This window comes from Papaver somniferum, chromosome 7, assembly GCF_003573695.1.
Source record: "Papaver somniferum cultivar HN1 chromosome 7, ASM357369v1, whole genome shotgun sequence".
NCBI classification, from domain to species: Eukaryota; Viridiplantae; Streptophyta; class Magnoliopsida; order Ranunculales; family Papaveraceae; genus Papaver; species Papaver somniferum.
In genome coordinates this window covers 226,520,275-226,581,222 of record NC_039364.1, presented here as the reverse complement: position 1 = coordinate 226,581,222, position 60,948 = coordinate 226,520,275, and the positions used below count along the sequence as shown (strand labels likewise).

Below are 60,948 nucleotides of genomic sequence, written 5' to 3'. Positions count from 1 at the left end.
CTTAGAATCATATCTGGATGGCAGCAATCTGATATTTTCATCACAATGTCCTTTTTCAGGAATAGTCTTACCCAATGCAAAAGATGCATTAACAATTTCAGACACTTTGTGATTAAACTCATCAAATGTATCTTCATATGCCATACGAAGGTTTTCCCAATCAGAATTTAGGTTTTGCAGCCTAGCTTCCTTTTCAGAGATATTCCCTTCAAATACGGTTTCTAAGATATCCCAAACATCTTTTGACCGAGTGCACGTAGTCACATGGTGCTGAAGATCTGGGGTAATGACATGGATGATAGCATTTAACCCGTCAGAATTTTTCTTTGCAGCGAGAATCTCGGCAAGTTCGTATGCACCAATATCCTTTGAAACAGTTTCATCGCCTTTTGCAACAACCAGAGGATTATAGCCATTAACAACATAAACCCATGATTGAAAATCACGCGATTGAAGAAAGGCACACATAGCAATTTTCCACCATAAGTAATTTGAGCCATCGAAGACTGGTGGTACGTTTATGGAGATAGCACTTTTTTCCATATTCAGATCGCTACAAACACAGACTTATGAGCTTTTAACGTGTTTTCCTGCTCTGATACCAATTGAAAAAGCGGGGGTCTAACAACCACACTCAATATTTCATTTGGCAATCTGAATAGACAAACTCCAATATACTTTCAAGAGAACCAACTAGACAGTCAGACTCAATCTAGAGAAAAGTATATCAAAGAGTTTTGTATCTCTATCTCTCAATTCAATCCGCAATCAGCAAATAGGAATTTGCGAGCCCGATTGAATATAAGAGAAGTAACTTGAACGGTACCAAAGACCAATGTTCAAGGATCAATCAATTTCAATCAACAACCAAAGGTTGGATTTACCAATTGATCGATTCAACGCACAACCTGTGATATTTCAATTATATAACAAAATATAATGCGAAAAAGAAATAACACAGACACCAGAATTTTGTTAACGAGAAAAACTGCAAATACAGAAAAACCCCAGGACCTAGTCCAGATTTGAACACCACACTTTATTAAGCCGCTACAGACACTAGCCTACTACCAATGAACTTCGGACTGGACTGTAGTTGAACCCTAATCAATCTCACACTGATTCAAGGTACACTTGCGATCCTTACGTCTCTGATCCCAGCATTATACTACGCACTTAATTCCCTTAGCTGATCTCACCCACAACCAAGAGTTGCTACGACCCAAAGTCGAAGACTTTAATAAACAAATCTGTATCACACAGAAAAGTCTACAAGGATAGATAAATCTGTCTCCCACAGAGAAACCTAAAAGTTTTGTTCTGTCTTTTGATAAAAATCAAGGTGAACAAGAATCAATTGATAAACCAGACTTATATTCCCGAAGAACAGCCTAGTATTATCAATCACTTCATAATAATCTAAATCGTATGGTAGCGAAACTAGATATTGTGGAATCACAAACGATGAGACGAAGATGTTTGTGATTTCTTTTTATCTTGCCCTATCGGAGATATAATCTCAAGTCAATTATTCAATTGAACTCGTACGATAGAAAATGGCAAGATCAGATCGCTCAACTACAAGATAAGTAGTTTCGTCTGGCTTCACAATCCCAATGAAGTCTTTCAATATTGACAGGGTCTCGAGAAGAAACCTACGATTAAAGGAGAATCGACTCTAGCAAACCAACTAGTATCACACAGGAGGTGTGGGAATTAGTTTTGCACAGTTGTTAGACGTCTCGTTATATAGTTTTCAAATCAGGGTTTGCAATCTAAGTTACCTTGGTAAAAAAGCATTCAATAATCACCGTTAGATGAAAAACCTGATTTATCCAAGCTAATATATTTCAACCGTTAGATCGAAACTTAGCTTGTCACACACAAATGAAATGTATTCATTTAGGTTTGAGTAACCGTACTTAAACGTGTACATTGGTTGGTTCACAAATGGTTGACCAATGGTTAGCCATATGAGTGCTTTCATATTAACCATATTCATCTTTCTCATAACTAGTTCAAATGACTCATAAGAAATAGTTCAAGAGTTGTTCAATTGCTTAGGTAGGTCTTTATACATAGACACAATTGAAAAAATATCGGTTTGATTCATTTGAATCAATTCATGAACAATATACCCATGGTTTGCAAAGATTGCATTCCTTATAATTTATTATTTTAAGTCCACGAACTACCGATTTGAGAAATAACTAGCTTGGGTACGCGTACGGGTATGCGTACCTTAGCTACCGGATTTTGAGTTGGTTTTAATTTCCAAACTCAGCAGACTTTTTCGGGTGAAAAAGTTCCTCCAGTACGCGTACGGGTACGCCTACCTAAGGTGACTGGTTTTTGAGTTCGTAAACTTCAAACTCAGCAGAATTTCACAGACGTGAATTTCCGCCCGTACGCGTACCCAACCTGTCTCCTTCACCAATACAACATGCACACATATGTACACACTTGGTTTCCGACACATGGATTTATACTATAATGTGCGAACACACTGTATGCTTACATCTATAGGTGGTTACATATTCTCAACTCTACATTTCAATCGTTGAAACATTCTTCTATAATGTTATAACAGTCGTTAGACATAAAGAATCGACTATCGTCATCAAAGTTATTTTCAAGATTGAAACGTCATCATGACTTTCGTCACGGGTAAAGATGAAGATGGTTAAAGCAAAAGCTTACCAACACGTATTTCGAGAAAAAGATAGGTGAGTAAACTCGGATCGAAATAGCAAATGTGTATATATGAAAACTATCATACTTATACGACTTTTGTCTCAAGAGTAGGAGATAGAGTAGATATACTTTTGAGTGACAAGATGAGTTCAAGTCTCCACATACCTTTTGGCCGGATGAAGTTCCACTGGTTCCTTGAGTAGTTCTTCGTCTTTGCAAGATAATCACCATGGAGTTTGGAGCTCAACTATTCGTAACTATCCTAGACCGAGACTTAGTCATAAGTATACTAGAAATCAAGACATATAGTTTTGATCACTAATATTGAAAAACATGCTTGAGATAGCAACGCATGAGAGTTCGACCGAGCAATTCTCTAACATAAATGAGATTATGAATATCTTTTGGAACATGAAATATAGTAGTTGCACATGAATTATTCACTCCTTTAAAAAGAAAAAAGCAAAAACAGGTGGCTTGGGAATAAAATTAGATATGTCCAATGCCTTTGACAAAGTTAACTGAGATTTCCTCCTAGCAGATCTAAAAACTTTTGGTTTTATCCCTTCATTCAGTAACTTAATAAATCAATGTATGTCTACCTCCTCTATAGTTGTTCTTCTTAATAGTTCACCTGAAGACTATTTTAAGCCCACTAGGGGTCTTAGACAAGGATACCCCCTCTATCCCTACCTTGTTATAATCTTTATGGAAATTTTCTCTATATTACTCCTAACTCATGGATCCGAAAAACTTATTCATGGATCCAAATCACACCGAAAAATAGTCTTATCTCCAATTTGTTCTTTGCTGATGTCTGCCTTCTTTTCATTAAAGCTGACCTAAAAGAATGTAAAAACATCTTGCATACTATAAACATTTTCAGTAAAGCCTCAGGCCAACTTATAAATTTTAAAAAATCAGGAGTTTTTTAGTAAGAAGTTTCGATGTTCAACACCCGGATAGATGGAAAAAATATTAAGATCTTCCCAGACAGGACTCACACTATCAGACCATACAAGCCAAGATAGTTTTTACTAACTCAGGAGAGTTCACATTCAAATCCATGTATGCTAAGCTAAATGCAAATCAAGGGAGTTAATATCGCGTATCGGTCTTGTGTAGACCGGGTTTGATACACTTATACAAAAGATAATATCAGTTTTTATCGGTGATACATCATTAGAGTTAGAATTTTAAATATTCATAAAATCACAGTAAAAAAGATAATAAGAATCATGCATATATCTCAAATTTCCAAAATATAAGATGGTTTATTAGCCAGCGTTGTGATTGTTGTCCCGTTATGCAGGTAAATCTTTCTTATTATCCTTCACTTTTATATTTTACATTTTCCTGCCTTTCAATCGAAATATGATTTCCATCTTATATCCTACCATATAGTCGTTGATTTTATATCATAAATATATTAGGACTTTTTACCTTCTCCAATTGACATTGTACTTGTTTGTAAAGACTAGATGCATATTGAAGGAAAATTTATTCACTAAAACCGATATTATTGGTGTATAAGTATGTTAGAACTTTTTACCTTCTCCAATTGACGTTGTACTTGTTTGTAAAGACTAGATGGATATTGATGGAAAATTTATTCACTAAAACCGATATATCGGTCTGTACCGGTCTTTATGACCGATAATATCGTTCCATCTTTGTATCGCCAATATTTTTAATATCGTATAGGTATTTTCCGGTACCCGATAAAAACCTGTAATATCAGCCTGTACAACCGATATTGACTACCTTGATGCAAATCGAATAAATTCAAACAATCCGAATATGCCAGGATCTTTTTGGTATCCCAAAGAATCAAAATTCTTACTTGGAAATTCCTACAAAATGTTGTCTCAACCAATTCTAAGTTATACAAATTTCGCAGATATATCTCCCGAAAATGTATTGTCGGCCATGAAGATCACGAAACAATAAAATATATTTTCTTTCACTGTAGTTATGCCAATTCTGTCTAGGCTCTAGCTCCAAACTCTGTAAACTACAACTAGGATAATACTCTTTCCTTTTTAGATCTTTGTGATTCTTGGTTGAAAAATCCTAATCGCATAATCCCCCTAGAGACTATTCCTACAAAAATCTGGTTCCTCTAGAAGGAACGATGTACCAGAGTTTTTCTATAAACGATCCCTCAGGATTTACCTTAATTCTTAGAAATGAAATAGGTGAATTTGTTCAAGGAAGAGCTGGACCATCAAGAACAACATCCTCGGAAGAAGCATAGGCAGTAGGTCTTCTACAAGCAATAAAATGGGCGAAGGAGCTTAATCTTTCTAACTTAAGTATAGAAGGCGATTGCAAGAATCTTTTTGACTATCTCAATGGAATCCAGTGATCCATCTCCTGTACAAACCAAGCAACTTTGGAATAAGAAAAATTGGTAGTCAAAAATTGTCAAAATTTTCTAGGTTTTTCCCCAGTCTCTAGAATAGCAAATAGTCTAGCAGACATTTTGGCAATAGAAGCAAAACATTTTCATTGTAGGGATCTTATCCCCCTCTCTTGCATTTCCAATGCTTTAGAAGTAGATAAATATAATGCAAGGAACTCTCCCACTACTTACCCATTAGATGGCTCTACTCTTTTTGTAAATAGTGTTGCCAACCCCTCTTATTACCCTTCTTTAATATATTTCCAATTTGAAAAAAAAGAGCATCTTTTGGAACATGTAAAATGTTATGAAGCAGAAATTTCTTATTTGAGCAAGAAAGAGTAGAATTACCGTGATAAAGAATTTGCATAGCTTCATCATCAGTAGTAATGATTTGTTCAGTACCAGAAAAATCATCAGAAGTATCAAGATTATGAGCATCATCTATAAGGTGATTATTATCGCCAGAATCCATATACCAAGGGTTCTCACAAAAAATATTTGCAGAAGCCATCATTGCATGAATGTTTCTTGGAGGTGCCCTGCTTTGATATGAAACATTCAACCTATTCCGACACTCATCTGCAAAATGACCATACTCGTGACAGATTTGGCATATAGGTTTTTCTTCAAGATACAAATTAGGAAGTGGACTTGTTGAAGGATGATAAGGACTTGGTTAAATACCATAACCTATATAAAACTATTTTTCGTTAAAATAATAAAAAAAATTAGTCTCGTTTTGGGCTCTACTAAAACTATTATTAAAATATAAAATTCTTCAAGTTCAACTCGACTATCTCAGATATAGTAGTTTCTTAAAGATTATTCTATTGAGCTGCAAATGTTCTATTTGATGATCCTTGAATTAAAGATTTATTATGCTCAGTAACAACAAGTTTTTCACTTAAAAATAAGTTTTGTAACTCAATACTAGTCACACGAGGATTTCTTATCCTAATACAAGTATAAAATTATTTATACTGAGGACTTAAATTATAATGTGACAACCACTAATTCATTATCTGAGATTATAGATACAACAACAACTAATTGATCAGTAAAAAATTTAATTTTAATAAGAAGAGTTGGTACAGATTTATCACCTTGTTTGATCAACATCAATCTTGTACATAACTGAATCGAGTGAGTTGAAGAGACACCAGAAAAATAATCTTCAATAGCTTTTCATAGATCAAAAGAATAATTATAACCTACAAAGTAAGAAATTATTGTATCTGAGATAGTCGAGATGATCCACATTATGATTGTTGCGTCTTCATCCATCTAATCAGTGTAGAGAGGATTTTCAACGCCATTATTATGATTAGTACGAGATGTAAACTGAACTGGACATTGATGTGATCCATCCAAGAAATTCATCACTTTGAATCTATGAATAGCAGGAATCATAAGAGATTTCAAGATCAAGAAATTATCTTCTTTAAGTTTCAGCATAACAATGTTTGTTAATTGATGGGTTCGAACATTTGTGATCGAATTGGAGGTTGAATTTTCCATTGTTGACTGAAACTAAGATATGTCGATGTCACATCCACAAAGTTCAAAAGATAAGCGTTATACTTTGTAGTATAATTCCTTTATACTATGACCATACTATTATATGATCATATCTTCCACTAGAGTGTTATATACAATATATACAGTATATACAGCTTCGCATGTTAAGTTTTCAATATAGCATGACTTGAAAGATACGTTAGGAATGAAACAAGTTCAAGTCAATATTACTAACCTCAAATGGAAGGATGATGTCGTCGTTGTAGTTCGTTACTTCTTCTCATTCTTCAGGTCTTCAGAGTGATACTTGTATGTCTCAACATTCCTAGTCTTTCTAGTCTAACCTAAACGAAGTTGAGTCTAGTATTTAACTAAGCGACTCACCAATGCTTGGTGAGTTCAACCGAGTTATGCTCTAAAAAATGAGGTCCTTGATATGAAAATAAGATGAGATAAAGGTTAGAGAACAATGATTATCTCTAATAAATTGTGGGAATTATACAAATATCCTTTGTTTTGATGAGCTTCACAAATATCTTCAGCACACAATAAATATGTCCTTCTTCATCCCTTAGACCATCAAGGTTCATTAAGGTTTTTATGTATTCCAAAGTTTCCCTCTTATCTATCGTTTTTATCTATCCCTACTTACTTCCCCTTCTCCTTCTTTATTTCTAATTAGCAGCGAACCATCCATCTCCATTGCTCCACCACCACCACCACCATCATCTCCATCGTCACCACCTTTGCAAATTCTCCCACCTTCACCACCGACAATCGAGAAGTATCAATAACAGATGAAACCTTCTTCTTCTTCTTCTATAATTGATTTTTAAAATCATATCCAAAGAAATCGAGATCTGATTTTTTAGGTTTTGAAATAAAGTTTTGAGCAAAGTATGCGATTCGAACGAGAAAGAAGAAGGCATAATGGGTATTGTTGTAGTGTGAGTGTTTGAAGATTGAAGTAGAACTAGAGAAACAAATTGTAGCCAAGACTGATACACAGAGATACATGCGAGGTCAATTGAATTTCGAGATGGTTATGGTGTGTGAATCAACGGGATATGCTGGAGATGATGAACCTATTGTTGCTGAGAATTAATGGGTATGTTCGAATCTGAAGCTTCTGATGCTTCTAATGGATTGTGATTAAAATGATTAGATGAATGTGTAGGAATTACAGGGAATATGGAATTACGAAGAGAGAAGTAATGATGATAATGGTAGCGGCGGTGGTGGTTCTGGTGGCGACGGTGGTGCAGGATGTATGTACATAATTAATTTCTATTAATGGTCTGGTTTCTGATTATATGTCGGTATATAGTGAATTTTTCTAGTTTTTGGATGTTGTAGTTGGTGGATGTTGTGGTGGTAGTGGTAGTTGTTGATATAGTGATGGATGATGTTGTAGTGTGGATGATGGTGTTGGTGGTTGTGAAGGTGCCGGTGGTGGATTTTGTTGGGATGGTAGAATCAACAATTGGGATTGGCTTATTTTGCAACTATTTTGGTTTCAGGAGAAGATTTGGGGACTACTACATTGGGAATTATGTATGTATCAGGTACTGAAATTACCAATAACGCATGATATCAACCATTTATGGGATCAACTCCTATAGTTGACACCATTTTTTATGGGATCAACTACTATTGTTGATCCCATAAATGGATCAACTCCTGTTGTTGACCCTATTTTTGATCCGATCAACTACCGTTGTTGATCCAATCAACTACTATTATTGACAACATTTCCTTGGACTAGTATAATCATGCTTGTAGTTTAAATCATGTAAAGTTCTTCAAATGTTGAATTTGTGGTGCAATGGTAGCATGACTGACTCCAAGTCAGATGATGCGTGTTTGACTCACGCCAAGTTCACTTATTCGTATGTCAATTTTTTGTGTCAAACTTTGGTTGTTGATTCCATTTACATGGATCAACTTTCATTGTTGATCCAATTTAGGGGATCAACTACTATTGTTGATCCCCTAAATTGGATAAACTTTTACTATTGATCCTTTTTTTTTGGATCAACTACTGTTGTGGATCATAAATTGGATCAACTTCTACTGTTGATTCTATTTTTATTTGGATCAACTACTGTTGTTGATACAAAAATATCTGAACCAGTGGTGGTGGCGATGGTGGAGGTGGTGATGGCGGCGGTGGCAACGAGGGTGGATTGGTGGCAACGTCGGTGGTGGCGGCGGCGGGCAAGTGGAGGTGGCGGCGACGGATTAGTGGTGGTGGTGGTGGCGGCGGCGGACTAGTGGTGGTGGCGGACTGGTGGTGGTGACGGAGTGGTGGTGGAATATTAGTGGTGGTGGCGGTTGGTAGGTGGTGGTCGTTTAATGATGGTGGTGAAATTGTACTTGAATGTTGGTGGTGGTGGTGCTAGTGGTGGTGGAATGGCGGTGGTGGTGCGAGTGAAGTGGTAGTGTAATAAAAATATTATATGGGTGAGGGTATTAAGGTAATCCAATTTTAAATAGATAAAGTTATTAAAAAGTAGGGATATATTTGTTGTTGTATAAGGATATATTTGTAGTGTATTAAAACTAGAGACATATAATTAATATACCTTAATAATTTTGTATTATAAAGAAGAAATATATTATTTGAGAAAGAAATAGTAGAATTACAATGTTGAAGAATTTGCATACCTTCACCTTTAGCAGTAGTGATTAGTTCAACACCAGTAAAAGCAGCAGGAGTATCAAGATTATGAGCATCAGCTATAAGGTGATTATTAGCACTAGAATCCATATACCAAGGGTTTTCACCAAAAATATTTGCAGAAGCCGTCATTGTATGAATGTTTCTTGGAGGTGCTCTGCCTTGATATGAAACATTCAACCTATTCCGACACTCATCTACAGAGTGACCATACTCATGACAGATTTAGCATATAGGTTTGTTTTCAAGATACAAATTAGGAGGTGGCATTGTTGAAGGATGAGAAGGAGTTGGTAGAATATCAGAACCTCCACCAAAACTATTATTAAAATATGAATTTCTTCTAGATTGAAAATTATTAGATCTACCACCTCTGAAGTAACCTCGATTTCCACCTCTACCATGAAACCTAGGATTATTCCACTGAACTGCAAATGCTCTATTTGATGATTCTTGAATTAAAGATTTATTGCGTTCAGTAACAAGAAGTTCTTCACTTAACAATAAGTTTTGTAACTCAATGCTAGTCACAAGAGGATTTCTTACCCTAATAGAAGTAACAAATGATCTATACTTAGGATTTAAAGCAGATATTGTGACAACCACCAATTCATTATCCGAGACTATATATCCAGCAACAGCTAACTGATCAGCAAGAAATTTAATTTCATTAAGAAGAGTTGGTACAGATTTATCACCTTGTTTGATCGATATCAATCTTGTACGTAACTGAATCGAGTGAGTTGAAGAGATACGATAAAAACGATTTTCAATAGCCTTCCATAGATCAAAAGAAGAATCATAACTTACAAAGTAAGAAATTACTGTATCTGAGATAGTCGAGTTGATCCACATCATGATTGTTGCGTCTTCGATCCATCCAATCAGTGTAAAGAGGATTTTTAACGCTACTATTCTGATTAGTACGAGATGTAAACTGAACTGGGCATCGATATAATCCATCCAAGAACTTCATCAGTTTGAATCTACGAAAAACAAGAATCATAAGAGATTTCCAGATCAAGAAATTTTCTTCTTTCAGTTTCAGCGTAACAATGTTTGTTAATTGATGAATCAGAACATTTGTGGTCACATTGGAGGTCGGATGTTCCATTATTGACTGAAATTATCTAATCAAGATTTCAAGAAAACAACGGAAGAAAAGAAAGATTAGAAGAGATATATTCAGAGAAAAAGTTCTGACACCATAGTGAATTATTCAGGCGAAAGTAAAAGATTCTCACTGCCAAACAAGAGAGGTTACAGTCTTATATAAGAGACAACACATGACATGCTGGAAATAATAGGAGGTGAAGAAAGGACTATTCTGCAGAACAAATAACAGTTATTACAGGTAAAGATAAATGTACACACTGTTAAATGATAAGGGGCAACCTTATCTGACTACTACCTTTTACCGCAGCAAATTAATCAAGTCTGTGTGAACAGTTGGATCTCCTCGATGCTCGTCTCTTTGAATAAAATCTACATACAATTCCTTAAGAAATGAAAGAGATCTGAGATCATAAGTTAAAGACTCTTTCACATTTGGGCAATTGAAGATGAGTAACTGTTGAAGAGAAGTGCATGCTCGTAAATCTGGAAGAACCTCAAGAACTGGGCAATCAATGAAATACAATTTCTGAAGAGAAGTCAATCCTGGCAAGTCAGGAAGAACCTCAAGAACCGGGCAATTATTGAATTCCAAATGCTGAAGAGAGCTACTGTAGAGTTTATTTCCATGCATATCAACCACTTTCTCATTGTCATCATCATTTACACCAAAATCTTTAAACTGATTACACCCTACAATTAGAAGACGTTGAAGATTGCAATTTTTTTGGAGTATGCTTGTTGGAAAGAAAGTAAGCTCCTCAATATCACCCAAAAACAGTTTTGTCAGAGATGTCTGGCTTCTTCCAACTGAGCGCACCAACTTGTGATCGATCTTCTCTAATACCAGTTTCATCAGCGCAGGAAATGAAGGGATTTCTGTTAAATTCTTGCACCCACTAATCCTCAGACCCTGAAGACAAGGATATGAGTAAGGAAATTCTTCTAGAAGAAACATTTCAGTGAGATCGAGCTTAAATAAGGAAGGAAATCCGCCAATATCTAAACTCTTTAAAGACATTCCTGTAAGTTCAAGACGCTTGAGGCTTGGGAGCTGCCCAATAGATGTTGGAAGTTGTTTAATTCTTCTGCAATCTATAAGATCCATATATTCCAATTCTAGAAGACCATGTGGAATGCACATCCACGTGGGAAGATCACACCCTATGAAGTTATGAATCTGCAACCTTTTCAAACTAGTGGGAGGTTGGAGAGCTTCAAATACTTGAAAATTACACGATTTCCGATCCCACCACCGGATGCCCAACTCTTCTTCTATATTATCCCAATCAAGTACCAATCCGAGAAGATTTTGTTTTCCCTTCAAGTTGGCTCTCTATTGGAATATATGGCACGTATATTGGAGTGATCATGTGCAGTGAGCGTGTGCGCACCTGAAGAATAAATCAAACATCTAGAAGATATGTGTAATCTTTTAATTTCCTAGATAAGTATATTCTGATATTAATTAGGAATATATTTTTCATCTTCTCAACTCTATAAATAGAGTACATACGTAACTGTAAAACTATCTCAGAATGTTCTGACGATCATCAATATAATTCACCCTTATGGGTTTCTCCGTGGATGTAGGTCGAGATGACCGAACCACGTAATATCGTTGTCTCCATTATCATTTTGGTATGTAGTTCAATTTCTTTATGTTTTCTTTATTTTATCATTGATTAATAATTTTATTGTTTGTCAAATCAATGATATCCATGTTAGTTTTGATCTACATATCAAAATTTAACATGGTATCAGAGCAGAAATGCTCTCGATCCAATCGCTTCCGCTTTCTAATTTTTTCAATTTTGAAAATCTCTATTATTTCCGTTTTCGATTTGATATCTGCAAGACCGATCCAAGTTTTCATCGTCAAAATTTTGGTCTTTATATAAATCTTTTTAGTTCCAGATATAAAGAAAATCAGGTTTTAATCTTTAACAAATTTTCAATATTTGTTTTTCTTGTGTCTGATCTGGTTTCATCAATATGCTCTTGTTAGTCTCCAAGAGTAATATCTTTCTCTATTGATGACTTTTAGCTCGGTTTATTTGGGTTCCTATCATATGACTCATTCTAAACCTATTATGCTTGTGAATAATATTGTTCTGTTTATTCACGTCCAAGACTTGGTTCTTACGTCAGGCTCATATCACCATGTCCATGGTTTATGAAAATTTGTCCTTCCATCAAAAGATGTATCTCAAATCAACTTTTTTTATCGTTGTACTGGATCACAAGAGATTTTTTCATTTGATGTCCTTATATCATATCCAAAATAAAGGATTTATGCTTCAAAATCGGTTCGCATGAGCTAACCGGAGATCTTTCTGCCATATCCGGCATATTTCTGTTCACTGTATCACATCAGCGTGAACTCGTCAACAATGTTTACCATTTTCTCAATTTTCTGTTCCTTCCTTTTGTGGAGGACATTCAATGCAATTCAATTCCGAAAATATATCGAATTTTCATTTAGTAAATATGTTTTAAGAAAATATTTTCCTTTCCAAATGATAAACGTCTTTTTGGATTTCATTTCCAAAATTAGTTTCATTCCAGAAAACTATCTTTCACGTCTATATATGTTTCTCAATTTAGACGATTTCTATAAAAATCATGTTATATATATCTTGTTATTTGTTGACAAGGCTCATTCCATGCAGTAAACTGCATTTGTTATCTTTGTGCCATGTTCATTCGACACTTTCGCTTAATCAGTCAAATTGATCTCATTTGATTCAATTCGAAAATTCATTTTGAATTTCTGCCAATTAATCCTGTTAAGCATGAAACAAACTTCCTTGTTTCCCTCCATTTTTTTTCTTATCCGAGTTTTTGACTCTATGTTATCATTTATGATGTAAATCAAATACAACTTCTTGATCACTACATCTTTTGTGTTCATGAGGTTTAATCAGAATCTATTTTCTTAGACTTTTTGTCTCAGTCCATATGGTTCCCATCTTGCTCCAATATTTATGAGCTTTATGGATTTCACCATTTTATTCTCTGCATCTTTATTGTTTATCAAAGATGTTTCATTCTTGTCATTAAGAATATTCAACCAAATAGAATGATGTTTCCCATTTTAAATATCTTGCCATTTTCGGTAATCAAATATTTTCCATAAATCTGAAAACATTTTTCATAATATATGGCACGCAATCCAATATTGGAATAACATTTTCCATCAAAATATTTTCTTTCTAATCAAATATTTTCCATATTTCGGAATCCATAATATCGATCTGTTTTCCATCTTTATCAATGTTAATTAAAGATGAATTCTTCCATTTCTGATAACATTTCCCCCCTCGAAAACATCAACCAGTTAAAGTCTATATGGAAGACTGTTTGTTACACATCGTTCGTTTTACACAAGTGTACGTATCCTGCTGCTACGAAGTCTTCTATGAAGATCATTTTGATGCTTCATTTACTGTGTCTCGCGAGTTTATTCAAATGTCGTTGTAATTGAAGTTCAAGTGCCTGCAGTAAGAAATGAAGTTTATGTTACAAGATTATTCTCAAGAGATTGTCAAGTTGAACACTTCAAAAGTTTTTCGTGTCCAACTTGAGGGGGGTATTGGAATATGTGACACGTATATTGGAGTGATCATGTGCAGTGAGCGTGTGCGCACCTGAAGAATAAATCAAACATCTAGAAGATATGTGTAATCTTTTAATTTCCTAGATAAGTATATTCTGATATTAATTAGGAATATATTTTTCATCTTCTCAACTCTATAAATAGAGTACATATGTAACTGTAAAACTATCTCAGAATGTTCTGACGATCATCAATATAATTCACCCTTATGGGTTTCTCCGTGGATGTAGGTCGAGATGACCGAACCACGTAATATCGTTGTCTCCATTATCATTTTGGTATGTAGTTCAATTTATTTGTGTTTTCTTTATTTTATCATTGATTAATAATTTTATTGTTTGTCAAATCAATGATATCCATGTTAGTTTTGATCTACATATCAAAATTTAACACTCTCTCAGCATCTACTGGGTTTTTCACGTTCTGAAGATTCACAATACCTAACGCCTCAAGAAAGTTCAGGTTTCTTAACTCTTGAATACTAACGTTACATTCAGGTTCATTTGCTAGTTGTTTTGGCACTGAGTACTTCAATTCTTGAAGAAAAGCTAGTTTCCCTACACCCAACATTGTCGATCCTCTCCCGTAAAAGTGAATCTTTCTAAGTTTTGTCCAGTTTTTTATATGTTTGGGAGGCTCACACTCAAAAAGATGCACAAACACAATATTGTTGAGGCTGGCACAAGACTCAGGCAACACTTTGATCCCAGTACCTTCTAAGTCCAGGGACCTTAACTGAGTCAAAGCTCCAAAATCCTCTGGCAATGCTGTAAGTAATGGGCAGTTTTTGAAATGAAATATCTCCAAATTAGCAAGAGCCGCCACATATTCTGGTAAGGCTCTTAAATTTTTGCAGGCGTTGACGTCTAATGTTTGCAAGTTGGAAAGGGTGAGGATAGAAAGAGGAAACTCTTCAAAGGGGTTGCCTGACAAATTTAGAAATCTTAAAATTTTCAAACTGGAGATGGAATTAGGAATGACTTTTAGTTCGCAATTATTGAGATCCAATGTTTGCAAATTACAAAGCCTGGTGACAGAATCAGGCAGTTCTTCCATGTCCGTGGATGAGAGTTCAAGATATCTTAATTTTTGTAAAGAATGGATGTTTGTAAGAACATTTTGAACACTATAGATGTTGGTCAATACCAATGTCTCCAGATCGTAAAGTTTACTGACGGACTGATCATTCACTGCTTCCCTAAGATCAAGAGAGGTAAGACGGAGGTACCGTAAATGTGAGCTTAAAGAAGGCCATTTTGGAAAATTTGGTGAAAAACCCACATGCAAGATACGCAAGTGATCATTTCTTGAGAATATAGAAGGATCCAGGCTTGAACCTTGAGAGATAAAAATTGTTCGCAGCTTCTTCGCATTCCTTAAGCATTTCAGAGATGTTGATGACATATCTTCATCCAACTGTAATTGTAACCGCCGAACTTCAGAAATATCTTTGAACTTACTAACCTTAAGAGACACCAATTCATTTACGCCAAGAACATCTTTAGCAAGATCATGCATCTTGCACGTCTCAATGTCGCCTAAGTCGTTCTTCTTGAAATCTCGAAATAATCACGTCCAAAGTCTTCAACTGATCTTTTCGTCTTCATATTAGATTGCTTGAGAAATCCTTCTGCCATCCAAAGATGAACCAGAGTTTCTTTACTAATCTCCCAATTCTTGGGAAAGATTGAGCAGTAGGAGAAACATTGTTTCAAATGAGATGGCAAGTTATTGTAACTCAATCTCAATATTGAAAGGAGTTTTCGTTTTCTCTCTGGAGTATTCCACATATCATCATCTCTAATCGAAATCCAATCACTTTCTTGATTTTTCAAGTGCATTAGACTTCCAAGAAACTTTGGTGCAAGTGGTAAACCACAACATTTTTTTGCAATTTGTTTTCCGATATCTGACATTTTTGGAGCATCAAATGCTCCCCCCGGGAGCAAAGGCTTTTTGTTTAATAATAGACCAACATGCACCATCTTCTAATCGACTCAAATTATACGGAGGAATACAACACAGAAGCAACTTGGTAACTACGCGTAGTGATTAATATTTTACTCCCCGGAGCACCAACGTGCAACACAGACTTGAGGCTCTCCCATTCCTCTGCATCATCATTCCATAAATCATCTAGTACTAACAAATATTTCTTCCCGTTTAATTTTTCTCGAACCATATTCTCTAGTACACGAAAATTTGAAAGCTTGTGGAACTTAGCTTGAGTAATGGACTCCATACTGTTTACCAAGAGGATTTCGATATCAAAAATTTCCGAGACATGAACCCACATGGTTAGATCAAACACTTTCTTTACCAACTCGTCTTTGTAAACGAGCTGTGCAAGTGTCGTCTTCCCCAGCCCCCCCATACCTACTATGGATATCACGGTCACCTTTTCAGGATATACAGAAGATGCTGCTGCTGCTGCTGTGGTACTGATAGTTAGAAGCTTTATTATTTGGGATTCATCATTCTTCCTTCCTACAATTTCTGACTCGTGAACGTGGGATGTGACTTGTCGGTCCAGTTGATCAGCACTTTCACTATCAGGAACCCGTGCAGTAAATTCCAACTGAAATCTATCCATATCTCGGGTAATTTTTTCTAATCTTTTATTAATAGCTTTAATTTTTTGAGCCATTTTCAGGCGAAATGCAAACGGCGGTTTTGAGGAAGCGAGATTGAATACCTTATGCTTTGAGCTATTCTTTTTAGCACAGCGACGCATGTCCTCATAGGAGAACTCATCAATCACGTCATCAGCATCATATGCAATAGCCTTCTCAACCAAAGTCTTACAAGTTGTTCCTTTTCTTGCCTCTTCTCTGCGTCGGCAATCACAGCGAGAATCATTTCGGAGGTACTTTGAAGCTTCTTCAAGTCATCTTTGACATCCCAACAAGCTAAAGCAATGTCTTCAGAAACCACTCCCACCAGTTTTTTGAGGATTTCTGTTGCACCGCTCACAAGAATCTCTTCCATGGTTACAAGGTGTATTCGAAATAGAAGACGAAAGAAAGTTTAGTATAACTCTCAGACAGAGTAGTTGTTTATGTGCAAGATAGATGTTAGTATTGCTCTGAATTTATAGTCTGAAGATTTGAATGGAAAACAACTAGTACTGGTTGTTGGTACATTTGATTAAGATAGTTTTTTTTAGAATCGAATGATCGTGCTTTTCTTAATTTCAGTACTTTATAAGAGATTAGGACAAGAAAAAAGAAAAAAAGATGATTATGAAATCAAGAGCACAGATTCAAGAAACGGTACAACTTTGAACTCATGCTTAATAGTAAAGTAGATACTACTTCTTTTGATATTTTTCAAAGATTTTTATTTTCTACAAAGCACTAATGTACCTAAAGTGGCCGCAATACCTTTTTTGAAGAAGTAAATTCCATATCCACCAGCTTTGCCTCCTTTTCATATTTACAACAAATACGATACGATACAGTTTGCATGTAAACATGTGGTTGGTTGCAGTTCTCATCACATACTTGAAAAACTGGAGCTAAACCTGTTGGAATATTTTCAACGCCGCTAACCAAAGGGGGGTCCTGGGGGGCATCGCCCCCCAGGCTGTGGTCGACCTGACAGGTCAGGTCGTGGGGGTCCAGGGGAGACCGCCCCTGGTGGGGGTTTCAAGGGGGCAACGTCCCCGGAAGAATTTTTTGAACTGACGGTTTTATTTGGCCGATAAAAGCCTGTTCGAAAATTTCGAATCCAAAAGACACCATTGATGTCTGTTGATGAAGGAACCTGACGTTTCGTGAATAGAAACCTGTTGGCGAATAAAAACCTATTCCCAACAGGTGCAAAACCCTTTATAAATAGCTTCTCCCAGTTTCGTTTAACATATAAGAAAAATCAATCTGTTTTCTCTGTTTCAAAAAAAGCATCATCAGAAATCAGAAATCTCTTTGTGTGTTCTTGATTGAATCAAGGGGTACAAACCTTGAATTCAGTTTTCGTTGCAGGGCTTTCATTGTATCCTGAAGGCAATATTTCGCATACCTGTTGTAATCGCCAATTGTTATTGGGAGGGTAGAAATATTTGTCTAAAAAAAATTTATACAAGCCTTGAAAGTTTTGGAGTGCAACACTTTCTTCCCTGTGTCATTCATCCTTTGTGAAACCCATTTTTTTCCAACAAAACCGTGCAATAAAAACAAGTTAACTCATAACTGACTGAATAAACAAGTTAAGGTACCTACTCATCAAGTCAGTACAATTTCCACATAAATCAAAGCAAGTTCGAAAAACTTGAGTTGTTACCCTTTTACTGGCTGCTTTCTTGTAGCGAACCATAATTGAGCTAAGTGTTTGAATTCGTACAAAGCTGCATGCTGGTGGCTCCACACGCATACTTGTGAGAATAGGCCAAAACCTGCTCAATTTTTTTTGAAGCGGCCTGCTTTCACCGCGGAACAAATCTGTGGCTCCGTCCTTGCTGATTCGGCGCTCCTACAGCTTGCCTTCTATCCGAACTGTAGTTGTTAGTGTAGTTGGGCTTACCACAAAGCCCAATCTAAATTTCGCGTCCCAATTTTATTCTCATTGTCAATGGCACGGCGCAAAAAGGACGCACGTAGCCTATCCAACCACCGCTTATTTCTGCTTGCAGCAAATGCATTTACCAACCAAAACCAACACAATTCATCACAAAACCCAGCAGAGGGCTTCAAAATCTTATACCTGAAGGAGATAATCAGACCGGAATAGCTATCGACATCATTCTCGGGCATCTTGGTATGTCATTTCTCTCTTTCTCTTGAGTTTTTATTTGATGTGAAACCCTAATTTTCATTTCATTTCATTTCTCTTCTATTTAATTCGTATGATTTGAATTGGTTGCTAAGTATTTTGCGTATATGATTCTTGCTGTTGTTTGGTTTGATTGAAATCGTGGATTCGATAAGTTTTCTTCGTGGTAATCGCTTATTCGGGTTGCTTGTTTTGCTTGTTAATACTTCAGATTGTGATTATCATAAACTGACGGGAAAAAAATGGTTGACACCCTTACATCTAGCTTGCTAAAGAATAGAAGCTTACAGTGCTTAATTGCTTAGGAATCCTTTAGAATTTGAAGAGTAGTCTCGGTTGACACCCTTACATCTAGCTTCTATGGCCTCTTTACAGCGACAAGTAGAGTGCACGTGCGTTGCACGTCGGCAAACAGTAGTCTTTCCATACGCATATATGACACCCAGCAACGAAAGTAGAAATGCACGTTTTCACAACATATAGGTGCTAAATTCAGCTTTCACAAATGAGACCTGTAAATGAATCCATAATAGAAATGTAATACAGCTAGTAATTCGAATTAACTAATAGGTTTGTTATGCCTGTCGGCATTACAGACAGACTGATTTAAGTGCACCCACCCACCCGACTTCGAAATACTACTGGACTTTTGTGTTCAGACATTTTTTGAGGTTTCGATAAATAATTAGTTGCTTTGATTTCAATAGCACTCTCCAACCTTATTGCTTCTTTGACAAACTTAAGAATTTGTTCTAGAAAGCATTATGCTATAACACCATCGTGGTAATTGAGATACATATTTAAAACAAAATAATACATTATCAAATGTAATAACTACCTTTTTATTGCTTGCTAAAGAATAGAAGCTTACAGTGCTTAATTGCTTAGGAATCCTTTAGAATTTGAAGAGTAGTCTCGGTTGACACCCTTACATCTAGCTTCTATGGCCTCTTTACAGTGATTCTGCACACGTTTCGGTTTGTAGTTGTCAGGTTGAGGTTCAATAGCGCCAATGATTGTATCTTGCCTAGCTTATTTCAATTGTTCTTTCTTTTGTTAAGTAGGTGTTTGAAACCTTAGTGGAAAATAAAAATAATTGTAATGTCATCGGGTCATGATTCATCTCGGACCAAAAGTTAGGGTTGTGGAACTGTGAATAAAGATACATGTCTGCAGCTAGTGGGATTTGAAATTAGGGTTGAATTTTATTGATTGATTAGGGTCTTACCATTACTCAAGCTGATTCTGTGTATTTGTCTGTGATTAAATTTTAGAGGTTTTCGTTAATTGAACGCGCTACCAGAGCAATTAGCTAGTATATTATTAAAAAAACCATGGCGCCGATGAGAAGAGCTCTGCTTGCTACTCTCAAACAAACTCTTAATACAATGGTAGTGCCAAATAAGACGAGGCTAACGACCTCCACAAGGGCTTTGATGATGGACACCCATATTCAATCACAATCTTGTTTCAGGTACAAAATTTAAGACTTACGAGTTCTTGTTGTTGTTTTGATTTAGCTTTTTTCTCCTCTCGTTTTTTAGCCATTCTTTGGCTTACGAGCTCTAACCATTTTTCTGTGTAGGTCTCAGCTTGGTTCAATTCATAGATTCTCTATGAATCTTCAGTCGTTTGGTGGTGTTTTTGATCTTTCCAGTGAAGAAAGCAAAAGGCGCACTATTAATAGGTTTTTTTTTTTTTTTTTTTAATTTCTCTCTTGGGTTTGAAGTAGGCTTATGATCAATGTCTTACCTTTCGTTGAAATTTATTTGTTTTTCTAGATTGTTGTACCGAAGCAAGCAAAGGGGTTTCTTAGAATTGGACTTGGTATTGGGGAAGTGGGTTGAGGAAAATATCTCTACAATGGATGAGTCTGGTATTAAATCACTTGTCCATGTTCTCGACGTGGTAAATATACCTACTACTCAATATATCATTTCTAACAACAGCTAGGTTTTTTTTTTTTTTTTCTCTCAGAGTTTGGTGTTTGTAGGATGTCAGACCTTCTTTTTCAGTTTTGAATGTCTGATTTGGGCTCGACTGTTGAATCAAATATAATACTTTCATTTGAGCAAGCTTACAGCTTCCCGAACTTTTTTGATCATGCTTACATCCGTTTTAACTAAACTTAGGAAGTCTTTACGGCTTATACACATAATTTAATGTACTTCCCATATGTCTTTTAATCGCCCTTATCTGGAGTCACAGCACACTATGGAATCCTCGCCCAAGCTAGGTTCGTTCTACTGTCCGCACACTTGTGTGAAAAGTCAAATATAAATCCTCACTCAGATGATTTCACTTTTTTTTGCAGCAATATTTATTAGATTATAAGAATGAGTATTTGAAACCTTGTAATTTAGATGGGATAATAGGTATGGAAAATGAGCTTATGCTCAAGCCTCAAGGTCTTTTTTAAGACAGAATAGTTGTTGATTACTGATAGAGTGATTTCCACTATGAAATTGTTACAAGCTTTGTTAGTTTCTTATGAACAGTTCATAAATATAGTTATGTTAGGGGGTCAAATCACTGGATATATCTCACAGGCCTTACAAAAATACTTTAAACGTGTCTAACGAGTGCGTAAGGAGGAGGTTAGGTCTCATCATTCCACGAATCTACTTTGTAAGGAACTTCCATATAATGTTCAGTCTGGGCGATCGTTAGTTATCTGCTGTTACTTGCTGCAATTTGTTTGGTTTCTGCTTTCATAATGATGCACACATGCCCCTGTATTACATTAGTCAACTTTTTTCTTAATTCTTGTTTCCCTTTCCTTTTCGGCCGACAGCCTCTCTTGTTTTCTCAATTTCATTTCATATTTCTCTTTTATTCTACAGGAGAACCCAGACCTGTGGAAGTGGCTCACTAGCCAGGAACAACCACCCGAAGCTTTGAATAGTAACCCAGTGAGTAAATTCTTTATTTACAGTTTTTTTTCTTCTTAGCGCGCAGTTAAAGGTCTAGATTTTTACAAGTGTATTGTATTTGTAGGTATTTTCTGCTCTTCGTGAGAAGGTCATGGGCAACCTGGAAAATCATGCTTCCCCTGACACACGAGCAAAACCTGGGCAGCCATGGGTAAGAGGATGGGATGATTTGAAAAGAGGACGAGACAGCCCCATATCTGGGAATCAGTAAGTACTAACTCATGTGGAGTTTCGGATCACAATCTTTTGTATTTAGTCGAAAAATGGGTGATACTGCTTTGTTCTAATGTTTCAAGTTGATATTTGGTTAAGTTAGAGCCTAATAAAAAAGCTCATGTGTTCATTAAGGATAAGCGTCACATATATGTGTGTTTGTAAAGAGAAGGTTGCTGCCAAATGCGAGTTGCATTGTCACCTTCGCCGTTTTATGTAGTATGCCAAATAAAGCCACTCTCTCAGGTTATGTATTATGCCAAATAAAGCTATTCTTTTAGGTTAATCTCTACAGTCTTCACAGTTGTTCAGTCTTATTTTTATTTTGCATATAATAACCTGGATCGAGTTCTAGTCGTCCAAAATCAAACCTCTTGCAGTGACGAGGTCTTAGTTTTTCAGTCAGTTGTTTCTGGTGAGGGTGTCACCCATTACTCATCCTGTGGATTGTTCATGATGAAATGAGCATCACTGTGCAATAACTTGTTGTCGCCAAACCCATAAGCTGCATTCAATTGTACGTCTCCAAATTACATCCACGTGATTATTATCTCTACTTTCCTTCTTTTGATATGACTTGTCGATTCATCTTACTGCATCTATTTTATTTTTACTGCAACTGACAATCAAGCCAACCATTCTGGTTCATCTCTTCAAAGGACCACAAGTAGTCCACTTGGGAACACCTCTGTTTGTGAAAATCCATTGTACTGGTGACCCGTGACTCCATAGTATGGGGTTAGCTAAGCTACAAAACAATAGCTCATTATTACGTATCATCTAAACGAGGAATAAGGCCAAAGGGAAAGTTAAAATGTAGTAGCTGTAATTTTTGTCCAGCGATTTCAGATTTTTTGTCCAATACGTTTGAACACATCTCAACTATGAGTCAAACACTTATTTTATCCCTATATATATTTGTGTAAGAGACTAGTAATGATGTCAAAAGCAGTTCAGCAGGTAAACCTATCCAAGATATGGGTTCACTTAGTTTTCTTCATCTTGTTGTTCTTCTTCTACTCTCCCAAAATTTCTCTTCTGCACCTTATCGCCATCAACAATTTGCAACTGGAGATTCAGCTTCCATCCGTAATATTTGCAAAACCACAAATTACAACAAACTATGCATCTCTTCTCTCAAATCAAATTCCTCAAGTTTGACAGCTGATATCAGAGGCCTTGCTGTTATTATGATCGGTATCGGAATGAGTAATGCAACTCGAACATCTACCTATTTGTCTTCTCAGATGCTTAGTAACACAAATGATGTTGTGATGAAGAAACTTCTCAAGGAATGTGCTGATAAATACACGTATGCAAATGATGCTTTGCAATCATCTCTGCAGGATTTGTCTAATATGTCATTCGATTATGCTTTTGTTGATGTTACTGCGGCTAAAGATTATCCAAATAGCTGTCATAATGCGTACCGAAGGTTTCCAGGGTTAGCGTATCCGCCTGAGATGGCACGTAGGGAAGAGTATTTGGTGCAAATCTGTGATATAGCTCTTGGAATGATAGGGAAACTTCTTGAATAGTAAGTAAAATAAGGATGAAGCCCCAATTAATTGTGAATGTGTCTCATTTCTCCTTCTTGTATCATTTTCATTTTTTGGGGTACTGTTCATATTTTTATTTTTCCTCGTTGTAATACTGAACCTGCAAGCTCTTGTCCCACCTTGTTATTAATTCAATGCGGATTCCTGCTCATCGATTAGCTCCATTTATGCCATTATATTGTTGCAGGTAAAAAGTAACATTGTTAGCAAACAACCCTTTTGTTCTATACTGGTTTACTTTGAACACCTGTACTATAACCGCTACTGAAAAAGAAAAACAGTAACTGCGTTCAAGTAATTTTGTAAGCCTTCTGGAATGTTACCCGAAAAGGTGAATCAGGCTATCGTACCTTTGGCTCAGTTGGAGAGTAGTATCAATGGGAACACAACATAAAAGTAGGGCAGGCACCCTAGGACTTTAGACAATCTCATCTCATTAAGGCTTGAAAGTTCAAACTCATGAGTAGACCCAGAGTACATGTATAGAAAACCAGCAAGTTCCATAGGTTTGACTGTTGAAGTCATCCCTAGCACTCGCATACTATCCTCTGAACATAACTTTACAGAAGATTTTAGCTATTAGTCAACACGCTTTTAAAATGAAATTCTATTGGGTCTACCACAAGTCACAACAAAGTGGTTGTGATTAACTCAAGCTCACTCTTATAATTTAGTCAAGACCATCTTGTGTTGCCACTTGCCACCAAGGTTGTGAAATGGTGAAACGCGTAATCGTTTTTCAATTTTACAAATCGAATTGTATGTGAAAGCGTGAGTCGCGGTTGATTATTGAATCATATGTTGATTTTTATGCCTAGTTTTGGTCTTTGGTCCATAAATGAAGTTCGTTAGAGCAACTGCAATGGTGCGATCAAAACCAAAGATCAAAGATCAAAAAATACGATCAAATTTGAGTTTAGTATGCGGTGTCACACTATGATGATCGACTATATTTGATCGAGCGGATTTGAAATGTTCGCCCCACTTTTTCTGTTTTTTTCTTATTCATGGGGCGGTTGATGAAATGTCCACCCCATTATATTTTTTTTTTGTTTGTTTGTTCAGGCGGATTTGAAATGTTCGCCCAATTTTTAATTTTATTTCTTATTCATGGGGCGGTTGATGAATTGTTCGCCCCACTCCATACGAACATTATAACTCCGCCCCATTCCAAAAGGACATTATAACTCCGCTCGACCAAATTTGGTTTTGGTCTTGGTCCCAGACCAAATATAGTCCGAAATTTGGGTTTAGTCTGGAATTTGATCTTTAGTCTGTTCCACTGCGTCATGTTTTTTGACCAAAAATTTGGGTTTGGTCGCCCACTGTGGACGCTCTTACTCATCAAAAACAATCAAGTGGGAACACCGGTAGGAAGCCACTCATATGACTCAGAAAAACGATTTATATATGCAATTCGTATCATGAATCGAACGATTTTAAAAACTATGATTGCCACCTTGAAGAAGCTGAAGCAGCCTAGATAGTAATGTAACACCAATCTCACAGTAGTAGTATAGTGGTAAAATTATTGAGTGATGATATCAGTGATTTGAGCTCGAAATTCGTCAGGACCAATTTTTTATCAATCGTTAACATCAATTCTTTGCCGATAACTCGTAAGTATTGTTTGAAACACCTTCTATCACGATGTAAATGTTTTTTGGGCCTCAACTTTAACTATAACTATAGAACAAGGATCACTGAGGTATGCCGACTCTTTAACGAAGAAGGCCAAAATTAGGAGTGAGCAATGGGTGGAACCTGTGGATTTGCGTCCATCCATATCCATGTCCAGTCCATCAAATTGGCGGGTGCTAGATTTAAATCCATGTCCAGTACATCACTCGCTGATGGCGGGTGGGAGGACCCATATTGATCATTTTTTTATAGTAAAATAAGTAACATCATAATAAAAATTAATTTTCATCTTAAATGACTGAAATTGAAAGAGTATTAAATTACCCGGCTAATGAGTCTTAAATTACTCATTATAAGGCTGTTATATCTTCTATAAATACTAGAATCAGGTCTCAAAAAAAATTATATCTTAGATTACTGAAATTGAAAGAGTATTAAATTACCTGGCTAATGACTCTTAAATTACTCATTGTAAGACTGTTATATTTTTTATAAAAATTTGAATCAGGTCTAGCAAAAAAAAATTGAGGCTTATACGTTTTATTTTTACTACCACTAGGAAACAAAAACGGGTTATTATGAAGTAATTAAAATAAAAAATCCCATATCCACATATTTTCGTTAATGGCTAATTTTCCCATAATTAATTAATATTAATTAATTGTGTTAGTAAATTGATTAGTGAAATTATTAGTTTGGGATTTGTGATCATCAAAACATGATTTTCTTTTATTTTATCAAAATTCTTGATCGATCGAACACATTATTTTTCTGATTTTTATGAAAAGAACTTAATAATTTATACATTAGGTTTTTCGAGCATGTAGATCCATGTTTAATTAATATTTTCATGATCCATTTTTTCTGAAATCTAACCCGAATCGGTGGATTCAATGTTTACCTCAACCGATTCTAGGCGAAGTTCATCATTTCGATAAACATCAAAGAGAATCGGTGGTTATGTCAATGAACATCCACCGATTCTGGGTAAAAGTCCTCGTTTCAATGATGCAGACTCGTAGGCCGATTGATCGCAATCAGTTGATTCCCCCGTGTACCGATTGTAAAAAACTTAAATTCAATAGTTTTTATGAGATTTTTGTTTGCAAGAATCGGTTTACATAAATGCCTTTTATCCAGCGATTGTAAATCTGGGCATTGCTTCGATTGTTTGCTCATAACTTCTTCGTCCGATATCGGAATAACCTCATTATTTTTGCGTTCAACTCGTATTTTCATGCTCTATAATGTAGAGATAAGAATTTCCGGGTTTGTGCAAAAATTGAAACATGGTTAGTGAATCAATTAATATAGACACCAACGTATACCGATTTTTGTTGATGTGTGTGTACCCTATGCACCGATTTTGGGTGATGTTCTTTGTGTTAAATGAACACCAACAACAATCGGTATGCGTTAATGCTTATATCAACCAATTCCAGTTGAGATTCAATTTTTTTTGATGAGTGTTGAATCTAAGCTCTTTCCTAAGCTATAGAAAATTTATTCTTTAGTTAGAACTTAACTTGCATTGAAGTTTTTTCAATGGTTTAAAGTAGTAGACATATTTAGCGTCGAGTAAATTCTATAAGAGAATTACTCCCATAGATTACTTCAACAGACCAAAAATAAACAATTTGCACACTTCGTGGTAATTGCCTAAAATAAGATCTACAACTTAATTCTCAAGTTAGATCTATTATTGGAAAGAATTAGAAATTTCCTTGCAAAGCATTTGTCTGAGAAAAAACAATCCTAAGCATGTGAAAATTTTACCTTGGAAACAAAGTTGAGAGAATGAACCTAAAACCAAGTGATTGAGTCGGCCTATGTACTAGGTTCGTGAACTCAAGAATAAGGTAACATGAGAATTTCCACCTATACTTGGTTCGTGAACTTACTATGTGAGTTTGCGAACCCAAGTTAGAAAAAGTTTATAGGAAAACTCGTTATAGATTGCGCCAACAAACTCATAATGCGTGAACCCAAGTTGTAAGGTCTATAGGAGAACTCATTGATAACTTGGGTTCGTGAACTCAATGTGTCAAAAGTCCATAGGAGGACTCACCTTATGTTGGGTTCAAGAACTGTCTATATTAGGCTCGCGAATCATTATTGTTGAACTATCTTTGTAATTGATTCATTATTAAATCCATATGTATTTTCTACAAAAGATGGATAGATAGAAGAAAGCAGAGTCTGAAAAGAAAAACAATTTTCATCATTAAGGACTTTAACGAAATTCTTCTAATTGATGTTGTCGATCAATCTTCAATCTGTTAGATTAATTTGGAAGTTCTAAGACTTTACTACTTAATTTAATCTAGATCAAAGCATTCTTTAGTAGGCTACAAATCAAGAAATATTTTTTGCATCTAAATTTGAATACAGACTTGATATACCGACGTATGTGGGTTCAACCGAGCACTCACTCTAACAAACGATTTTGAAAAAAATATTTTTTGCAATTATCTGAGTCATCATGCTTCAAAAATATCGACCACGGAGACTGTAAAAGAGTTGTCGTGGTATAAATTTTCAGACTAGGACGACTGTTAAGGCAAAAACTTGACCCACTCTGGATGAAAACTTGAAAGAGTTTCCATGGTCTGAAGATTTTTACCATGACAACTATTGAGGAAAAAAATTGACCCCACTCTAGATAAAAATTTGAAAGAGTCGTCATCACCTGAAGATTGGTACCATGATGAATGTAGAAAATTTATCATGGTGTAAATCTTCATACCATGACAACTGTTGAGGAAAAAACTTAATTAATCCAATTCTGGAAGTATTTTTTTGCAGTCGTCATGGTCCGAATATAAAAACCATGATGACTAAAGAAGAGTCGTCATGGTATAAATCTTTTACCATGATGACCGTAAAAGCAAAAACTTAACCCCATTCTGGATAAAATTTTGGAAGAGTCATCAAGGTACAGTTTTGACCATGACCAATGTGTCAGATTTTAAATTTAAATAGAAACACAGGTACAAAGACTTAAGTAGAAATATAATGACTAACTTTATCTACGTCTAGTGTCAAAAATATCCAATAAATTGACTTATTCTCTCTACCAAACAACACACTATTTCATTTCATTATCTGCACAATCTATTTTATTTGATATCCCTAAAAGTATGGCACCATATGATTCAAATGAATATATTTGGCCATAATTAAAGCTTGGTATAATCAAACCTGTCGTGAAGATGTCCAATAAAAATCAGTTCCATCTGAAACCTTTTGGGGGAAGGTGTGGAACCAATATGGGAAAGATTATGGGAATACAAAACGAAGAACGTTGCAACAAATACACGATATGAACCAAATTATCCAAAAAGGAAAAATATATTATGTAGCCACATAAAAGTGGTTTTTTAACTTAGCACTTTAGGATTGTCCATTAAAGAATTCGTAAGTAACTTTCGCAGTTCTTTTACATATGATCTTCCAATTAAATACTAACAGTAAATTTGTGTTTGCTTTTTGTCTGAGAGACTAACAAAAAGGCATACTATGAAGATAAAGGAATAAAAATCATATTTGATAAATTTTATTAATTTACGAAAGAAAAAAATTTAAGACTATAACCTGGACCATAAATCTCCCAACGATTGTCCATAGATTTGTGTTTGTTTTTTGTCGGAGAGACTAGCAAAAATGCATACTATGAAGATAAAGGAATACAAATTATATTTGATAAATTTTATTAATTTACGAAAGAAAAAAACCAAGACTATAACCTGGACCATAAATCTCCCAACGATTGTCCAGAAGATTGCGATGAAAATTGAGACAAAGGGGCGTATTTGATTAGATTTTGTGGGTACATATTTTGTAAACCCTCGTGGTACTAAAATCGTCCACTAGAATTGCAATCAATGTACTATCATGAATAAACCCGCCTATAGCGGGTTAAAATACTTGTTTGACATGCTCAGTGTAACCGTGATTCCTACAAAAGTGAGTTAGATTTTAGAATTGCAATCAATGTACTATCATAAATAAACCAAATTACATAAACAAAGTAGATTATGTTTTTACTTCAAAGAAAAGGCCCAGTTTAAAACTTTGATTAAACATGGCTACATTAACAATATAACTTCTAGTTATGAAAACGAGTTCATAGTAACTCGTTTGCTACGAAGTGAGCAAACGACTCTCATTTCCCCAAACTTGTTCCTGTTGTGTCTAACTAGAAATTCTTTTTACTTAAAACACCATTTCTCAACAACAATCATCCGATATGCATCATGCATTGAGTAACCTAATTTATATATCTCATAATTGTTGTAAGACCATACTCCTATAACCTACCGTCAAAAGAAATTATGGGGTCGTTTTTTTTCAGGAAAATCCAACACCATGCAATAAGCTCTAATCAAATCGGTATTTTCATCAATTTATTTTTCCATTTTTTATTTGTTTCTTGATTTCTTTCCTTTTTTGGATTTTTCATTCTTCAGTTGTAGTATTACTAGCATACATAAGTGAAGTATTGGAAAAATAGAGAAGGGGTAACCTTTCGTATATGCGGAAAGGTAGTAGAACAGTTGTAGTATTATATAGGGAAATATACAATGGTTATATTTTTTTGGAAGATATATCCGTTGGGTTTCACTTTTGTCAAATCTATCCACAGTCAGCGTGGTCTAACATTAACGACGATGCCTTCAGAAGCAGAGTCGTCATAGTCTTATTTGTAAATCCTAACGACTCTGATAAATTTTTTTAAAGTACCGTAGTCGTGCACCTGCATTTCTTTTTTACAATTTGTAGTCGTTATACTTGACGACTTTCAAAGATCAGAAAGTCGTCATGTTTATCTAAAAAAACTGCGTTGACTTTTAGTTAAAAGTTTGGGACTAATTTTTGTTGGCATTGAAGTTTCATCATCGACCCTGCAAAAGTTTTTGGGCAGTTTAATTCAAAAGAAAGATAAGTTAATTCTTGCCATCATTTGACGAATTAAATCAATAAAATTATATACATAGAATCATTAAATAAGAATCATCATTTTGGTTATCAAATTCTCAAAACCTAATTTTTTTTTCAATTTTTTACTCCAAAAATTCTTCTTATTTTTCCCTTTATCTATAACTAACTATAATTCATAACTTATATAACTCAACTAACTAATCTGACTATATAAATTAAATTAATTAATTAATTGGTTCTAATTAAGTAGCGAGAGCTTAGCCATTAACAAACTTATATGGATAGAGGGATTTTAATTTTACTTTGGAATAACTCTGTTTTGTTTTATTGTCTAATTCCCAGTTAATTTTTCATAGTCTCAAATCTCACGAGTTTTTTCTGCGGCATAGAATTAACTATTCCATTCAGGAACGTCTAATAAAGAAGAATTTTTTAATTCTATGCCGACCTCCACCTTGGATTCCTAATCGGATCAGTTGTTATTCTACTGTTCATGTAGCACGGTTGCCGGGTACATAATAGATTAAAAACAAGGTCATAACGAGATAATATTGTTAACTCTTATCCATGTATTTTAATTAATGGTCAAAACACCATTTAAAAGGGTCATATGTGGTAGGGACTCAACCTAGTTGATAACATGAAAAAAAAATCAAAAAAATTTAAACGTACGGGACATAGTTTTTTTTTTGTTTTTTCTTTGAAGCATGAAACGGGACATAGTTGATTGTAATGAGTTCTTCAACTACCTAATTATGACATGCTTTTCATCTATGAGGTCGTAAATTGGCATAAGTCCGGTACCCTAGCCTAGTTAAGTAACGTGTCATGCCCGATCTACCTCGTTTTTAATCGTCCATTGAACGGACAAGGCTGAATAACAATAAAAAAATTGATGATTGCGAGAATGAAAAGGCCAGTCGGTTAAGTGAGCTGCTCCCTCCATCCACTTTAGAATAAGGTTTATTTAGGGGTTTTCTCCGAGCCTATATCACTTTGAAGTTTTCTTATTTTTCCACAAAAATATTAATAACATCATTGCATTTTATTTTGGAATTATAAGTTTTCATTTAAACAACGTTTGGAGACTAGTATCAAAAACATTTACGGAATAAGAAGTGGGAATGTTATATATGCCCTCAGTTTTGATGGGCCTTGTATAAGTACCCTTATGAACCTTTACAAATACCCCCAGTGGTATAATCGAAAATTTTAGTAACTACATAATTCCCAGAATTCCTTTTTTAACCTTTATATCTTATTTTCGTTGTTCTTTTACCCTAAACACAGAGAGAAATCTCCATCGCTCACACCACCCCGTCTCCAACTCCATCTCCATCTCCATTGCCTCCACCACAACCAGCACCTCCATCTCCGCTGCAATCTTCAATTCGAAACATGTTAGTCGACATATATTCATTTTAGAGTGAGTTTTCGGCAGAATAATTGAGAAAGGAATGAATTTTAACTAGCGACTAGACTAGCCGAAGAATCAATTTAGAGTCTGAGATCGAGAGAAATTCATTATTATCAGTAGTTCATCTTGAAGGTTAAGGAGAAATCTCATCTTACGAATCAATTTCTGGTAATTCAATTATTATTTTTAGATTCGATCTACAAATTTAGACCTAAATTCATAAAATCAAGATCATAACTGGAAATGAATGAGACGGATGTCTGTAAAATTAATGATATGGTTTGGAGATTGATTTGAATACCAAACGACATGAATATCAAATAATAAGGTAAACAATCGATTAAATATTTTAAATTTGTTTTCCTTTTTTTTTATGATTTTGATTCCATAAATCTAAGCAAAATCAATTTTGTGTGATTGTGTTTCAAGTGTTTACCGGTAATGGTTTAGTTAATTTTTTGTTTTATTGGTGTTGCAGTGAAGGCAGTAGTGGTGGTTGTTGTGCTTGTTCTGGTGGTGGTGGTGGATATTTGTTTTGCAGTGGAGGTGATGGTGTGGATTCGTAGTAGTCATAGAAGTGGTACCTGATAGTGGAGTAATTAAGGATTCCCACTTGATAATAGGCATAGACTGATATAAGTAAGGTAGAATAAAAACTTGGGTAATTCTTTCCACAATCTTGTTCTGTATATTTTTTATTGAAAGTTAAGCTTTTGTAGGTACTGACATAACTAGATAGGTATGCAAGTGATAATACTATCAGAAAAATCATGTTGATAATGATACAATCTCATTTCTAATGCTTTGCTAAACCCGTTGTGCTAATATGTTATAGATGAAAAATGCTTCCACGTCTTTTTTTGAGCAACGGTCGGTCTTCACACATCAGGAGATATTGGTTTTCATCTGCACAAGGTACAGTTTTATAGATTCCATTTTTGCCGGATTTGATCGCCCTTGCGGATCCATTTTGTAGCCTTTATGGAAAAACTTTTAAAATTGTGAACAAACTATCTATACTATATATGTTGGACATTTGGTGATGGAGGAGGTGCTGAAGGTTATGAGTGCGTGGAAAAGCATCTTGTTTCCAAACAGAAAAATGATCTTAATTGTAATTGTTCATTTTGGCAGTTGTATGAACCTAGAATTATTCTCTTACTGGGTGCTTTCCTAATTGTAATTGTTCATTTGATAAACACATTCTTGATTTGTATATATTGTGGTAGGATGTTTGTTAGCGGTCACGGGATGTGTCACTCATTTAATATGTGTGACCATACTAACTTCAACTACTCTTACACATTCACAAATGCCAGGAACTAGGAACGTTGACATAGTTGTAGAACTGGTATTTGTAATGAAAATTTCTTCTTTTGTGCACGCAAAAATCTTACAGAACTGGTATCTGTATCTGTAATGATAATTTCGTTTTTTTATGCATGCAACATACTCAATACTGCATTTCTTTTGTCTTGACAGGTGTATATAGCTGCATTGATGTTCCCCTCTAGTCACTGTGGTGTGAACTGATTCAGGAGTCGCTGGTTGGGGAATTACTGATTCCCTGACACCACTATGAAGTGCTCAAACACTATTCCCAAGAGCATCATGGAGCTGAGAAGGATGGCTATTGGCTAACCAGTTTATATTTAGATTCTCTTCCATATTCTTTCAGGTATTCTCTATCTTGATGCATTTTTGATCCTTGAGTCTATCTGGACAAGAACATACATACATATATCCATTTTTTCCTGGGATTAACAGTAGTTAACTTTGTCTAGTTTCCTCAATTTCGTTCATGGACTTTAGATTTTGGGGACAACTTGATAAAGTTGCTTTCACTTTTGGAGGCAACTTGAGCTAGTTGATTCCAGATTTGAATGCAACTTGAGCTAGTTTATTCCAGTTGGGAGGAAACTTGGTTATGTTTTTGGGTCCATTCATGCATCTAAAATTATCTTATACATATATCTTAAAGTAGTTGCGACGAATCTGTGGTGCAATGGTAAAACAAGGTTGCGTTGAGTTGCTGTTATAGCCAGCTGAACTAGCGGAGATTAGGTTGTGTTGAGTTGCTGAGATTAGGTTGCGTTGAATTGTTGCTATAGCCAGTTGAACTGGTGGATATTAGGTGAATGTGCAGAGTTTTTGAGCTTCCAATTTTGTTTGTTTGCAGCAATGATGGAGGTAGTGGATTAGCAGGTAGAGTTTGTGGTCATGAAGTTGTTGCATTAGCAGAGATGGAGGATGTGATACTGTCTGGTGGTGGTTCGAATTGTTGGTTGTGCACTGAAAAGAGATATGAAGTGGCAGGTGCTGGTATGTGATTTTGATATGTTACTTTGTATTGACGAATCTGTGGTGCAATGGTAGCACAACTGACTATATGTCAGAAGATGTGTGTTCAACTCACACTAGGTTCACTTTTTTGTGTACAATTTTTATTTTTTGGAGGCAACTTGTGATAGTTGCCTCCATATATGAAGACAACTTGCGCTAGTTGCTTTCACTTTTGAAGACAACTTTGTGCTAGTTGCCTTCACTTTTGAAGACAACTTGAGCTAGTTGCCTCAGATTCGGAGACAACTTGAATTTGTTGGCTCCATTTTATTTTGCAACTTGTTCTTGTACACTATTTATTGGAAACAACTTGAGCTATTTGCCTCCACTTTTGGAGACAACTTGAGCTATTTGCCTCCACTTTTGGAGACAGCTAGTTGCCTCCGGTATGGACACTATTTATTGGAGACAACTTGAACTAGTTGCCTCGGATATGGACACAACTTCTGCTAGATGACTCCACATGGTAGTGGTGGTCGTCGTCGGCGGTGGCTAACCCCCCAGTGGTGGTGGTTGACGGCGGTGGGTGGCAGTTATTTACGGCGGCAGTGTGATTGGTGGCGGTGGACATTGGTGGTGTTGGTTAGCGGCGGCGGTGGTTGGCGGTGGTGGACAGTTGTGGTGGTTGGCGGTGGTGGACAGTTGTGGTGGTTGGCGGTGGTGGTCGACAGCGGTGGTGGTTGGCGGCGGTGGACTTGGTGGTGGACAGTGGTGGGGGTAGTAGAGTTTTTTTTTTTTTTTTTTAATGGTTAGCCCTTTTTGTATATACACTATATAAAATAGGGTATTTATTTTAGTAATGTATTAAGCTTGGGGGTATTTGTAAAGTTCAAAAGGATATATTTGCAAGGGACCTCATAGTAGGGGTATATAGGTAATGTTCCCATTTTATAACGCTCACCATTGTTTGATATGTGTGAGAAACCATAACCTTCAAATAAATTGGAACAACGGGAAATTTATTTTTACATGATCTTTTTATTTGTACAACAAACTTTTGAGTTTCTATTTTTAAAAAAAATTTATAAGAAAACTCATAGGGTACCCATAAAATTATGATTACAGGTACAAGTCTGAATCATGCACGCTATTTGTCTGGGAAATGAAAATGAAAGCAACCCCTCGGTCAACCAAATTTAAGATGCTGTACTCGTTTTTCTTCCCAATCCAATTTAAGATACTAGGTCATACGGGCCGGTATGGACCGGTTTTCACCTCATCCGCATCCAATCCATTACACTACGAATTTCAAATTTGGCATCCGCATCCAATACAACATCCAATGGAAGCACGAATGAACGGATCCAATCGATTTGTGTTAGTTAAAATTTATAATGAAAAAGTAAAGCCAATATAGATGACTTCTTATATAACCTACAGGTCCTACACATTTTATATATGCATATAAATATAAAAGTGTCATGGACAACACTCTAAGCAAACACCTTAAAACTTCCAAAACTATCCATATATTTTCTAGAAACTATATAAATGCCCTTCATATAACGGGTATGGATGTCCAACGGATTTTCAAGGTTACATCCGGGTCCAATTCGTAATCCGTTGAATTTCAAAAATCCCATCCGCATCCAACTCATTAGCGAACGGTCCGGACATCTATCCGCACAAATACGGTTGGTCCCGGTTAAATCCGCGGATTACGGATAAAATGCTCACCCCTACTAGGCGAGGCGGGGAAGCCTCTGGTGGGTCATGGGCACCCATGAGCTCTTTCGGGCCCAAATGATACATGACCACTACTGGTGTACTACTGTGTGTGGATCTGGTTCAGGGCTGAATCTGACTTATGTCTGATATCTAGTCGTTTGTAACTTTGTATTTTCATTTTTTTTTGATAGCTGACTCGAGGTCTCACTTGGCTCATCCATCTGTTACAGAAATATTTGAGCCATAAATAACTTTGTATCATACCCGTTGAGCAAACCTAACAAGATTCGTAAGTTTTTTATAACACCATGTCTCTCTCTAACACAATATCTGTTCGTACGCAGATGTTAACATTTCCATATTCTACAGTGAATCTATTTATATATATGAACACTTTTTAACATCTCTTCTATCACTTTTTTTTTCTGTGAGCGTTAATAAACTCCATGGATCCGTTCCACCCTATATTGGAACTACTTTCCCTAGACTCGAAACATCTGGTATAAATGCAAATAGATTTTCTGGTGAGCTACCTTATACGATATCCAATCTTTCCAAATTGTCTAGACTAGAGGTCAGCAATAATCAGTTTACTGGACCTGTACCTGAACTGGGTACGTCATCCAAGCAAATTTTGAAGGGAATCACCTTGGTGGTGGCGAAGTAGATGACCTTAGCTTTTTTAATTCATTATCAAATTGCAGTCTCCTAGAAAATTTTTCTATAACTCAGAATAATTTAAGTGGTCAGCTGCCAGCTTCCATAGCCAACCTCTCGACAAATCTTATCATATTGTACATGGGGGGTAACAATATATACGGTGAAATTCCTCGTGGAATTGAGAACCTTGTCAGCCTAAACGGATTAGCCATGGAAGATAACCAGTTAATTGGAAATATTCCTCTTTCCATAGGAAAACTTCCCAATCTATTTCGGGTAACCAAATCTCCCATCAAACGTTTGTGATAATCCTTAGCTAGAAGGAATTGATTTTTGTGGAAATAGATTGCAAGGTCGAATTCCGTCAAATTTTGGCAACTGTCATAAACTGCAATACTTGGACCTTTCTGAAAATCAACTTAACGGTACCATACCAAGACAACTCATTGGTCTTTCTTCACTGTCAAATCTGCTGAACTTATCTTCGAATCACTTAACTGGTGATTTGCTTTCAGAGATCGGTAACCTAGTAAACATTGTCACCCTCGACTTATCAAATAATCAATTATCTGGGAATATTCCAAGTTCTATCACGAAATGCCTTGGTTTACAAATTCTTTATCTAGATGACAACTTATTCGAAGGGGTCATTCCTTCGTCCTTGAAAAGTTTAGCGGGAATTCAGTACTTCAACCTCTCACGCAATAACTTGTCTGGTCAAATTCCAGAGTATTTTCAGTCCTTTTCTTCCCTCGTGTACCTGGATTTGTCTTCAAATGACTTGGAAGGCGAAGTACCAAAATTAGGGGTCTTCAAGAATATCAGTGCATTCTCAGTCGACGGAAACGATAAGCTCTGTGGAGGAATTCCCATACTTCGTCTACCGAGTTGCCCGAGACCTGGTTCCAAAAAGCAAAGCAAGCAATTCCATCTCAAGAAGCTTCTTCTAATAATATTTGGAATCGTTATATTTGTAATTTTCCTGGGCTCCTTTGTCATATGGTTCTCGAAGAGAAAAACAACAATCAGATCCTCGTCTTTAAAAACTCCTGAGGATGATATATTACGAAAGGTCTCATACAAAGAGCTTCTTAAAGCAACTGATGGGTTCTCCTCGGAAAATTTAGTGGGAGTTGGAAGCTATGGATCTGTTTACAAAGGCTTATTAACAGTAAGCCAAGAGACAACCACAACTGTTGCAGTGAAAGTACTAGATCAGCTTCCAAAAGTTTCATGGCTGAATGTGAAGCGATGCGAAGCATTCGTCATCGAAATCTCGTGAAGATGTTAACTTCATGTTCTAGTATTGATTTTAAAGGAAATGAATTCAAAGCTCTAGTTTCTGAATACATGGCAAATCGAAGTCTTGAGAGTTGGTTGCACCCAGTAGATAATGGTGAACAGCTTCAAAGGTCAGCAAGGAGATCGTTGAGTTTTATGGAGAGGCTAAATGTAGCCACTGATGTGGCTTCTGCATTAGATTATCTCCATCATCATTGTCAGACACCAATAGTTCATTGTGATCTAAAGCCAAGCAATGTTTTACTTGATGATGACATGAACGGTCATGTTGGTGATCTTGGATTGGCGAAGTTTCTTGGTGAAGTCATCATCAATGTTGAAACGGAACACCATACTACCAGTACTTCAGTCGGGATACGGGGCTCGGTTGGCAAAGTTTCTTGGTGAAGTCATCATCAATGTTTCTTGGTAAAAAACTATCTCCAACTTCGGTAAGCTTTTACATATTATAGCATTCGAGCGCACTGTCATACATTACTTTTATCTTGGCATGCAGAGTATGGAATGGGTAACGATGTCTCGACTAGTGGAGACATATACAGTTACGGGATCATGGTACTAGAGATGATTACCAGAAGGAGGCCTACAGACATCATGTTCACAGATGGTTTGAACCTGCATACTTTTGCTAAGACGGCTCTTCTTACAGACCGAGTAATGGAAATTGTTGATCCTGCACTACTTGTTCCTGTCTGTCTTGAAGATGGTGATGGAAACATCAATGAAGTTCTAGTTGAGACTAAGGCCAAGTTATGCGATGCTGTGACAGGGATTGTCAACCTTGGGATTATGTCGTGAAGGAGTTGCAATCAATTAAGATTATACATCTCTCCAGAGTCGGATCTGAATAGGTGACGATTAAGATGAAACAAAGCTTGTAATTGAAAGACTACCTTGTAGTTGTTTTCCAGTTCGGATGCACAATAAATCCAAGTGTACTATGTGTTTTCCAGTTCGGAGTCATACCTGTTCTTTGTTTTTTCTTTCTGCTTGGGTTTGTTCTTTCCTGCTAGTCTTCTGGCTTTTTTATCCATGTCTGTTTGTTCGGTGGTTAGCTGCTGATCTTACCAATATATCCTTTTCGTTGTCGAGCAAAAAAAGTTCATAATCATCAATCATAATACTAGTGGATAACACAAATTCATCGGCGAAGAATCCATAAGCTCATCACGCACGAGATATGCAAACAAGCTTTAAGTGAAAAGCCTCAGGAATTGTCTAAGTTGAATCTGATAATTTCCAAGTAGCACATTTCTCGCATGGATGATGGATAATTAACTTCTTAAGTTGAATCTGATTTATTTTTCTCGTCTTTTTGTAATCCTTTCTCCTTTCTTCTGCAGCTAGGCTGCTTTGTGCCTGATGAGAGATACTATCTTCACACGGCTTGGTGCAACTGATCGTATCATGACTGGCGAGAGTGAGTTCTTCTAATCTATTATCCAAAAAAAAAGAAGTTCTAAATTGGTCGTAGCTCTACTTTATATCTGTTCAAGTCATCGACACATGTCATGGGAATGGTTGTGTCATCACTCGCCTTGCATTGTCTTATTTATTTTTGGCCACGGAAATCTTTATCTTGTAGGTACCTTTTTTATTGAGTGTATGGAGACAGCTTCTGTTCTTCGAAATGCCACTGATGATTCCCTAGTTATTCTCGATGAACTCGGTCGGGGAACAAGCACCTTCGACGGATATGCAATAGCATATGCTGTGAGTATCAAGTCTTCTTACCTTTTAAATATCGGTCCGCGAGTTATAACCCCAAAGGTATTACTATTCATATACAAAAACTCCAACAAAACAAATTGTTCACAAAAACCCATTTAATATAAACTGTCTATATTACCCTTCTAGTTTAAATCATCCCAACAAAAACAAAAATCAACCACACTTTAATTTTTATTATATTGTCACCCCCAACAAGAAACAAACAACCACCAATAAGCACCGCCGCCACCGATAACCACCGCCACCACTTCCGACCACCACCGCCACCACCACCGACCACCACCGCCACCGACCACCACCGCTCTGCCGCCACCGCCACCACCGACCACCACCGCCGCCACCACCGACCACCACCGTCGCCCGCTGCCGCCACCACCGACCACCGTCGCCACCACCGACCACCACCGCCACCACACCCACCACCGACCACACCGCCACCACCACCGACCACCACCGCCACCACGCTCCGCCACCAAACCACCGCTCCGCCGCCCGCAGCCGCCACCGATACTGCGCAATTGCACCACCACTGCCAGCCACCCTACCATCCAGCACCACCATTGTCGACCTCCACCGCCACCGCCACCACCTCCGACCACCACCACCACCACCACCACCACCACCGATACTACGTAATTGCACCACCAATACCAGCCACCCTACCATCCAGCACCACCACTGTCGACCACCGCCGACCAAAACCAGCACCCCAACCGCCCACCACCACCACCTCCCAAAAATACGATGAAACCGATTTTGGTTTCATCATAAATAAGATGAAACCGATTTTGGTTTCATCTTGGTTTCGTGAGAAATCACCTGCAAGAAATTTTTTAAGAGGTATTATACATCTTCATGGATAGAAATACATTGTTGAAATACGATGAAACCGATTTTGGTTTCATCATAAATAAGATGAAACCATAATTGGTTTTTGCGCTTCAACAGCAATACCACCGCCGTCGCCGCCCACCGCCACTGCCGCCGCCGCCCACCACCGTCGCCGCCCACCGCCACTGCCGCCGCCGCCCACCACCACCGCCGTCACCACCACCGCGCTACCATCGTTAATGTTAACCACCACCGCCACCGACGACCACCATCGTCGCCGAGCAACACCACCAACCAGCCGCCGCCACAAAAAATGAATTTCATTGATCAATATTCAAGAAAATAAGAAAAAAATGATGAAACCAAACAGAAAAATGATGAAACCAAATAAGATGAAACCTGTCACCACCGTCAACTTTTATGGAGCAATCAAAATCTGGAGTTTCAGATTCTCCCGCAACAATGGTACCGGTGAGAACCTTCCTTCTCTTCTTCATGACATCATCACTGTCAAAATTCTCATTTTCCAATGAGCCTTGGAAATATTGAACTCGTTTACGGATCCTCTAAGGTGAGGATGCAGCAGGAAAATATCTCCACCTTGGGGTTTTCCTATTCAGTAATTTTGTCCAAAAGACATGAGACGGATCTTCATAACCTGACTGTATTTCCAGCTCACCAGGTAAAGAAATATATCTAGAATATGTCCTTCTAGTTCACCAACAAAAATTGGTTTCGTCAACATAAAATCTGAAGAAAAAAAACACATATTAGATGAAACCAAAACTGGTTTCAATAAAAAAAATATTATTATATCACCAACAAATTGGTTTCGTCGACAAAAATTAGCAAAAATTAGATGAAACCAAAATTGGTTTCATCATAAATAAGATGAAACCATAATTGGTTTCGTGCAAAATGTCTATTCAACTACAAGAAAAATTACTGGAGGTATATACATGTCCATTGATAAAAAGACGTCATTGAAATGTCATGATTGACATGGCATGCCATGTCCATTGAAAAACTAATCAAAAGATGATAAAGACATGCAAATAAAAATGAACACCTATGCGGTTATGGGAATTATACGACAGTGGCGCTACCCAAATACTAATATATGCTTAAGAAAGCAGTACGACAGATGGCGACAACCCGAGTACTACTGTTCGAATCAGGAAAATATGTTAGGGTAACTAATGTTGCTTTATCTTTCATGAGTCTGACTATAGCATGCATCACCTTCATTAAAAAAATATATGAAATGTCAGGATTCATTGTGCCAGGGTTCGGTCAATAAACTTGCATAGCAAAGAAAAAATAAGACCCCGGTCTGTGAGGCTCCATCAGGGAGTATTTATGACTGGTTTGGTGAGGATGAATAGTTTACCAAGTTGTCGGTCAGAACATAGCATCATGTGAGACTATTAACCATTTCAGTTAAATCTACAATTGGGTTTTAGTGCCCAAAGTTGCAATCCTACTTTCAGTTCAGTTGCAGGGTAGGGACAAAACAAGACATGTAAGGATGCCAGGGTAGGGCATCAGAGTACATGCTCACATGACCACTGCACATACTTCGCCAGCACAAGACATTTATTGTCCCACAGGTAGAATTAAACACTGGTAACATCATCTTTGTCAAGTAAATCCCAGTTTAACCACGCAGAAAACGATGAAAACCACCGCTATACAAACCACGAAGTCCAAAATCCCAAGATAAACTTAATTGCATCCAAATTGAAATCTTAAAGCATGACACTAAGGCATTTTACACCCACAAACATGATCCAGTTTCTCCTACCTTTGTTCATTCATGGTATTTTTTTGTTTGATAGGCATAATTTCTTCTTCGTAAGCATTATGGACCACAACTCTACAAAATTAATTAATCGTAAAAGCCTAATCATGCCGTAAAACATTCAATTAACCGTGGTTTCAACTGCGCTTCTAAAAAAAATTGTTGCAGGGATTTTCAACACAATTCAGAATCCTTGAATTTCTCCAATGGTAGATGGATCCAGACGCGGATGATGGATTATGATCTCCTTTTGGAATTAATGTGAGGTTTGTGTGATTCATAAGAGGGTGCAAATTGAGGTTGTCAAAAAGTTCACTGACCATTGCAGTGAGTTGCAGTTTTGTGGTTTCCCAAAAAACTTTGAAAAACTTACTTGTATATCCATCTGGTCCCGGAGACTTTTCTGAACCAGTTGACCACAATGCCTCTTTGATTTCGTCGTCTGATACAACACGTGTCAAGGAATTACACCGGTTTTCTGTTAAGCATGGAGTGATCGATGAAAATAAATGTTCATCCAATCTGGTACTGGTTGTTGTGTATTGGTTTGTGAAATGTTGAAGTAATATGTCAACAATCTGTCTTTGGTCGAAAACCCAATTATTATTTTGATCTCGCAATTGTTGGATGTTATTGCAGCTTCGGTGTATCGTATTGATTTGGAGGTTTGTTGTCACCTCGTCATCTGATTCCCTTGTCCATGCCCCATTAACAATGTTATGTATATTGGGGTGGGATAACCATAGGTGTTCGAATTTGTAGCTCCTCTCATTTTTCCAATTCAAGTGTTTTGTTCTGAGTAATATGGGTGCAAATGCTGAATTGTGGTGTCCTGGTTGATCTCTCTGCAATTCCATGCTAGAGTTGAGATATTTCTAGCCATGTTGGTTTCCTTGGTAGTGAGAAGTATAGGACTATCAATAAAGGATAATTTATTTTTACATGATCTTTTCATTTGTCCAACAATCTTTTGATATATTCTATTTATAAAAGAATTGTATCCTTTTTCTTAAAAATTTATAAGAAAAATCATAGGGTATCCATAAAATCATGAATCCGAATACAATGATATAACTAGCGGCGCACATATCCTATCCGTACCCGCATTTCTACTGTACCATTATTGTTTTACCGTATCATATGGCCAGAGATTTTTTACCCGCCGTTAAATGGGTAGGGTGACGGGTGAAGCTCGAAATTAATCCATCCTACCCTGCCCGCTAATATAATAAGATGATTTGTTTTCTTTTCCTGCTTAATTTGTTCGAAATTGCTTTTTCCTCTACCTATTTAGTCAATTCGAACACAAAAAATCAGAGAAAACGCCAACCCCTTTCTTCTTTCTTCCCAGATTCCCTGCACCTTTCTTCACAGTTCTAAGTTCAAACCGTAGACCTTACTCTTACTAATCCCATGTTCATCTTTCAGGGTCTCGTTTAAAACCCTTTACTCGGTTGGTTCGTTGACACTCTAATAGTCTAATTCCGGCCCTCCTTCACCAAAATATGATGGAGAATATATTGTTCCAATCTTAGGTAAGCTCATGATCACATAAATATCATTTGTTTTTTGATAATCTGAATGGGTGTTTCTTTGAGTAATATGATTGCCATTGTGCGAAACCAATTGAGTAATATGATTGCCATTGTGAGAAATTAACATGCATGTTAACTGATTGATGCAATTTCTCCTAGGAATTTAGTTTGTTCCTCATGGAGGACGAGTTTCAATGGGATTCTGTTTGGGATGGGAGCAAAAGGCAATTGAATGGGATTTAAAATCTCTGGTCATATGTAAAGTGATTGATAGATTGTCTCTTCATGATTTCTAGCTAAAACACATGTCTTTAATTGTATAGATTTTCAATATTTCAAACAATTTCAGTGAGATTTTGATTGTGCGACTCTGAACCCATGTCTTTAAAGGCAATTGCTACTCTTCAGTTGTCTAGTATTTTTATATTCACATTTTGGACTTTTGGTATGAATTTTAGGTTTTGTAAGTGAGCGCAAGACGAATGGCTCTCTGCTTATTGCAACCTGGAGGGCTAACCCAACAAAGAACGAGGGTAAGTGAAGCTTTTCCTTATCCTGCATTCGAATCTTTGTACTATGACAGTGAAAAGCTGTTTGACAAATAAGGTGATTATTTCTAATGAGATTAATGATGTTCACGACTCTCTTTTGTTGTATGCTTAGTGAAATTACTAGAACACTTGCAAAGAAGGCCCAGTTTTGTATTTGTTGTCTCTTGAGTCTTGATTAATAAATCATGTATTTGGCTGAGTGTTTGACAATTTAAACAATTGGACAAGTTTGTCTTTTTCTGATGGGTTCACAATAGCCACTGGTTTGCAGGTATATTTTGTTTCTTTTCTGTCCTTAATTTTGTATGTCTGAGTGTAGTTATTTCATTATCTGTGTAGGGCATTTTTAGGTAATTTTGATGACATTCTATAATACCATAACATCATTCATAGGGTTAGTCTTTGAAACACATAAATGATGATTGTGTTCAGTTTTAATACTGCAATTATGAGCATCATGCAAAGCTTTTTAGCTTTCAAACACTGGACTTGCCCGAAGAAGTGCTTCCCAAGTCATGGAATGCATGTTCGAGTTTGGCGAGTTGCCGATCTATTTCGTAATGTACGATTGTCGGAAGTGGATTCTATCTCTCTTGAGAGAAGATTCCGCAGGAATAAAACCTTCCGATAACATTCCCATATTTGATCATGACATGGTGTTTGTGATGCCACTAAGTTCTTCATTTCCGCAGGAATTAAACCTTCTGATAACATTCCGTTTCTGCATTCTTTTTTTGATCGTCTTTGTCTTCATCGTTCCATCTCTCTCTTTGTGCGGTTTCTTTTTTCTTATTTTTTGAGGATGTTTAGAAATAAAATGAACGGTGTGGCAGGTTTTTTAACATTAAACATGTTGCGGTTTCTTCATTTATAGAATACGTTTGTAAAGGTGTGTGTGACGGTTGTAACTTGTAAGGGTGTGATTGTCTCTATGGAGTCTGCTTGGCTTGAGTCCAAACCGGCAGTACTGTTTCATTTTCCAAAATGAATTTAAACAGAGAACTTATGTTATGACACCCAAATTGCGTTCCCAAAATTTATATCATCTATAGACTATAGTTGGTTACTTGTTATGTTTTCCAGCAAGTTAGATAGTGCTTGGCTGTGTTATAGTGGTCATGTTCAGGGAATTGCTAGGAATCGTGTTTCTATGACGGTCAAAAACACACTGTATACAAGAAGAAAATCGAGATGACTGCTCCAGTTATCACCCAAATCTCCCCAAGCGACTGGCCATTCTGTGCATCATCATTCGTTGTTAGCTTTTATGTCCCTAAAGAGAACCAAGCTAATGTACCTCCAGCAAAAGGCTTACACATTCAAAAATGGAACACGCAATACGCAGCAGTAAGGAAATTTGCTGGGTTCATATCTGGTGACGATGAACTTGGAGAAGCAGCCGCTGTGTTGCATGCTAGTCTTGCTCGTTCTTGCCGCTTCCAAATGGTCATCTGCTGTCGACAAAAGCAGACTATCTTCACTGCGCAATTTTTCTTTGTTCCTATTTCTATGTTATATACAGAGTATATTAGTCTTAAAGCACATCTCTTGTTACTGCTTTCAGCTGATGTTTGAGCAAGACTTGATACCAGAAAAAAATGAAGGGAGAAAACCGATTATACCAGCCACTCTTACCCGCGGGTAGGGTGGCAGGTAAATTTTTTCTTACCCTCCATGCAGCGGGTAGGGTGGCGAAATAGGCCATATTCTACTCACCCTGCTGTGCAGCCCTAATCATGATTACAGATATATGTCTGAATCATGCAAGCTATTTGTCTGGGAAATGAAAAGCACCGCCTGGGTCTACCAAATTTAAGATACTGTACTAGTTTTTTTTTTTCCAAATTTAAGATACTAGGCCAGGCGGGGGAAGCCTCTGGTGGGCCATGGGCACATTGTGTGAGTGTGTATGGATCTGGTTCAGGGCTGAATCTGACTTATGTCTGATATCTCTAATCGTTTGTAACTTTGTATTTACATTTTTTTGATAGTTGTTGAGATCTGTACATCTGTTTCGGAATCATAAATAACTCTGTATCTTACTTGTTGAGCCATACCTAACGCTAGATTCATAAGTTTTTCTACAACATTATCTGTCTTCAAGACAATATCTGTTCGTATGCAGATGTGAAATTTCCATATTCTACAGTGATTCTGTTTATAGATATGAGCACTTGATGAACCTGAGATATATCGTCCAACTTGTGTGACATAAGCTTTTCATAAAAAATTAGTTGCAGCAATGAAATCTAGTAAGAGGAGCTTCATATTTATCATTTGTGTCACCCTTCTTCTATTCTCCAATTATTTTTTACCTACATCACAATATCTCATTGCTGAAACTGATCGATTATCTTTACTTGCTTTTAGAGACAATATAAATGATCCATTGGGAGCACTAACTTCGTGGAATGAATCGTCTCACTGCAGCAATTGGACAGGAATTGAGTGCGGTCGTCGGCATCCAAGCAGGGTCGTAGGCTTGGATCTACGATCCATGAGTCTGAAAGGTTCAATATCTCCATATATAGGAAATCTTTCTTTCTTAAAATATTTCGTCTTGTTCGATAATCACTTCTCAGGCGGAATTCCGGAAGAAATTGGTCATTTATCTCGACTTGAAGTTCTTTTCCTGGCAAATAATTCACTTACGGGAAAAATTCCTAGGAACCTATCCTCTTGTAAAAGTCTCAAGCTTTTAGCATTAATACAGAATAATTTGGTAGGAGGAATTCCTGCGGAACTTGGTTCCCTATCTATGCTTCAACAATTACACCTCATGAAGAACTACTTTTCAGGAACCATCCCAGTGTCACTTTCAAACCTTTCGTTTCTCACTCGATTTGATCTAAGTTGGAACAATTTACAAGGTAACATTCCATCCGAGCTTGGCCAGTTATCAAGATTATCTAAGTTTAGTATTTCAGTAAATAACATTTCAGGAACCATTCCACACCAAATTTTTAACATCTCTTCCATCACTGTTTTTTCTGTGAGCGTTAATAAACTCCATGGATCCATTCCGCCATATATTGGAACTAGTTTCCCTAGACTCGAAACATTTTATATAGGTAAGAATAGATTTTCTGGTGTGCTTCCTTATACGATATCCAATCTTTCCAAATTGTCTATACTAGATGTCAGTCAGAATCAGTTCACTGGACCTGTACCTAAACTGGGTTCGTTGCACGGTCTCATCATAGTAACTTTTGATGGAAATCATCTTGGAGGTGGTGAAGTAGATGACCTTGGCTTTTTTAATTCATTATCAAATTGTAGTCACCTAGAACTATTTTCTATAGTTTACAATAATTTATCCGGCCAGCTGCCAGCTTCCATAGCCAACCTCTCGACAAAGCTTACAAAGTTGTACATGGGGCAAAACAATATATTTGGTGAAATTCCTCCTGGAATTGAGAACCTTGTGAGTCTAAACGGATTAGGCATGGAAAGTAACCAGTTAACCGGAAGTGTTCCTGTTTCCATAGGAAAACTTCCCAAATTAATACTTGTAAATATTGAGGATAACCAATTCTCTGGAAAAATACCATCAAACATTTGTAATAGCACTCAGCTAGAAGTAGTTGGTTTTAGTTTCAATAGATTGCATGGTGACATTCCGTCAAATTTTGGCAACTGTAGTAAACTGCGATTATTGTACCTTTATGAAAATCAACTTACCGGTACGATACCAAAACAACTCTTTGGTCTTTCTTCCCTGTCAGATTCGCTGGACCTATCTTCCAATCACTTAACTGGTGATTTGCCTTCAGAGATCGGTAACTTGGTAAAGATTGTCCGCCTCGACTTATCAAATAATCAATTATCTGGGAATATTCCAAGTTCTTTCAAGAATTGCCTCGGTTTACAAGAGCTTCATCTAGATGGAAACTTATTCGAAGGGGTCATTCCTCCATCGTTAAGAAGTTTAAAGGGAATTGAATACCTGGGCCTCTCAAGGAATAACTTGACTGGTCAAATTCCCAAGTATTTTGAAACATTTGTTTCCCTCGTGTATCTGAATTTGTCTTCAAATCACTTGGAAGGCGAAGTACCAAAGCTAGGTGTTTTCAAGAACATCAGTGCATTCTCGGTCGATGGAAATGATAAGCTTTGTGGAGGAATTCCCATACTGCGTCTACCAAGTTGCCCGAGCCATGCATCCAAAAAGAAAAGCAAGCAATTCCATCTCAAGAGACTTCTACTAATAATTTTTGGAGTTGTTGTATGTGTTATTCTCCTGGGTTCCTTTCTCATATGGTTTTGGAGGAGAAAAGCAACAATCAGTTCTTCGTCTTTAAAAACTCTTGTGGAAGATAAATTTCGAAAGGTCTCATACAGTGAGCTTCTTAAAGCAACCAATGGATTCTCCTCGGAAAATTTAGTGGGAGTTGGAAGTTACGGATCTGTTTACAAAGGCTTACTAACACTGAGCCAGGAGACGACAACATTTGTTGCAGTGAAAGTACTAGATCTCCAGAGACGGGGTGCTTCAAAAAGCTTCATGGCTGAATGTGAAGCAATGCGAAGCATTCGGCATCGAAATCTCGTGAAGATGTTGACTTCTTGTTCTAGTATTGATTTTAAAGGAAATGATTTCAAAGCTCTAATTTCTGAATTCATGCCAAATGGAAGTCTAGAGAGTTGGTTGCACCCGGTAGGAGATGGCGAACAGCTTCAAAGGTCAGCGAGGAGATCATTGAGCTTTATAGAGAGGCTAAATGTAGCCGCTGATGTTGCTTCAGCATTAGATTATCTTCATCATCATTGTCAGACACCAATAGTTCATTGTGATCTAAAGCCAAGCAATGTTTTACTTGATGATGACATGAACGGTCATGTTGGCGATTTCGGATTGGCAAAGTTTCTTGGCGATGTCATCATCAATGTTGAAACGGAACACCATACTACCAGTACTTCAGTCGGTATAAGGGGCTCGATTGGTTATGCTGCTCCAGGTAAAAAAAAATATCGCCCATTTAGGCAAGCTTGTGCATAGTATAGCGTTCCAGCATTTTGTCAAATGTGTAATACTTTATTTTCTTATTGGCATATATGCAGAGTATGGAATGGGTAGCGATGTCTCGACCAGTGGAGACATATACAGTTATGGGATCATGGTACTAGAGATGATTACTGGAAGGAGGCCTACAGATATCATGTTCACAGATGGTTTAAACCTGCATGCTTTTGCTAAGACGGCTCTTCTTACAGACCGAGTAATGGAAATTATCGATCCTGCACTACTTGTTCCTGTCCGTCCTGAAGATGGTGATGGAAACACCAGCGAAATTCAAGCTAATACTGAGAATAATGCCAAGTTACGCGATGCTGCGACAGGGATTGTCAACCTTGGCATTTTGTGTTCAACTGAAACACCCAGAGAACGGATGGATATGGCACACGTCGTGAAAGAGTTGCAATCAATTAAGAAGATACATCTATCCGGAGTCGGATCCGAATAGGAGGTGATCAAGAACACGACATAAAACTTGTATTTGAAGATTACCTTGTTGTTATTTTCATTTTGAGTAAGCCTGGATACCCAAACAAAGACTTCCAGTTCGGGTGTGGCATGACAAATCCAAGTGTAATATTCATGCAATGGGTTGAATAATCACAATGTTACCTGGGTCATTAATAGTGTATAACACAAATTCATCAGCGGAAGTATGATAGCAAAGAATAGTACATAAGGCACATCGGGCACGAGATTTGTAATCGACCTCGAAAAGCCTCGCGAATTGTGTAATATGTCATTTGATTATGCTTTTGTTGATGCGGCCAAAGATTATCCAAATGGTTGTCGTAATGCATACACGGATTCCTGAGTTACCGTATCCGCCTGAGATGGCACATAGACAAGAGTATTCGGTGCAAATCTATGATATAGCTCTTGGAATAACAGGCGTTTAAGAGCTAATAAGCATGAAACATGTGTTTCATTTCTCCTTCTTGTATCATTTTCATTTTTGGGGTGCTGTTCATATTTTTGTTTTTCCTCGTAATATTGAATGAACCTGCAAGCTCTTGTCCCACCTTGCTATTAGTTCAATGCATAGCTCCATTTATGCGATTATATTGTTGCAGGTTATAAGAGGTGTTGTCCACAAACAACCCTTTTCTTCTAGACTGGTTTACTTCGAGTCCATGGTGCAAAAGAAAAGCACTAACTGAGCGATTAGGTGGAAGGATGTTCGCAATTTCCAAACACCTCCGAGAAGAAGTAAACAAAAAAAATACTCCATCAATTATTTTTTAATAGGTCAGTTTCTTTTTTTGAGAAAATTAAGGAAATTAAGATAACTAATTATTGAAAATGATCATTTAGACACTTGTCAATAAAAGAAGTGAAGTGAAATGGTCACCATGACACTTGTCAGCCAAAAAAAATAAGTGAAATGGTCCACATAACACTTGTCATCAAAAAAAGAAGTTAAAAGAAAAGTGGTCCCAGAAAATTAAAGTAACATTTGACTTTCACAATTAGGAAACTGACCTATTTTTTTGAAATATTTATTTATAAAAACTGGCCCATTAAAAAGTAACGGAGGGAGTAATCAAAAAAGGTTTTAGGCTGTACAAAGTTCTTCTGCGTTATATCTTCATTCAAAGGCTTCATCTCTGTTGCGTTAAATGCAACACTAACACGTAATGGGAAGCATTGTTATTCAAGCCAAAATTTGTTGACACACCATGATTTTGAACTCCTTCAAAACTGGACCCTTACGAATGGGAAGCATTGTATTCAAGTCATAACACAAGAACACACAATGCCCAAATCTCCAAACTACTTCAACCAAAAACCCAAGAGGTCTCTAGGATCATGGCCCATATGTCTGTGGCCGGTGGCCCATCCATCTGTAATTAGGTTTCTCATATATAAAGAACGATTTTTTAGGGACCATGGTTTTTTTGGGGGACCATGGTCTTATTAGGCCAACCTTCCTATACTTATAAGGGGTGTCCCAAAGTTAGGTAAATACCCATTTACCCTTTACTTTAATTTAAATTAAAACTAACTTAATAATTATATAAATCTAATCATATACATCTAATCTAAATGAATTTATTAACCAAAATCATAATCAAAAGAGCAATCGAAAATTTTTAGTTTTGAAAAAAAGTTTATTCTCTTCTTCTTCTCTCTTTCCTTGACGTTCCTCGTTCGATTGAAAAACCCATCAATCTTTTTAATTCGTTTTTGGATAGGAAAATTGAGTAGAAATCATCAAAATATGGTTTAAATGGATGTTAAAGTGGCATGTTCGGTTAGGAATATTTTTAAAAAAACTAGTTTTGTAACCGAACATTCTGAAACCAAGAACACGAAGAACACTTCGGTTATCACGAATTTAATTTTCATAACCGAACTCCGAGTTCGATTGGTTCGCAAAAAATTCTAAAACTAGTTGGTAATCGAACTCTACCCATAATACAAAAAAAATGTAACTGAACTGTGTTATTTTTCCTACTATGTTGAGTTATGATATAACCGAACTTTACCTACCTTGTTCGGTTGGTTCGCAAAAATTTCTAAAACTATCTAGTAACCGAACTCTACTTATATTCCAAAAAGAAAATTTTTTTCCAATGTAACCGAACTGTGTTATTTTGCCTACTATGTTGAGTTTCAATTTAACCGAACTTGTTCCACTATGTTCGGTTTGTTCGCGAAAAATCTTGACAAACCGAACTCTTCACTAATTGCATACATGTGGAGTTCGGTTAGATATGTTGTTGGGGTAAAGTTTGCGAACCAACCGAACATTACTCTGTAAGTCCTATAAACAAAGTTCGGTAACCTGCGTGTATGGAAAAGATAACCGAACAACTAAAAACCTCCATTAAAGAACGAGTTCGGTAACCTGCGTATATGGAAAAGGTAACCGAACTACACTTTCAGATGAGTTCGGTAACCTGTTCTTCACATAAGGTAACCGAACAAGCCCAAATCTACCCTGAAAATTTATAGTTTTCTGAAAATTTGGAGCAATTCAACCAACATTATCTAAGTTTGAAACATACCTGGGTACCCAAATACTCTTTCTTCGGTTGTGGTTGGTAAAATCCTTTGTTTTTCATGTTTTCCTTCTTCATCTTCTCCAACTTTACTCTCTCAATAATTCTTCTTCTTTTAAAAAAAAAAAACCATCTGATTTTTTAATCTCATTAATTATCTTTAACTTGCTCATTTTACTAATCACTACGCTAACTATTATTAACACTAACTAATAATTACCAAAAAATTAATCAGGAGGATAATTTAGGTATTAATATAAATATCTAGATAAGGGGTGACCTAGATTTACTTCTAATGTCTTTACCCAAAATAAAACTATGGTCCCCAAAAAAACCATGATCCCAAAAAAAATCGTTCTATATAAAGCCATAGCCTAATGCGAAAAACAGTTCTCTCCATTCTCCTTCTGCCTCCTCCTCGTTTCCATATTCTAGTAAAATATTATGAGCTCAAACACATCAAGATTGTAGCGTGGCTTTATTCTTCACTGTGTATATATTTACCGATCAGTTTTATCAGGTACTTTCCTTAAGCTTAAATATGTTTGTTCAATCGTATGTTAGGGTTAAACATAGTCATAAGTAGTCTAAGATTTCACGGTCATCCGAAAAGCATCCCAAATCTCTTTAATGATGAAGATAAATAAGAAAATCCTAGTTTTGGACGCAGGTGTCGTAACCTATCTATTTATCATTTTAATTGTTGAAGGGTGAAGTATTTCAGTTTTACTTAGGTTGGGTGATAATGCGTGATAATCATTTACACAATATTGATGCGACCAGGATCATTTTATTTTCTAATTTATAACCCTTATAATTATTCTGATCTTCAATCAACCTCTGGAGGTTCAAAAGAGCATCCGCCACTTAATTTATATCTTCTACTCTAATGTAATTCTAATTTGGTGATATAGGCGGAAGCCATATCTCTTTCTACATACTGACATATAGATGAATGCAAGGTAGAGCCTAGTTAGTAAGTTCGCGAATGATTCATTCGCGAATTTTACCGTTTTATTCGCGTACGTTTGCAACTCCGAACCCAAAACGCGTATTATGTGGCATTCCCGAATTATTCGCGAATCGTTCACGAACTTTACGTATCCCGAATGATACGTCCGCTTAATTCGCCAGAAATTTTTTAGCTTTTATGTTTTCAAAGGCCCTATTTTTTTGGGCTTTACTGCCTCCCAAGCATACACGGCCCAATATTAGACGTTGTTGTAATTTTTATGAAACAAAAATAATAAAAGAGATTTGAAGGTGAAGGTGAGAGAGATCTAAACCACTATACCACGTCCTTTTTGATGAATAATGTTGTATATATTATTAATATCATCATATTAAGTTTATTTTTTCTTTAAATAACTCACATGTATGCATAAAAATTAGTCTATGACCTTATAAATACTAATTATTTATTATATATAGATACCGAATTTTCAGATCCGAACTCACATTTATAAATCGAATTATACACGTACGTATGCCGTTCCGAATTACTGACGAATCACGTTCCGTTGACCGAATTTTGGACCGAATTTGGGTTTTACAAAACCGTATAATATTCGTACGTTTGCCGTTCTGTACGTTTGCCGAATCCCGAATTGCTAACTAGGAGCTAGAGTAAGTTGGGAATTATTTATTTTTTGCGTTTCGATCAATTTTTTATTTTTCATTTTTTGCATTTCATCTGCCAAAACCAAAAGTTGGGTGTTCATACTTCATATTATGGCCTTTATGTTCGATCCACGACTAAAAAATGCAGTTTTCCTCTGACCATCCATCTGTAACTCCAAACTAAACCTATCAAACTTGACACCGAAGTTCCTTTAAACTTGATTAAACCAAGTCCCATGTTTACTTAATTGGTCCGTGTGGATATTGAATGGTAAAATGGTAATGAAGATGCAAACGCAGATGCATGAACAGATTAGCGATGACAAGAAGCTATCAAACTCCCTAATTATAACCTAATAAAAATAAATTCAATGAAATGCATGTTACACGGAAGGAATATATAAGAGAGGACGCCTCCTATTTTATTGGATGAGATTTATTTTGGAAGTTTATTTTCATAAAATTCCATCTGGACCGCCAGCCAATATTGGGAGTAATGGGAGCAGAGAATCTGGCAGTCACAAATCATTATTTATACACGAAACAAGACTATTTTTTTTTAAATCAAAAAAAAGTTTTGGTAGTACCTCACGATAAATTTGTACGCATCCATATGTATTCATTCTGGAATTACCATATAGTATGATTATTTGGACTTACCAATAATACGATGACAACGACGATTTTTCTTTTTTTTTATAACTGTTGATTATGAATAATTAAGATATAATGGATTAGAGTGAGCTTTATCGTGATTAAACAAAAGTTATAACTGAATACAATGTTGATACTAATTTGATACTAATAATGGTGATTCGAGTGAACGAATGATATTGGTGAAGAAATTGTTTACAAAAAATAGAAAAATCTACATATGATTCGATATTTTGAAAAGGAATATCCCCATTAAAACTATTCAAAATAATAAAATTTCGTAGAATTTTTTAAGATTTTGTTGTTCAAGGAAGGTATGAGTAAACTATAAAAAGTTCCTTATTTAATTTTCTTTTGTGCATGGCCACGATGATGAAAGAATCCCTTGATTATCTGGTATTTTCATTTTGAAAATTAATATTCTTATTCATCGGGTTTTGGTATATATTGAACATGTGAGAATTTGGATGAATAAGGAAATTAATTTTCAAAATGAAATGAGCTTAAACAAAAATATAGTAGCAGTTAATTAAGGGATTTTTCATCATCGTGGTCATGTCAGTACATAAAATAAGGAACGTGGTTTACCATTTATCCATATCTTCCTTGAACAATAAAATTTTAAGAAATTTCCACGAAATTTTATTTTTGAAAAGTTTTATTAGGAATATTTCTTTTCAAAATTTTAATGAATCATTTGTAGATTTTTCTATTTTTCTAAATAATTTCTTCACCAGTATCACTCAAATCACCACTACTAGTATCAACATTGTATTAGGTTATACCTTTTTTTTAATCACGATCAATCTCACTCTAATCCATTATCCCTTAATCAATCTCACTCTAATCCATTATCCTTTAATTACTCATAATCAACAGCTTAGATCACTTCATCATCATCATCATTGTATTGATAAATCCAAATAATCATCTTGGTGCCCGTCCATCTATAATTAGGTTTCTTATATATAAAGTGTACCGATCAGTTGCATCAGGTATTTTCCTTAAGCCTAAATCGTATGTTAGGGTTAACATAAACATAAATATTTCAAGATTTCACTGTCATCGGAAAAGCATCCCAAATCTCTTTCATAATCATAATGACGATAAATAAGAAAATCATAATTTCAGATGCAGATGTCATAACCTGCATATTTGTTAACGAGCTAACCATGGTAATTCCCCCAATAAAATGCAAATTTGTATGGATGAACCAAATCTAGGGAATACATACAAAGTCACTTGTAAATTCTTATCCAGGCGTATATGGTTTCTCTTAAATATAGTCGATGCTTTTTTTAACCATAACCCATTTGATTTTAATCAGTAGAATTTGACTATAATTTTAAACTTGAATATTATTATTATTGTTATTCATAGCCCATAAACTACGCTATTGAGTCACGGAGTAGGTCAGAGTTGGACCATTTTCTATTATTAGTTGTAACAACAATTCGGTACTTATTTCAATTTTCTTGTTTCTGTCTCTAGCTATCGATTTCACCTGAGAATTTAAAATTTCGAGAGTTCATATAGTGAAATAGGTAATCTGATCTATGTGTATACCGTACTATCTGGTTTTGTGTTTTGATAACTAGCCATTGATAGATAATAATACGTTGTACATGCATTTTTCCGGCTAGTATGTTTTATCTTGGATCTATACAATAAACGAAAAATTTTGTTTCATGTCCTTATAAACGAAAAATCTTGTTTCATGTCGTTGGTTAGAGTTTGGAAATTATTTTGGTTCGGTGACGATACATAAGGCAGAATTTGAACATATATCAATGCTTAGAAGTTTGACTCACTTTTAACGAAGAAAAATTCGGAAAGAGTCTGCAACTGACGGATATAACCTTATCGACGAAAAATTTTAACTAAAACTTCAAAACTAGGGTTTTGATTCTTAAAATTTAACTTGTGGCCAACTAGCGTCGTGAGATTTTGCTGATTGAATTTTTTTAGCCCATCTCATGATCGTGAAGTATTGATTAAACCTCGAGGAATGATTAGGTTTACGAATTGTTTTTTAAATATTTAGAATAAAATTTTAGGGTTTATTTGGGTTCGAGGAAGAATAAGAGGGGAAATTATGTTGGGCTTTGGTTAAAACGGGTGTGATGCCTTTTAAAATCCGTCTGTTGGAATAGGTGAATCAATTCCGATTGATATGACTGAATGGATTATATTTCTACTAAACTCACCGGACTAGCCGTAAATGGCCTGCAAACTCGACAAATATATTGTGGGTTATGATTTAGGCTGTGCTTAATAAATTGATTTATTTTTTTATGGATTATGAATAAGATGGGTTATGCTTAAAAAATCATGGGCTATATTTAAGGGAAGCCCGTTATATAATATTAGCTTCAAAACTTTGTGTGGTGCGTGAAACTCCACTGTACATGATTAAACACTCTGAAAATGAAAATTGTAGTCATTATCGGATAAGGGAAAGATTGTTTACTGACTAGGAATCGTTGAATAATGCATATATTCATGATAAGATTAATTCGAAACTGCAGAATCTAGAAAAATTATACGATACTGAAGAGGAAATTGCAAAACAGTTATCTAGAGACAATATTGTGAATTTAGGAGAAAGAAATACAAGGTATTTTCATGTTTTTAAAAAGAAGGAAAAGAAATAAGATAGACTGCATTTTGAATTCAGCGGGGGAGGAAGTTTTTGATAAAACTAAAATTGCTGAAACTTTAAGAAGTTACTTTGAAAATATCTTTCTTGCTTCTCCTATTTCTGACAACGAAGAGATATTTTCTTGTCTTTCTGTTGGTGTTAATGATTTTGGTAATACAACTCTCATGGAAAAGCCATCTAAGGAAGAGATGTGGGAAGTGGTTATAGGTATGAAACCAAATAAATCTCCGGGCCCTGATGGATTTCCAGTTTGTTTTTTCAAACATAACTGGTCTCTCATTGGTTGGTAGGACTTTAAACAAGCCTACAATAAACTGAAAGTGCACAGTGCCTTATTGTGTATAGTGCAAATACAGGTCGATCCACAGGGACAAGGTGGGTGTAGAGTTGATTTTATGGTCTTACTACAACTGACTTCTAACAAGGAGTAATCAAAAAGGGGGTTGTTTTTGCGTCGATATGACAAAGATTGATGATTATACTAAAGCAACAAATGTAAAACAAATACAAAGATAACTATGGTGTCGAATCTACCGCCTAAATGCATAGAATTTCTTGATTCGATATACTAGTTCTCATTTAATCAAGGAGCTATAGAAGTTCTAGCCTCAAACTACCTTGAAGAAGTGATAAATCACTTGCACAAATGGATGAATTAACCTCAAGCTAAAAATCTGTCAAACCCAAGCATTGGTTGTCTTGTTACGGCACAACCAATCAAAGACTGAACTATAAGTGCCAATTCCTAGCATTACCTATCTGTTTAAGGCATAGGTAATCACAAATTGAACTAAATCAGTTTACAAAGCGTGAATACACATCAAAGAATTGATCAAACTACCAAGGATGCATGACATACAAGGTGAGAGTAAATTGATATGAATTCAGAGATTAAATCATGCTTTTCAATGTAAATTCATGGAGAAAAGTAGAACCAAATCAAGCAATTCTTATTATTTAGGGGTTTCATCTCAACCCTAGTTAGAAAATAAAACTAAAACATGGAGAAACTGAAATTAAACCTAAATTATTACTAAGGCTTGGTGCACCAGATACTCCGGGCATGTCTTTTTCATCACAAACCCATCTCTACTTATACATAAAATTCCCGTCAAATATTAACAGTAGACAACCATAAAATTAGGTATAAGAATTCTGTCACTTACTAGTTGTCTAATCAAAATTGAACACTTCCTCTTGACTACTCCTTGTCTCCGGTATGACACTGCCTTTTACTGATCTAGACTTCACAGATTGATATGAAATTCCATGCTCAATTATATCCATCTTCTTCTTACTTTTTGAATAATAAAACACTGTTGTTGACAAGATCAAATAAGAAAAAGATAAGGTTGGAGGTGTAATAGGTGATTCTGGTGGGGAAGGTGGAGTACATGGACAGGGTGAGCTTGGTGGTGGTTAGAGTACACAGAGGTTGGGAAGAAGAAGATAAGAATGGAGTTAGGTTTCTGGTCGATAGTGTAAGTGGGAAGAAAAGAGGAGGTGATTCGGTGTGGAGCCGGTGCATGAAACGTTGATGTGTAGGGTTATGAAAATGGGTCAAGCCTTGGGTTTGTTTGACAATTCTTCTATCAAGCCCACTTTCTCTTTTAAGCAAACATCTCCAACCAAGCCCACTGTGTAAACGGATTGCAAGGGGAATTGCAAGCGGATTGCACCTGTCTTTCGCATAACATTTCTTCTACACTTCTCACATCCTTTCTACAAAGCCCTTGCTTTCTGCCTCTATCCACCAATTCTCTGTTCCTTCATCTTCTCAATACATCCAAGCTTTAATTACTACCTAGAAACACAAAACAAACTAGTAAAACTGTTTATTCTTGAAAACACTGAAAATACAGAACTTGGGATGAATGGGATAATTTAAGCACAAAATATGAGATAAATGTCAATAAAATGATAAAAAATTATGCACTATTTGGCACTCATCAAATACCCCCAAACCTGAATTTTACTTGTCCTCAAGTACAACAAAAACTAAGGAAATCCTACATATACCACTGTCGCTGGTTTATCGATTGTATTTAGCGAATGCAATAAGACTTTTAAACCACTAAGTGTCCCTAGTGGACGAGTTGAAGTCTCGTGAGTGTTTGCTTAGAACATACCCACAAAGTTCTAGGTCAAAAGAGAGCTCACCTTTTATGAAATATGTCACCTCCAATTCTGAGATTAGTTTACAACAAAATGGATATGTCAATCTATCTTTCAAGGGTACAAGTGACACACACTGATTCCAGCACAAAAAATATTTTGAAATCCAAGAGTTCGAATAGTTAACATGTGATAAGAGTGTAAAGTGTAATTCTATCATGAGCATGCATAGAAACTGATTTATCAACCTAAGTCATGACCGATTCAAAGGAAAGCTAGCTACACCCCCACTTTGCTTATTACAAGACTATTTACAATACAGATGCAAAGACTAATTACAACATACTCATTGACTGACTATTTACATTGAAAACTTTGAAGAAAGAAATACTGACTTTATGGATCAATTCTTTATTTTCTTTCTTCTTTCTTTCTGATTTTTCTTTCTTTTTTTTCTTTTCTTTTTGTTTTGAAGCTTTCTATATTTTTTTCTTTTCTTTTCCTTTTTTTTTGTAATAAGGAGTCACGAAGACAAGATGATACAACGACGATACGACTTTTCATAAAACAAAAAGATACATTACAATAACATTATAACAAGAGGCAACATCGGTATTCTAGATGACTGGCAGTCTACCGGATTATGCAAATCAGACGCTATACATGCTTGATAGAACGTGCAAGTGCATTTTCAGATCACATGTTCAAAAAGTTTCAAAAAAATATAAATCTAACTCACATGTTGTAGTGCTAGAATCAGAAAGTTATCAAACGAGTGCCTCATCATCTAGATCGAGAACCCTAATATAGTAGATATGTGCAGGCATCACAGATCAATATAGATGAGCTCAACTATTTATTCAATTTTCTTTTTATTTTTATTTTTTTTTAGGGCAGAGTTCAGATTCAATTATAACACAGTGACAGTAACATGGTATCTACTCTTCACCCACAAACCTAAACTAAATATTTTCCTCAATATTTCTAAAGATAAACAAAATTATAACTGCAACATACCATGAGAACCATGCTAAGTAGAGAAAAGGAAAGAGATTACCGGATGTCGACAAAGGCAAGTTTTGAACTCCATTATTCAATGCTAGAATCCAACAAGAGCTCAGCTGATAGCATATTGGATTAGCACAATATATACAAGAAAATAAAAATAAGACTCGACTGACTCGAGATAGAGAAATTGAACATATACCTACTGGATTATATACAAAGAAAATTCACCATACATATACAACCTAAAAAGTTGAGGATCAACCCAAACAATGAGATGGATAAACATAAACAATCTTACACATATGTAACATGAAAGTGCAAGTAAGACTGCAAAACCAAATGTGCCACCCCCAAACCTGGATTTTTCAACAGAGATACTTTTGGACACAAAATCTACCAATTTCAGGGGTGCATTATGCACAAGGTCTAATTCATAGTGGACATTGTAAGGGACGGGCAGAGATACACATTCCAACTATGGCTCCTCAAAGGTATCATATTTTGCAGAAAAATAGTCCAAGAGGACTTGTGAAGCACACAAATCTAACCCAAGGCTTGGAACTGTCCACAAAGTGGGTTTAATAAGCTCTCGGCCGACATTAAGGCAATCATGTTGTGACTTAAGCAGGGAATCAGATCTGTCTAGGTTATTTTCATCTGTATCATTACACGATTCAACACTCCCTAAGTCAAAAACAAGTGCAATATCATGCTCATGTTCATTGAACAAATCAACAAATCCCAACTCAGAATCATCATCATCAAAAATTTCAGTCTCATGCATAAGGAAACCAGAAGAAACATCATGTTGTAACCTAGGCAGGGAATCAGACACATCAAAGTTATTTTCATGCATATTATCATTGGTCTCGACAGAAAATTCATCATTCCATAAGTCACAAACAAGTTGTGTAGCATGCTCATCTTCACAAAACAATTG

General features: G+C 36.2%; 4 protein-coding genes and 1 long non-coding RNA gene across 10 annotated transcripts; 4 read left to right on the top strand and 1 right to left on the bottom strand.

Annotated features, from left to right (window-relative positions):
• Nucleotides 1–14,403: 14,403 nt before the first annotated feature.
• Nucleotides 14,404–15,549, bottom strand: LOC113296049 (leucine-rich repeat-containing protein 1-like). The gene has a single exon (XM_026544388.1). It carries the CDS (start codon nucleotides 15,547–15,549, stop codon nucleotides 14,404–14,406), a length of 1,146 nt encoding a protein of 381 aa, XP_026400173.1.
• Nucleotides 15,550–18,633: 3,084 nt separating this feature from the next.
• On the top strand, nucleotides 18,634–22,264 carry LOC113299712 (succinate dehydrogenase assembly factor 2, mitochondrial-like). The gene is made up of 6 exons (XM_026548786.1): nucleotides 18,634–18,786; nucleotides 20,078–20,275; nucleotides 20,387–20,488; nucleotides 20,583–20,709; nucleotides 21,645–21,713; nucleotides 21,799–22,264. Exons 2-6 carry the CDS (start codon nucleotides 20,136–20,138, stop codon nucleotides 21,943–21,945), a joined length of 585 nt encoding a protein of 194 aa, XP_026404571.1. The 5' UTR covers nucleotides 18,634–18,786; nucleotides 20,078–20,135; the 3' UTR covers nucleotides 21,946–22,264.
• Nucleotides 22,265–22,877: 613 nt separating this feature from the next.
• LOC113293436 (cell wall / vacuolar inhibitor of fructosidase 2-like) lies at nucleotides 22,878–23,657 on the top strand. Its single transcript, XM_026542071.1, has one exon. It carries the CDS (start codon nucleotides 22,925–22,927, stop codon nucleotides 23,483–23,485), a length of 561 nt encoding a protein of 186 aa, XP_026397856.1. The 5' UTR covers nucleotides 22,878–22,924; the 3' UTR covers nucleotides 23,486–23,657.
• A 7,730-nt stretch (nucleotides 23,658–31,387) lies between these two features.
• LOC113299711 lies at nucleotides 31,388–33,843 on the top strand. 2 transcript variants are annotated; one of them, XR_003335163.1, is made up of 5 exons: nucleotides 31,388–31,673; nucleotides 31,984–32,149; nucleotides 32,341–32,420; nucleotides 32,988–33,183; nucleotides 33,685–33,843. It is a non-coding gene; the product is annotated as an uncharacterized LOC113299711 (long non-coding RNA). The 2 variants fall into 2 exon arrangements; XR_003335162.1 differs by having other exon boundaries at nucleotides 31,388–31,833.
• Nucleotides 33,844–45,720: 11,877 nt separating this feature from the next.
• On the top strand, nucleotides 45,721–49,747 carry LOC113299710 (probable LRR receptor-like serine/threonine-protein kinase At3g47570). 5 transcript variants are annotated; one of them, XM_026548783.1, is made up of 3 exons: nucleotides 45,722–46,179; nucleotides 46,358–48,885; nucleotides 48,989–49,747. In XM_026548783.1, exons 2-3 carry the CDS (start codon nucleotides 46,425–46,427, stop codon nucleotides 49,390–49,392), a joined length of 2,865 nt encoding a protein of 954 aa, XP_026404568.1. In that variant the 5' UTR covers nucleotides 45,722–46,179; nucleotides 46,358–46,424; the 3' UTR covers nucleotides 49,393–49,747. The 5 variants fall into 5 exon arrangements, with proteins under 5 accessions (XP_026404566.1, XP_026404568.1, XP_026404567.1 ...); XM_026548782.1 differs by having other exon boundaries at nucleotides 46,298–48,885; XM_026548784.1 differs by having other exon boundaries at nucleotides 45,724–46,797; nucleotides 47,653–48,885.
• The last annotated feature ends 11,201 nt before the right edge of the window (nucleotides 49,748–60,948 follow it).

What these genes read in the sequence shown, in the direction of transcription:
- LOC113299712 (XM_026548786.1), top strand. Translation starts at nt 20,136, where the DNA reads ATGGCGCCGATGAGAAGAGCTCTGCTTGCTACTCTCAAACAAACTCTT. An exon ending in CAATCACAATCTTGTTTCAG is followed by an intron (nt 20,276 to 20,386) that starts GTACAAAATTTA and finishes TTTTCTGTGTAG; the next exon opens with GTCTCAGCTTGGTTCAATTC. An exon ending in AAGCTTTGAATAGTAACCCA is followed by an intron (nt 21,714 to 21,798) that starts GTGAGTAAATTC and finishes TTGTATTTGTAG; the next exon opens with GTATTTTCTGCTCTTCGTGA.
- LOC113296049 (XM_026544388.1), bottom strand. Translation starts at nt 15,549, where the DNA reads ATGCATGATCTTGCTAAAGATGTTCTTGGCGTAAATGAATTGGTGTCT.
- LOC113293436 (XM_026542071.1), top strand. Translation starts at nt 22,925, where the DNA reads ATGGGTTCACTTAGTTTTCTTCATCTTGTTGTTCTTCTTCTACTCTCC.
- LOC113299710 (XM_026548781.1), top strand. Translation starts at nt 46,170, where the DNA reads ATGAAATCTAGTAAGAGGAGCTTCATATTTATCATTTGTGTCACCCTT. An exon ending in GATTGGTTATGCTGCTCCAG is followed by an intron (nt 48,886 to 48,988) that starts GTAAAAAAAAAT and finishes GCATATATGCAG; the next exon opens with AGTATGGAATGGGTAGCGAT.